We start from the raw sequence: 72089 nt of genomic DNA, 5'->3' as shown, positions 1-72089 counted from the left end.
ATGAGTACTTATGTATCACAACTCATGATTCAAATAAGAAAGTTATATTAGAAAAGTTGCCCTCACTTTCATCTGGGTTATATTATACCAAGATTAGTGCAATTGAATCACATGCCATTGTAAATCATAAGTTTACTAGCCTAAATGAATTCATAACTTGGCATGATCGATTGGGTTATCCGGGAACAACCATGATGAGGAGAATTATTGAAAACTCCCATTGACATTCACTAAAGAACCAGAAGATTCTTACAACTAGTGAATTTTGTTGTGCTGCATGTTCTCAAGGGAAGTTAATTTTAAGGCCATCACCAGTAAATGTTGGATTTGAGTCCCCTGAATTCCTAGAAAGGATTCAAGGTGATATATGTGGACCTATTCATCCACCATGTGGATCTTTTAGATATTTTATGGTCCTGATAGACGCATCTTCGAGATGGTCATATGTGTGCTTATTGTCCTCTCGCAACCTGGCGTTTGCGAGATTACTGGCTCAAATTATTCGATTAAAAGCACAATTTCCAGAAAATCCAATCAAAGTAATTCGTCTTGATAATGCTGGTGAATTTACTTCCTAAACTTTTGATGCTTATTGTATGGCTAATGGAATAAGTGTTGAACATCCAGTAGCTTATGTTCACACACAAAATGGGTTAACAGAATCACTTATTAAACGCCTCTAATTAATTGTTAGACCCTTGCTTATGAGAACAAATCTCCCAACCTCGGTTTGGGGGCATGCTATTTTACATGCCGCAGCACTTATTCGTTTGAGGCCAACGAGTTACCATCGGTTCTCTCCTATGCAATTAGTTTTTGGCCAGCAGCCAAATGTTTCCCATTTAAGAATATTTGGGTGTGCGATATATGTTCCCATTGCACCACCTAATCGCACCAAAATGGGACCCCAAAGAAAATTGGGATATATGTTGGATATGATTCTCCCTCTATAGTGAGGTATCTTAAGATACAAACAGGAGATGTATTTAAAGCCCGATTTGTGGATTGTCATTTTGATGAATTTCCAATAAAATAGTCAAAGTGGATGCCCATTAATATGGGCGACTGTTTTTGTTCTCGATACTAAATTACTCAACTTCTCAATGCAAACTAGAATTAATGAAGTTGAAAATGTAAAACTCTCTTTGCCTATAAATAGAGAAGTGACTGAAGAATAATAGACAGCAATAACAATAATTACTCTCTCTCATATACTGTTCTCTTCTTTCTCTCTTATAATAAGTTGCTATATATATATATATATTAGTAGACATATATAAATTAATTTTATTGAGTTAATTATATTGGCTAATATTTATTATGAAAACAGGTTGTTTGAATTTACAATTTTTGACTCATGGATTCGGCAATAATTATGGAGGTTGGCCCAATGAATTATTTTTGGAAGTTGAGAATATATGTGTATGTTTTTTATGTTCGTGTTCAAAGATTATGTTTTGTTTACAATGTATAAAAACACTTGAACTCGGTAGCGAAAATAATTTTCGAAGCCCATATAAAAAAATGGAATTTGAATCCTCTAAATTTTAAATTTTACATTAAAAGATAAAGTGTGTTCTCTCACTATTTATTTTATAGGTGAGACTAAAAAAAATATGAGAGAGAAACTATTTAAAAGTGAGAGATCACACCTTATCTTCTAAAATAAAAATTCTAAATTTAGAGGATCCAAATTTAAAAAAAAATGAATGAAATTATCATTGGAGCGAAGCTTCTGGAAATAAGATGGGAAGCAAGTTCTTAAATGAAGATTTGCATGGTGGGGTGAAGTTGGAATAGATTATGTCGAAGTTTGTTGCCACCGTGAATGGCAGTTCATAAAGCAGTTTTCTAATAGAACCGAGGTGATTTAATGTTCGAGACTCTGCCTACATTTGCGTACACGTAGTCATTGGAGGAATTTTTTAGTCTGCTGATTTTTCATAGTTAGACTTTTTTTATTTTCATTGATTAGTTATTTTATGTAAAACATCATTGTTATGGAAGAAAGGAAATTTTTGTTCAACTGCTTTATGTCATAATTTCCTCAAGTTGAGTCTATTTGGCTATAGGGATCAAAAGTTGAGTTTATTTTAGCCTCTTGAAAAATGACTGGCAGCCCTGTTTTAATAACGCAAATATTATCACAGCAAACTTTCAATAAATTTACAAAAATATTCTATAAAACTTACACACTTGCAACAAACACTTTCACGGCCATGGCTACTTCCATACTTTGTACCTCCTTTTTGACCACACACATCATGGTCGGAACTGCCAATCATTTCCAAGCAGATTTCTCGGTCGCAATACACCGCAATTTTGCATTAAAAGCCAAAACAATTTGTTGGTAGCTGTTAAAACAGTGGACTTTTGGAAAATTGAAATTACAAACTTTTTTTTTGAAAGAGGAGTTCAACACATATAACAAAGAAAACACAAAAGGAAATTAAAACCAAAGCATCCATTATGGCCAAACACCTATATGTCATCTCCGGCATTGTCATCAACAATAAAAAGGGTCTCCACCTAACCACTCAGTGTAACTCTGAACTGACATGTTAATAATTTCCTCCACTCATTTTTCTTTATTCTGAAAGATCCTCCTGTTCCGCTCCAACCATATATTCCACACAATGGCACAAAAACACACCATCCATCTCTTGCGTTCCTCTTTTCTATATGATATCTCAGTCCAACTCTGATAATGCTCCTTGACCGTACCCGGAAAAGTCCATAGAATACCAACATGATATCCAAGCACACCATACCTGCCAAGAGAAACTGCATCCAAGAAATAAATGGTGACCATTTTCATCATCTCTATTACATAAAACACATAAAGTATCTTCTTGGTTGATAACCCCGAACCGACTTAGTCTCTCCTTCGTATTGACCCTACCAGTCAAGACAAACCAAACAAACAACTCCACTCTAGGGGGTACAAGCCCTTTCCAAATAGTCCTAGTAAAGTTGGGCCAGTGCAAGCGTCTTTTCAGCTCGTGAAAACACCGGTGCAAGCGTGACGGCAAAAAAAAAATATATATTTGCATATTTTTTTTTTGGATATTAGTAATTTAGTAGCATCTATACTTGAACTGCTTGGATACACCAAATTTGGGCCGGCAACTACTACAATGTGTCTTTTGTTATATGATGTACCTATTCGTCAGACATCAAGTGCTTTATAATTATATTTCTTTGGATTGGGTTACCCGGCCCAGCCCCAACATCACACTTATTATTTAGAACAACAATTTCTATCACATTAGTAATCTCAAATCTTCCAATACTATCACACAATCGGTTGAAATCAAATGTGTTGTTTATAAATTCTAAATCCACTTTACAATAAGGATTTATTTAATTTGTGTTCTAAGAATACAACAAATATAATAGAAATAAAAGAGTTTACTTTAATAAATACACAACAAAATGCATTAAAATTTTAAATTTTGTATGGTTTTCTTTTAAAAAACTTTTAATTGGTAATTTTATCATGTACTTTAAAAACACATGTTAACTAAATCCTTAGAATAATACTTACTCTAAAATTTCATTTAATTAATCACACATAATTTATAATCAAATCTACAATCAACTCAAATATGTATTACATGAAAAATAAACACATATTACATTTATCTGAAATCGAACAAATTTACTATGCACTACCAACTAAAATAACAATAGTCATTCTTGTATAAAATCGAACACTTTCAAAAATTTATTCTACATTACATTAGGTCCGATTCGTTGAAATTTTTTCTTTCAAAAATTTGACTAACATAATTCAAAACAATTTTGAGAAGCCAACTACCAAAAAGTCCATCGCTAATGTCTCTTAAAGGTTTTAGTAAAAAAAAGGTCGCAAAGCCCAGCTGAACAGCCCAATTTTTGTGGTAAATAAGATAGTGTTTTACCCCCAAAAAATATTTAAACGCTACTTACATAATATTCATGTATTATATTTTCACTACAAACACACCAATAAAAAATATAATTAACAAAAAACGGGATCTTTCCTATTGCAGGATTGATATATTGACATGGCTAAAAAGCTCGTGCAACAAGCACTAGTAGGGGTGTTTGCGGTACAGTTTGAATCGTTTTTGAGTTAAAAATTTATCCGATTCAAACACTAATTTTACTTGTGGTGCGATTTGAATTGGATAACCTTTTTAAAAAAATCCGATCCGATCCGATCTAATTTTAAGCAGTTTGGATTGGATTGAATTTGTGATTTTTTAAACTAAAAAAATTAAATAAATATAACAAGTCTCAACATCAAATTTTAAATAATCAATAATGACATAACAAGTCTCAACAATATCTTAAAAAGCTAACGATAATATAACAATAGAAATAAAATTATATGTTAGTTAAAATAAATAAATAAATAATATTTTGAACATAAATTATTTATTAAATAATAATAATACATGAATAATATAAAAATGTATAACAAATTGATCATGTTATAAGTATAATTGTAAATATAATAATATTATATTACATTATACGGTTAGGGATGGCTGGATAGGGTAAGGTAGGGTTTGGAGTCAACCCTAACCCTACCCGCTCTTAACCCGCGGGTACCCAATCCTACCCGCGGGTTACAAAAAAAATGCAATGTTATTATATAACTTAATGATAATTTAAAATAGAACTGACTTTTATGTAAAAAAAAAAAAAGTTTATTAAATTATCAATTAGTGTTCTTCTTTTAATGACTAAGGATCTTTTGTATTTAGTGAGAAGTCTTTAGTTCAGCATCTACTTAAAATATATTTTTATATAAGTATATAACATATACATATATAGGGTGCGAGTTGGTCGAGTAGGACTGAGGCTCAACCCGCACCCTATCCGACCCATACAAAATGGAAGAATGTGTTGCGTCGGGAACCGTGCCCACGGTTTTCCAAGATGAAATAGTGAAAAACAAACCATCTTAATTTTCTCTACAAAATTTAAGTAGGATGAAAAAATATGTGAAAAGTTAGAAAAGTAAATAAATAAATTCATTTTCGATATTGTGCACAGATTATTTTTCCCACCTTCCACTAACACACAACCCGATGAACAGTTAACCGCCGTTTGGTGTTTTCCCCCGCAAGGTTAATATTTCCCTCCAGAGTTATCCAACTGGAAGACGCCACGTCAACCATACGGACACGTAGGAAGATGAAAGAACCAACAAACGTTATTAAGAAGGGTGGACCCCACGGAAAAGAGGGCGTGTCGGGTGCTTAACCCTGCTGTTACGGAAAGACAGTGCTGCCTGCAAACGGCGTCTTCTTTTTTTGGTGTCTTTTCGGCCCCTCCTTACTCCTTTCCCTTACCCATCAAAATCATCATCATCACCACCACCACAACTAAACACTCTCATTCAGACAAAAAAAAGGAAAGAAAGGGGATAATAGAAACAGAATAGAAAAGAATAGAATGTGTGTGTGAAGTGTGAACCGAACAACAAGAATTGAGAGTCTCATTGTTTCATAAACGGTTTCCATTTTCTTTTTCTGTTGGCTGTTACTGTTTTTGGTGTTGCATACTGTGTGAGTCAAATGTAGGTTACTTACTTAGATCTGAGTGAGAATCCGGTTTGTTATTTTGTTTTTTGGGAGGAATGGGGAGCGTTTCTTCTGAAGATGGTTCCGACCAGCAAAGTGACCGTTGCGGCAGTTACAGTCTCAGTGCTGACGTCAGCGAGTCCGAAAGCTGCAGCAGCTTCTGTGGACGTCGTTTTGATGCCGACGGTGGAGCTTCCAGCTCCGCCAACTTGTCTCCGCGTCCTGTCGGTGGAGCTGCTGTTCCCGCCGGCGGTCACTTTCACTTTCCGTCGCAGGTCATGCTTCCCGTCATAGGAGGAAAAGACGTGGTGGTTTGGGATCACAAGCCAGAGAAAAGAGACCTTGATTTGTCAGGTACCTCATAGCTTCTGAGTTAATTTTGCTTTAGATTTGCTACATTTGTTTTTTCTTTTTGTAATTTCGAGAATTTTGAAAGCATTTTCGTTATACAGAAGTGGAAATGATGAAGGAGAGGTTTGCTAAATTGCTTCTTGGAGAGGACATGTCTGGTGGAGGAAAAGGAGTATGCACTGCTCTTGCAATCTCTAATGCAATAACCAATCTCTCTGGTTAGTATTGCTCTTATATACAAATCTCTTTGTTTTAGGTCTAAATTCTAGAGATGTGACTTGAATTTGTTGATGGTATTGCATACATAAAATTGGTAGCAACTGTGTTTGGCGAGTTATGGAGGTTAGAACCGCTGGCACCTCAGAAGAAGGCCATGTGGCGTAGGGAAATGGAGTGGCTTCTATGTGTGAGTGATTCCATTGTGGAGCTTGTGCCTTCTGTGCAGCAGTTCCCCGGTGGCGGAACGTATGAGGTCATGGCGACGCGGCCTCGATCCGATTTGTACATCAATCTACCGGCTCTGAAGAAGCTAGATGGAATGCTGCTTGGTATGCTTGATGGATTTCAGGATACAAAGTTTTGGTATGTTGATAGGGGAATACTATTGGGTGATTCCAAGGAATGTGATGATGCATATTCGCCCGGAAGGGGTAGGACTTCTGTTAGGCAAGAGGAGAAATGGTGGCTTCCATCTCCTAAGCTTCCACCAAATGGATTGTGCGAGGATGATAGGAAAAGGCTGCAGCAGTGCAGGGATTGTACAAATCAGATATTAAAGGCTGCCATGGCAATCAACAGTTCCGTTCTTGCTGAAATGGAAATTCCTGGTGCATATATTGAATCATTACCAAAGGTAAATATTGTCTTTTCATTTGTATATGTGATGGTTACTAGTTACATTGTTTTACTTCACTTTGTCTTGACTATAACATATCATTTATGATTTGACTCATGTCAAATCTAGTACATATTTGAGGACTAAATATAACAACATTTGTAGTGCTGTTCAGTACTGAAATCATATCAAAGGCATTTAGTAATTTCTTGCATTTGGCACGAATGTTGCTGGAAATTTACCCTGTTCTCTTTTACGACATATAATGCAGAATGGAAAAGCTTGTCTGGGGGAGATAATCTATAGATACATTACTGCTGATCAATTCTCGCCTGAATGTCTCCTTGATTGCCTGGATCTATCTTCGGAGCATCACACTCTGGATGTAGCTAATAGAATTGAGGCTGCCGTTCATGTATGGAGGTTGAAGGACCACAAAAAACATCTAAATACAGTTAAAGCCAGACGCTCCTGGGGTGGAAAGGTGAAGGGCCTTGTTGCTGATGGTGGTGGTGATAAGAACCATTCTTTAGCCCAACGAGCTGATACCCTTCTGCAAAGCTTGAAACACAGATTTCCGGGGCTCCCTCAAACTGCGCTAGACATGGCCAAGATACAATATAATAAGGTATATTATCTTAATGTTCAAGGTTTGACACGATTACCAAACTCATAATAATGATAGTTGGCTTGACCGTTGCTAACTTTAGGTGGAAATAATTAAACTAACTAAGCATGTTTCGAGGTATATTATCTGAATCTACATATTTTATTGAACTCATAATCTATTTTGTTGATGCGACCAATGAAGTGATGAGAAGGTCTTTTGGTTATTGTAGTTAGCCCTCACAATTTTGAGCAATCATTGGGAAAATTTATGAAGAACTATTATGTTTTCTTTACTGAGTAATTAGTGAAGGATGTAAAGAGTTTCCCACTGTTGTCCAATCAATAACACTGGATTTTTTCTTTTCCTTGCAGGATGTAGGACAGTCTATTCTTGAGAGTTATTCCAGGGTCATGGAAAGCTTGGCATTCAACATAATGGCAAGGATAGATGATGTCCTTTATGTCGATGATTCCATAAAGCGATGCGCAGCCGCAGAGTCTATCTCTCTTTTCAACCGGGGAGGTTTCGGTGGTCTTCCAATCCAGAAAAGAATGACTCCAAGTCCCTTCTCAATTCAACACACCCCATATGCCTCTCCTCCATTTGCAACCCCATCATTTTGTTCATCCTCACCCATTACCGGTAGCCCTTGCAGTCCAAGAAGGATGCATACTGCGAAGAGGAATGGACCAAAGGACACAACAGATTCTACTAAGTCCGAAAAGGCAGCCTCGGCCGAATTTGAGAGGGTCTGGTCATACACAGGGAACCTTAGTGCAAGAAGAATGTCTAGTGATGCTCCAGAAAGAGACTGAGTTAAAAAATCAACTGTCTTTAAAAACTGGATCTGGCTAAAGGCTTTAGGTCCCATTCCCTTGTATATGAGGGTCTAATTTTTGTATATTCTTAGTTCTTAGGTAGTATTTGTAGGATTATGATGGATCATATTATTATGCCAAGGAATCATCATTCTAAAAGGTCCCCTCCTAACATGCTATTGGATAATGCCTAATGCCAAACCCAATTCAAGATTGACCATAACAGTTGAATATTGGAATTTGACAAGGGCTGAACAGTGAACAGCTATAAAGATGAGTAGTTAGTCTCAAAATTAGGCTGTTTTAATGTGAGAAACTTAAAACTAATTTAGCTCAGTATGGAATTCTTCAAATGAAAGTAATTGACGAGCTTCCAAATATAGAGATTTAGTACAAGTCAAAGAAGATATTTGATTAAGACGGTTGTAAAGCCCACTATGTGAGAATAACTTCATGATTAGGCTAATTAATCTTTTGACCACGAATCCCCTTAAGCAATGCAATCTAGCAATAGATATGTGCGAAGAAACCAGATCATGAATCTTACTTTTAGAAAGGAATATGGAATGATTGGAATCTAAACACCCCCAACACACACACCTAATGGCATCTCTTCCTTCGTGCTATAATGACAACACTGGTGGTTCTAGCTTTTAATTTTGGTCAGGACTGTTAGATTTTTTTGGCTGACAATGTAGCTTTACTTTCATTTGGAATTTGATTCATATCATAAATTGCTCTTGGCGTTGAAGATTTTTCTCTCCTCAGAGATTACTACCATTATTGGACATGCATTATAGAATGTATGAGGCATCAGGAGCACTGGAGATGGAGTAAATGAACCTCATGTCCATTAATTCTAGGTCTTGTCCCCAAAAAGAAGTCATCTATAATAACAGCTTTCTCTTTAACAAATCTTAGGTAGGTTACATTGCCCTTTCTCATATAAAGGGAAAATTGCATTAACTATAATAGCAGCAATGCATGTGGTATGATGGATTTGGACCACATTGTACCATTGAAACAAATTAATATATCAGTATTGTAAAACTATTAAAATATAATAAATAACCTCCTATGTTAGAACTTAGAAGCAATGAAGCAAAGCACACTACATTTTTTTTTTAGAGTATATAGTGCCGTCCAAGTAATACAATGAGAGCTGCCATACTCTTTCACAAACCAACCAACAAAACCTTTACGTAATGTTTCTATAGACGTTATGCGAACAAAATTTCACGTAACTTTGCAGATTCTATTTAGTGTGTATAAGGCACAAAGACAGAGAGGTTGGTAGTGACAAAACTTTATGTTAGCACGGTTATGGACTATTTGTGATGTAAACTGCTTCATGGATTGGAATTGTTTTCCCTACAAATACTAATGCAGTTGCTTGTGTTGTCTCTATATATCAAAGTCCTTCCAAAGCTACACTAGAGATATGGGCCATACCTTGAGACAAATAGGACAGAGGTATTTATGGTGATTATAACATATAACTAAGTCCTTTATGATTTTTATGTAACAAACTGAAAACTTATATGGTGATTATGGAGTTAATACTCAATTCTGTCCTGAAATTTAAGGTCGGACTCAATTTGATCTTTAAAATTTTAATGGACTTAAATTGGATTCTAAAATTTGTAACTGTAACTCGCATTTATCCTTGAGCTAATTTTCGTTATAGACGTGTTGATTTGATATATTAACTTGCTGCCGTTTGAATTCTTTGTTCAGATTTTATGTGATCGAGATCTATTTCAGAAGTTTGATTGTTGCTCTAGAGTTCCAAAATTTTCAAATTGAACTTGTTATTGTCGTCTTCGTGAGGATATTGGGAGTCTGTCAAATTTATAAAAAGTCTGGTAGATCTTAGTTACATAAAACTTAGGAGAGGAGTCTAAATCTTGACAAATTAATGTGCAAAATGCCAAAATCAACATGTCATTCACATAAATTAGTTCAAGGACTAATGCGAGTTACTATTATAAATTTTGGAGTTCAAGTTAAGTCAATTGTAATTTTAGGTAGGGTTGTTCAAATCCAAACCGATCCAAATTAAACTGCTTGTCCAATTCAATTCAAATCGAAAACGGATTAAAACCGCACTAATTTGGATTTGATTGGATTCAATTTTTTGCAAACCACTTGATTGGATCGGATTTCAGATATACTTTTCATAACCGATCCAATCCAATCCAAACCGCACAATGTGCTATGATATTATTTTATTATTATATTTACAATTATACTTATAATATGTTCAATTTTTTATACATTTTTATATTATTCATGTATTATTATTATTTAAGAAATATTTTATGTTCAAAATGTAATTTATTTATTTATTTATTTTAACTAATCTATAATTTTATTTCTATTGATATGTTATTGTTGATTTTTTAAGATATTATTGAGATTTATTATATTATTATTAGTTATTTAAAATTTAATGTTAAAATTTATTATATATATTTAATTTTTTAAATTTACAAAACAGCAAATTTAATTTAATTCAAACAACTTGAAATTGAATTGGATTGAATTCTTTCAAAATAAGTCATTTAATCTAAACTATACCATAAAAAAAATTAATATTCGAATTGAATAAATTTTTAACTCAAAATCAATCCAAACTGCAATTGCGAATACTCTTAATTTTAGAGATAATTTAAATTCAACCTCAAATTGTGGGACCTAATCTTAGTTGTAAGAAATAGAGTTCTTATATATTTATATATAATCAGCCAAACACAAAAACCATAGGAAATTCTATGGAGTCTTTTTGAGTAACGTTAGGTGAAATCTTCAATCAAGTGCGTTTTTTGTTATATTTAATGCATGAAAAATATAAAAGAATAATTAACAACTTTTGATATTTTTATAGTATTTGAACTAATATTCTTAGAGCGCATGATATATCAACATCAATAATAAATTAATAATGGGATGTAAAATAGACCGCAGTCTCTTTCTGGGTGTATTTGCTAAAATAACAATTAATGCCACCTTTAATAATTTAATTTAATATTGTTGAAGAAAGGCTGTAAAATGAAAACCAATCACTGTCCTTTTAGAAGTCAGATTTCGCTTATACAATGATATGCCATATTCATTAACCGTGGAGTTTAGAGAATTATCTTACTTTGCTTAACAGTGACAAGAATTAATATAATAAAGTTATTCTTAATTAAGGGGATAAAACGTCAAAAACCATATCGAATGATAGTAACACTATTTATTCCAGTTGCGTCCAAGAACGAGTTAAACTCTATGTTGATCCTTAAAATTAGTGAGTTACATTGATTTGCTCTTTAATTTTTTAGATTAAAAAAAGTGCATTAATATAGTTTTTTGTATATCTTTTATCATTGGAATTTAATATTATTAGTGGCATAGCTCAAATTTTATCACACTAGACATATTAAAACAACGTGATATGCATTTTGACGCTAAAGAAAAGATTAAATGACGTTGTTTAAAGGTTTGAACAATACTAAAACATGATACTCCTCCCTTTTAATATTGTTCAAACTCTGAAATGACATCATTTAGTGCTCTTTTAGCGTCAAAATTGTGTATAATGTCATTTTAATATGTCCAACAAAGATTTGAGCCATCTCAGGCCACATTGGTGTACTTTTTTTATTCGAAAGACCAAATTGTGGCAATTGAGAAATCAGAGACTAAATCAGTGTAATTTGTCAATCTCAAATACCAAAGTGGGATTTAACTCTCTAAAAACGATAGAATTAGAAGATAATAAATTAAAAATAATGTTATATAATCAACAAAATTATTATTTTTAGCTGATATTTGTCACTTTTAAATTTTAAATATTAAATTTTGAATTTAAATTTTGGTTATATAAAAATATGATGTTGATCTAAAATATTAACTAATATTTGATAAAAATATTAATTTCTAACATTTTTCATAAATTAATAATGACAGTAGAGATTACAGTGACAAAATTATTTATTAAATATTATACTATGTTGCTGTTGAAATTATTTATTTAAGAGAGAAATATAACCCAATAATTTAAGAAAGTTTGTTTTGTTTAACTAATTAATCAAAATTGCCAAATTTTATTGGGAAAAATACTTACATTGCATCACATAACAACGTGCCACACTGCCACGTATTCATTTTCGTCAATCAAATAGATCCCGATTGATGGCTTGCCAATTTATCTAAACTACATTTTTTTTAACAAATAATTAACATATCTTAACTGTATAAACTTTCATATATTATTTAAATAGTTTATCTTTTATTTAAATATATATTTTTTTAAAAAAATTAGAAATTAAATTTCAATGCGATTTTTTATAAATATCCTTAGAAAAATAAATATTTTATCTTTAAAATTTGATTATTTTATACTAAGTATTTTAAAAAAATATATTATGAATGTCCAATTTTTTTTTAAAAATAAAAAATTTAAAGATCAAATTTTAATTTATTTTTATGTGTATTCTTTAAATAATTATTTAAATATTATCAGAAAAATTAGATCAAATACATAAATTATTTGATAAATACAAAAGTTTTTTTTGTCATTTATAAAAAATATGATATTTTTTATTAATTTTTTTATATTTTTAAATTATTTAAAAATTATTTATCATTTGTATTTTTTAAAATTATTTTTTATATTAATAAAATGAATATACATCGCATATTTTGTTTATTGAACATTCATACTCACACATAACACAAAGAAGTGAGTAGAAGCCAAGAGCGTAAGGAAAGTAGAATATGAAGTGTCACAAATATATTCGGGCCAACCCAAATTAAAGTAAGGTCAAACGAATTTTGGACTTGTCTGTTTGTAACTTTGACAAAAATCAATAGTTATCAATAGTTATGGATAAACAAGAACCCAAATTAATATAACCCAATTGGATGTTGGAATTAGAACCGCCCCACGTGTTTCACCCACAAATACATTTGTGGTTACCAACCATTCCATTTTAACCATAATAAAAGTGGAAGCAAGTTTTTGTGACCATCTTTTTTTCTATAAGTTTATTATTATTTATTATAAAAGTGGTTTCATGATATAGTATTAGAGTTCTAGATCCGAAAGATCAAGAGTTCGATCATTGGTGAATCCCAAAACCAGCTTAAGCTTTTGAGATGAGTAGTATTCATTTTATTCATGAACCAAAGATTTAGTCCATTGTACACATTATACGCTTAGATAGTTAGACTATTGACTCCCTAGCACTACTCATTATTAAATCATTGACAATAAGGTTGTGACTAGATACTATATCATATATTCGGTAACCATGTGCATTATAGTCTTATGGATGAGGTAATCAAACCTTGAACGTTGTAATTTTACATGGTGTTAACTTCAACCATGCAAATACGTGTCAAATGAATAGAAAGAATTTTATTCTTGCACGAATTCTGATGAGCCAGATATTAAGAGGAAAATAAACAAAACATATAAAATTAACAGCCTCATAGCAATTAACAAAGATGCGAGGAAATAAAATTCAAGAAACAAATATATATTTTTTTTGAAAAAATTGAAGATTATCTAGTATAATTGTGGACGTTAAACATTTATATATATAGAGTGATGTCTATGTTTAAACTTTAAAGCACGTAAAAAAGTGAAAGCTTTATCTTATCTGCGAGCCATTCATGATCTTGGTTTTTGTAGCACATGTTAAATATTTTATTATTATTATGGTTGCCGTCCATAATTTTATTTTATTATTTGTTTCTTTTTTATTTCCTTTTTTTGGGACCCATCATGTTAATGTTCTCTTCATGCCGGTGCTTATATGTTTGAGTCTCCAGCCTCCAGGCATCATTGTATTGTGTCATTTCCACCATCTATATATGGCAATCATATTCAATTATTCTCACTTTATTTTATTTTACTTATTAAAATAATACTATCTTGCTAAATTCCAATACTTATTTGTTATAAAGTTATTATAAATTAGTAAATATATATATATATATATATATATATATATATATATATATATATATATATCAAATATCAACCACTAAATTAATTATTTATATATATTTATATATAACCACATGTAATATTAATTTATTTTTAATAATATTTTATATTTTATGTATTTTTATACTAATAATTAATTTAGATTTTAGTAATTAATTTTTAATATACATATGATATAATTAAAATTAGTATTCACATTTTTCATATTAATTATAATTAAAATTTCTTTTCAATAGTATTAGATTCTTACCAAAAATCTTGCCCAAGTTGCATGCCTTCAATCTTAAATACATAAATTGGATGTCAACATTAGAATTTACAAAAATGATTTCGTATCCTAAAATTAGTTATTAAAATTAGTTATTAATATATTTGTGTATAAATATATATGTAGTTTAATTTATTTTTAATATATACTAGTATTTTTATTTGTAATAACATTACGAAAATATACATTTTTTAAAATTACGGTTCATTTTATTCTAATAGTATAAATTATGCATGTCACAAAAGATTTATAAAATCAAACTATTTTTACAAAAAAGGTCGTAGATTGACAAAAGTCTCTAGTTAAGAATACCAAGGTATCTATAGATAAAAAATCAAATAATAAAATTTTTAGTTATTATTTTTATATGAAAAAGTCTAATTTTTTATTAATAATTAATTTTAATATTCGTTATCTAAAATTTAAAATAATTTAACGTGTATACTTTTACAATTAATTAGGTGTTAAGTCTGTTGTACAAATAGAAATAATTAATTTTTATATTTGTTATTTAAAAATAATATTTTTCTCTTTATATATATAAAAATATAATTAGGTATTAGCATAAAAAAATTATACTGATAGTTATAAAATTAACTAAAAACTAATTTTTTTAAAATAATTGAATCTAAATTCTAACTTTTAATTATAACATTAGTATTCTTTTCAAATTATATGTAATAAATATTTGAAAGAAGAGAAATGAAAATATAGATTAAAAAGATAAGCGGTAAAAATTTAAAACTAAATAAAAAACTAAAAAATATGTATATAATAATAATAATATTTTTTATTTGAATTATATTATTTTGTTCATTTTGTATCTAAAGAACATAAAGTTAGAAAAAATAAAGAATGGGAGAAAAAAGAGAGAAAGATAAAGATAAAGAATGAGAGTGAGAGTTTGTTAATTTTGGAAAAAAATTTTATTTTAATTGTAATAAAAAATATTATATGATATATTTTGATTTGTCAAATTACTAATATAAAATATAAATTATATATAGAGTAAAAATAGTAGAAAGAATTAGAAAAATGGAGAGAGATAAATGAGAGAATTTAGAAAGGGAGTTTATTAATTTTGAAAAAAATATTTTCGCTCAATTTTAATAAGAGAGTGTCATGTGACACATTTGATTATTAAATTAGATAGTAATATATGATACATAATATCAGGAGCGGAGCTAGATGAAAGATTAGAAGGGGGCAAAAATATTTATATAATAAAATAAGACTAAAATAAAATTTTAAAGGGGGACTAAACTGAAATTTACATATAATTTACATGTAAAAAATTAAAATTAGGAGGCCCCTTGCTACAATGTAGCTCCGCCCCTGCATAATATAGGTATATTTTAATTTTAATTTTAATATTTCAAGTTTAATTTTAATGCAATTAAAGAATGTCATGTTGCACATTTTGATTATCAAATTAGTAATTAGTCATTAATATTAATAATTATATATAAAATAGATAGAATGGTCGAAGGAATGAGAGAGATAGAGAAAGGAAGATGGAGGAGTGGAGAACTCTTTAATTTTGGAGAAAAATATTTGATTTTAATTGTATTGAGGGAGTGACATGTGGCACATTTTGGTTGTAAAATTAGTATGGAGGAGTGAAGAATTTTTTAATTTTAGAAGGAAAGATTTAATTTCAATTATAATGAGAGAGTGACATGTGACACATTTTAGTTGTAAAATTAATAAGAAAGAAATGAGAATTTTTTAATTTTAAAGAAAAAAATTTGATTCTAATTACAATAAAAAAGTGACATATGACATATTTTAGTTGTAAAATTAGAAATATATAATAAATAATAAATTTATATTTCAACTTTTATTTAATCAACTTAATAAATCAATAAAGTAAAATAATAAATTATTAAATACTTATTACTTTAACTGATATTAGTTAACACCAAACATACCAGTGCAGTATACCACTAATTAGATAGTGGATTACCTATTATTAGGCCTTATAAGCTTCTTTCATTTTGACCTAAGTGTCTGCTACTACGTGCTCATACGTATTATGTGTATAGAATAATTACTTTTTGTGGTATAATATTATTATCGAGATGAATAAAATTTATTACTTTTAATTAATATTTAATTAATTTTATATATTAAAATTTAATTTTAAATTTAATAAAAAAATATTAATTAATAAAAAATAAATTTAAGTTATTTTAATTATTTTTTTATTATTTCTCTAACATTATGTATTTGTTTTACCATTTTGTTAGAAATGAAATTGATGATTATCATCATAAATAGAAAAAGGAAGCACAAGCATGAGGCTTCGAGAAGGGAATCCTTAATTGAAACTTGAGATTTGATAGTTGACAGCCACTAGGCACACACATGTATATATAGATATATAGATAGATACAAACACAAAAGAAAACTAAAAAGTGTGTATGTATGTGTGTATGTGATCTCATAGAGAATCCTCAACTCTCTCCCTCACACAAACACACTTTAATAAGATAGTTGGAGTCACGAGAGGAGGAAGCTAAGGAAATTAAAAGGGAGAAAAGAAAAGAAAAGTGAGTCACAGGAATCATGGAGAGAAGAGTGAATAACGGTTCATCAGCAAAGAATGGACAGGTTCTAGACGGTTCCAATATAATGGAGTTGGTTGGGAACGAGGCAGTGTTCAGCAACTTCGTGGACCATAAGTTTCAGGAGCTGGATAGAGACAGAGATGGCAAGCTTTCTGTGAAGGAACTTCAACCTGCTGTTGCTGATATTGGTGCTGCTCTTGGTCTCCCTGCTCAGGGTTCTAACCCTGATTCTGACCACATCTATTCTGAGGTAGGTGTGGTTATTTTTATCTGAAATTAATAGTATTTATTATACAATTATTTTTAACTATTGATTTTGCATGAAATAACCGCAGAGGATTGACATATTTTCTTAACATGAATAAGATTTAGATATTACTAGAGTGAAAAATAAGTTACTACTAATAAGGAGGTCCTTAGTGAAAAGGACTGAGGGCAAGAAAATAAAGGTGCATGTCAAACCGACTAAATAAGAAGATAAGGTGTTTATGTATGTTGACTTTTTCTTGTTTTCTATCTTCAAATTTTAATTTGCTCGTAGCATTCTATTCTTCTCAATTCTGATGTTTTTCAATTTTCACATATGATACTATTTTCAATCTGATGTCATTATCTGCATCAGGTTTGATTCTGTTCCAATGTCTGTTGTTTTTTGTTTATTAGTTGAATGTTATTGTTCCTTTCTTTGTTTTTGTTGTGGCAATACAAGAACTATAATGAACCCATTTCTGCATCTTCTATATGGCAATCTAAATCTCTGTGATTAATGCATCAGATGTTGATGGAGAACCGTACCCTTTTTATTTTTTCAATTATGTGGTTTATTTATATATCATGTATATTGTTTTTATACTTGTGATCCTTTTTGAGACATCACATAAGATTTTCTTTCACCAAGAATTGACTTCTTGCTGGTCCCAAAAACAATATTATTAAAATAGTTATTATTATTATTATATATGGATGAATAAGATAACTTGGTCGGTTCTGTGGGACTCTCTTTTTTGGTTGCAAAGTTGCAATTGATTTCTTTTCTTTGTTACTTCACTTTTTTGTGCCTATCTTCTTATCAACATATATAAGGAAGAATCTGGTTAAGGAACATGCTGGAACTAAAAATATTAGTGTGTCAAAGTGTTGATTATTTGTGCTGTTTAAACTTCAAAATCATACCTCAAAACTAATTAACTACTATGCTTATTAAGAAAATGCTAGAAAGTTTGGAGTTATTAGACTTTCAGAGTTTGTAGTAACAAAAAGTCAACATATGCTTGGAAAGTTTTGCTCCTAGCTGCATTTTGAAGGCAATGTCATATTCTGGGGACAAAAAAAGTTGCTCTTTTTTTGTGGCATGCTTTTAGAAAAAGTAAAATTTCTCACCTAACAAATATAACTATAGTGCTAAAGACAGCAAAAGAATAAATATATAAAGCATAAGATACATTAGTCACAACATATAGCAATATGATTCTAAGGATATTATTGTGACGTGTAAAAGCAATGTACCATATGAATCAGGATTAATGCATATGAGATGTTTGTTTTAATGCTCCAATGGGGTTTTTGTTTCATAGGTGTTGAATGAGTTCACACATGGCAAGCAAGAAAAAGTGAGCAAGAGTGAGTTCAAGGAGGTTCTGTCAGACATTCTGTTGGGTATGGCTGCTGGTTTGAAGAGAGATCCAATTGTGATTCTACGCATTGATGGTGAAGATCTTCTTGAGTTTCTTAATGGCCCAAGTTATGAAGCTGAAATGGCATCCATATTCTCTCAGATTGGTTCCCCTCAAAAATCACTTCGTCACCATATAGTTGAAGCTCTTTCTAAACTCACTGTTGATCAAGGAATTCCTCCTGCTTCAGATTCTTGGGTAATCATCAAATACCAACCTTTGTTACAAACTTTGTTTGCCTTGATCAAGTACATGACCTATATTCTGACGCCGTTCGATTTGTGTAGTCTAAGTTCTTATTTGTTTGTCTGTTAATTATTGACTTCTTAGAACTGAAAATTTTACACACTTATTCTGAGTTCATTTTGTACTTACTGTCCACTGTATTCTGATATCGTTTGATTCATGTAGTCGAAGTCGGTTAATTGTTGACTTACACACAGAGTAATGCCAAGTTCATTTTGTACTTACTGGTTGTGTTTAGGTGTTTAGCAACATTGTGGAACCTGTACTGTTATCTCAAGGTGGACCTGATTGGGATAAGCCTCTTGCTTCTGAAAATCAAGAGACATTTTTGGAGGGGTTTAAGAAAGTTGCATTAAGTGTAGCTGAACGGCTTAAGGAGCAACCTGTCATTGTTGCTCATAGCGAAAACACCTTTGATGGATCTGGTGTTAAGAGACTACTATCCAACAAGTTTGAATTTGACAAGGTTAATTCATTTCTTTATAAATTAGGATCATATTATATATTATATATACTAATTATCTTACTTTTGTTAAAATATTGCATTGAGTTGACCAATCTATAATTGGATATGCAGACTTTGAATTCAGTTGTAGAGAATTTGCCTAAAGATAAGAATGGAAAAATTTCAAAGGAGTATCTACGGCTAGCACTAGATGGAGTGTCTCCATCTGCTGGATTACCACCATTTGGTGCAATTGAAGAGGTATGATCCGAAATAATTTATCGAAGTTGTTTTATATATTTATAACTGTTAGTTCGGACCATGATTTATCCGAATTGACAGGTATTTTAAATCAGAGGGAGTAATATTTTGATCTGTTTCAAAAGTTGGTAGGTGAATTTTGTGACAGTTGATTGTTATATATGCAGATGGATAAGGTTATTGGAGAAGTGTTCAAGATGATGAATGCAGATGATGCAAAGATGGTTAAAGAAGATGAATTCAAGAAACTGTTAACTGAAATACTAGGAAGTATTATGTTGCAGCTTGAGGGAAATCCCATATCAGTTTCTTCCAACTCTGTAGTGCATGAGCCTCTTGGTTCTTCTTCTTCACTTCTCAAGCCATCAACTACTGAAACAGCAGCATAACCTTCTCCCAAGTATATATATATATATATATGACACTTAAAAATTAATAATAATCATATCATAATAATATATAACATATGGAAACTATTAATTAGTAGCATGACTTGTCAAGTTTGTATGTATGTTGTGGGGATATTTATGAATGTGGAAATTTAGAAAATGCCATGGAGATGGAAGAGTTATTACTTATTAGTCATCAATCACTTCCTGGTTTATTTGGGCATGTTGGCTGTTTTATCATCGCATAAAAAAAGAAAAATGAAAATTGCATTTTATTCTGATGTATTTTATTTCATGATATACTAATAAGGTTTTTAATATTTAGTAAAAAAATATTTGTACAACTTATTTTTCTCTATTCATGATCTATTTAATAGAATGATAAGTACACAGCAAATAAAAAAAATGAATGGGTCACTATATTTTTTTTTGGTCAAAATATAGTGATAAGAAGATTATAGGAAAATATAAGACTTCATAATAATATGCTACACAACAAATTTTTAGAATATTAAAATTTGTCTCCTGTTTTATTCTAATCTCGTGCAAGTAGTGTTGAATATCCTTTGGTATGTTCATAGAGAATATATATAATACAGAAAGAAACCGAACTAATGGATTGAACTTGGCATTAGTTAATAATAATAATAATAATAATAATAATAATAATATCTTATGTACTGAGTTGAAACAAAATCTAATAGAGTAAACTAAGAATAAGTAAAATGATTTAAATTCAATAGATAAGTACATTATAAAGGTGAAATTTGCTTAAAATAACAAATAACTTCTATTTGCTTGTAGTAGTTTGAACAAATAACCTCCTTAAGAGTCTTAGACAATTGATTCCAACTTTTTATACAATGTTATTATTATTATTATTATTATTTTGTTATACAAATACACTCATACACTCATTCACTCATTCACATACACTAATCTAGGCATCTAGCTATCAATGCTAAGATTCGAACCACTTGTGGCTTAGTTGGGCTCACGTTCATCTTCAAACTAAAAGATCATTTGAGACAGTACTCCTAGAGACACTCCTCCTATATTTTCAATACACTCTTCTTTGGAAAATTTATAGACAACCCATAATATGTTCTGCATGACAAGATATGTGCAATCCAAAAATCTCAATGTCCATTCCACAATAACTCACCTTTTAGCAAAACTGGGTCCAAACACTTTGTTGGGCTAAGTCCAATAACTGCAAAGTCCGGTTGCCCAATAAAACATATAGACAGAAACACTGCCAATGCTATTTGCCCCAACAATCATAAAACACACCATAAGTAACCCTAACTCCTTTGACCTTTTCTTATCAAATCTCAAGGTAATACCAATAAATAGCATAAAAAAATGTGTATAAAAATTCCACTAACAATGCAGCTTGTGGTTTTGATATCAACATCATTAATTGCACATCCTCTTGATAAAATGTGTTTCAATTTTGGATCGATGACACGCTTTAATTTAGCAAAATGAAACCAATTATTAAATCGGTGTATTGTGCAATTATATATGTTAATGCACATATTATACTAACAACACCCTTTATACGTGCACTAATTTATGTTAGTGTACAATGTATTGGTTCAATTATTGGTTTCATTATACTAAAATGTGTGATAGATCCAATTTTGGAATAAAAGTATTCACTAGGAAGATCTGCAATTGGTGATTTTGATAAAAAAAAAGGACTAGAATCCAAGCCACTAGTTGCATTGCTAGTGGAACTTTCATGCACATTCTTTGTGCTGTTTATTAACATCACCTTAGGATTTGACCAAAAAAAAAAAAAGATTACCAATAGTGTGCGCTGTGATTGCTGGGATATTGGCATTGGTTGTGTTTGTGTCTATATTTGTTACTGGACAACCAAACTATGCAGGTGTTGGACTGAAAGCAAAGTATTTGGACCCAAATTTACTAAAAGGTGGGTTATTGTGGAACCTTTTTTTGCCTGTATAACATTATGGAATGAGATAGTACGAGGAGTCAATGGAATATTTGTATAATGTGTATAATGGAGGTTTAGGGAGTATTAGAGATATAACCATTAGTGTTACCTTTTCTCATTAGCTGACGCTTCTTGGATGAGTGGTATCATGACATGGTATTAGAGCCTTAGATCCGAAAGGTCAAAAGTTCAATTTTTGATGAACCCCAAAATCAGTTTAAACTTTTCGGAAGATGTTTATTAATTTTTGATATATTATAAAAATATTATTTTTATTTAAAATATAATTAAATAAATAAATCACACTTTTATATAAAACAAAAAAATTTTTGGTATCTTCATTTGAGTAACTCCCAAATCATAAATCATCATAATTATGTTATATGATAGGAAAATTTTTATGTATGTCGTCATATCGATTTTTCAATGATTTTTAATCGTTGATCTTAATTATAAAAAATATATATAATATATATAATTAAAATCAACGATTAAAAATTACTGACTGATATGACAATACACTTAAAAATCTTCCTATATGATATATAATGTGACCCCTTCTCAATTCTCTCATTTTTATTTCTTTCTTTCTCATCAATTCAGTTACCCTAATAAAAATTCTCACTACCCAACAGTACTGACACCATTCAATTCAATTACATCACAATAAGTCACAATTTTTTCCCTCTTTTTCTTTTCCTTTAAATTTTAATAATTTCACCTTATTTTTTCTTTCTTTTTTGGTACTATTATTCCTTCCTCTTTGAATAAAATAAAAGAAAGAAAGAAACAAAGAATCACTCACACTATAGGCCTATAGCTATACCTAGCTACCCTTAATCAATGTAGTATTAATAATAGGGTGAGAGACTTGTATTGATTAGGGTTTTCTTTCCACCTTTTTTTTATTATTTTTTTTATTCAAACATTGATAAGCTGTTCCTTTTCATTATTCTGAGTATTACAAGTGGTCTTGTTGAAGATGGAGATATTGAAGGTGACACTGTGGCTGAAGTAATTTTCATATTCTTCTTCACATTTAGTTGGTGATACACTTGCCTTAGTCTTTTATCCCCCTTTTCAGTGTTTCTTGGTGAGCTACATTTTTATGTAATAAATTAATGAGATTATATAATTAATTAATTTCAATCTTTGATAAGAAGAAAAAATATATATTGGCATGCATATTTAAAAAAAATTATTTAATATCAGTAATTTTTAGTATTTTTAATTATTATTCTAACATTATAAAATTAGCTAATTCTTTTTATATGAAAAAAAATTATGTGTAATTCATCATTCTGGATTATTGGTGTATTTTTTTTTAATATGGATTAATTTTTTTTTTAATTTTGAATAACAAATCGGACTTTCAGATTTGGAGAAGTAGAAAAATCTGAGGGTCAGATTTCATAGGGTTACAAATCTGAGGGTCAGATTTGTATATTCAAAAAAATTTAAAATAAAAAAAAAACTTAAATATGACACCCTCATATTTGTATTTAAAAAAAAAAGGAAAAATTTAAAACTACAAATCTGACCCTTAAATTTGTGGTTATCAACAAAAAAAAAATTAAAACACCACAAATCTGAGGATCAGATATGTGGTATCCATATAAATAAAAAGAGGCCTGCTACACATACAATTCTTTTTGGCTTACAAGTTGGCACAAGCCCAACAAAAAATACGTATTACACTCCCACATTCAAGAGTAAATAAACGCACGTTATTCAACCACTTCCTGTTTTCAAAGCGCGCTACTCACCATGCATTATAAACGACTCTTCTTCTTCTTCCTCCATGAAAACGAGTTTCTTCCCAAATTTGAAGATAATGAAACTTCAGAAATACACCCAAATGATTACAGAAATACACCCAAAGGATTACAGAAATACACCCAAAGGATTTAAGAAATACACCTAAAATTCGTTGAAGTACACCTTATGCATAATTTAGAACTCTTTCTCTTTCTCCTCCTCATCTTCTGCTGTTTCTTCTTCTTCAAAAACGATTTCAGAACTTGATGTCAAAAAACAATGGAAATTGAGAATAACGAAGAAAGAAAACAGAGAGAAAAGTACGTAAATGAAGAAGGAGAAAGAGAAGACAAGAAACGAAAGAAAAGAAGAAGAAGAGGAAGAAGAACGTGCAGCAAGAAGAAGAAGAAGAATGTGCAGTAAAAACGTGCAGTAACGGTTGAAGAAGGAGAAAGAGAAGGCAAGAAACGAAAGAAAAGAAGAAGAAGAAGAAGAAGAAGAAGAGGAAGAAGAACGTGTAGCAAGAAGAAGAAGAAGGTACAGTGAAAACGTGCAGTAATGGTTGAAGAAGGAGAAAGAGAAGGTAAGAAACGAAAGAAAAGAAGAAAAAGAGGAAGATGAAGAAGAACGTGCGCAAGAAGAAGAAGAAGAAGGGGTACTTGTAAAGACTTGTATAAAAAAACGCTTATACGGAAAAAGTTTCTCAAATAAAAAATACACAAACTTTTCACCTTATTTAAAAATACCACCTTCTACCCCTGTATTAAAAATACAAAGCGTATAAAATTTTTCACTTATGAACAGTATAAGAAAGCCTTAATCTATTAGAATTTGTTTCAACTCAGGATATAAGATATTATTATTATTATATAGTAAATAACTAATAATGCTAGTTTCTTTCTGTATTATATATATTTTCTATGGGAGACCACTTTAATAAAAACACTAAAAATGTCTTTTTTAAAGACGTTCACACATGTCATGTTATTATTGGATATTCTTATTAAAATCGGTTAATAATTTATTTTTTATTATAAACCAGAATAAAATCGGTTTATTATAGTAACAATAATAAATCTAATTGTCTGCATTATAATTATTAGACCCGATTTGATCTGATCGAATTATACCATCTAAACCGAATATCTTTAAATTTTTTGATAAAAAGACAATTATATCCCTGACTTTTTATTTTTCGGACATTTAAATCCCTAAAAATTTAAAAATACAATTAAATCCCTAAAAAAAATTGAATTTATTGTTATTGTTATAAAAAAAAATCGGTTTTATTCAAATTTGTTAAAAAATTCAAAAATAACCGATTCATTAATACGTTATACGTCTAACAATAATGCGACACGTAAATGCTTTTACAAAAAGATATTTTACGCATCTTTATGGGAGCATCCCTTTTCTATGAACATACCAAAGGATATTCAATGCTAATTGTACTAGATTAGAGTAAAATGAGAGACAAATATTTAATATTATAAGATTTTGAGTATGTAACATGTTACTATAAAATCTTATATTTCCGTATAATCTTTTTAGGATCCCGCTAGGGAGACAATGAAATATCTATACAATGGCTACAATGGACTTTTTAATTGGGCCCAATTGAATTTAAAACAGAAAATTAACCCTAATCCTAATATGGCTGTTTACTTTAGCACACCACCATACTTTTGTTATTTCTAATTTTTCCCCAAACCCCAATTCCTTTTGTTTCGCCCTTTCTCTTCACCCACTCAAACCCTTCCAATTGGTAGCAGAGAGCCGTGACGGCGCTAGAAACCTGAGCGCCGCAACCTTGCAAGCAAGCGACCTGTTCGCTTCCCTCCAGCACGGCGCCGTCACTGAACATCCGGCATTCGCGTCGAAGATCAGAACAACTGCCGGGCGAGAAGCAAGCAACCCAGCTGCCGGGCTAGAAGCCGTCGATCAGAACAGCCGCGTCGGAGATCTCACCGCCGAACTAAACATCTTCCGAGTATTCCGCGACCGGGACCCGTTCTCTCTGAGCACAGAAGCAGCCCACCTTCGAGAAATAGCCTCCTGCTATTGAACAGGTCACTGGAAAGACATCCAACATCTTGACCGGAAGGATCCTAACCATCCAAGGTAAGTGGGTGAGGTTGTTCAGTTTCTGATTAGTAATCGCGGTTGCATGTTAGATTGTAGATGGATTTTGTTGATGAAATGCGTGATTAACCCACTTTGATTATTGTGCCCTCTTTGTTTTTTATGTTGCTGATCTCTATCATTTTTTCTCTAGTTTCATAATCAATAAAATGGTGTGCCATATACTAGCCTTGTATCTAGAGAATCCAGCAATATAGAATTATTCGTTAGTGTTTTGGAGATTTTGCTTTTCTTTTTTTAATGTTTTGTGAATTGTAAGTGCTTTGTGATGTGAATAGTTGTGGTTAAATGAGGTCTGATCAAGCATTGCCAAACTGACATAATGTGATGGGAATTTGTTGTGGATTTTGTGTATATATATATATATATATATATATATATGTGTGTGTGTGTGTGTGTGTGTGTGCGCGTGGAGTTATGGAATGATATATCAGTCCATTGATTTTTGTTGCTCATGATTCATAGGCGGCACTATATACCAGTACTACTACTTCTTGAGAGTCATTATTTAATCATGTGTGGTGTATATGTTTAGTGTATAGTTGCTCCTTCATATTACCTAAACTTATTTCTATGATCATTTTGTCTGCTAGTGGTCTTATTTATCTATCTATTTGTTTATTTATCTTTTCATATTCATTGGACCTGGGTATTAGATAAAATTAATTTGGCTAACCTTATTACTCACTTTGGATGAATAATCATTGTGTGATCTTATTACATGGCAAATTTGGTAGAATTTTTTCTACAGTGTAAATTTAGCATGACAGAACACTGCTAGATGCTGGTATATTAAATTACACGGCTTGCATTATAAATAAAATTGTCTTCTTTTCTGCAATACAAAAAATTATATATGTATTTCTTTTGTGGCTACCTGAAATTAAGTTTTTTATCCGGGAATCTATAAGTATGTTGGTGTGCTTGATATAATTAATGATCAGTCCATGCATAAATTTAACCAGTTTTATCCATATATGCCACTAGACCAAACATTTAGAGAATGTCTACCACTTCAGTTTGCTTGGAATTTAGTTATCTCTGTATCAGGACTTCACATTTATTAGCTCACTCCTTATATACCATGTTCCTAATTCGGTTATCCTTATTACATGGCGACTTTGGTAGAATTTTTTTTTAATGGAATTCTATTAATTGTGGAACTTTCGTAAAATAAAGACTTTCGTAATTCTAATTATTCGTGATGTACAAAAATACCACGGTAATGATTCTTAACACTAAGTTCCCTGATAAATCTACGCACAGGATTCACTCAGTTCATACCGGATGGAGTTGATGCTAGACATAATTTGTGGCTCACACAATGCATTGGTTCATCAGCTTGTTTCATTATTGAGTGAAACGGTTAAACCTGTTCGTCGCAATGCACCACGGAACAAGAAGAAGGACGTTAGTTCACCATACACTGCACCTAGCACACGGTCATTGATTGAACGTGCGGAGGGATTACCGAAGGGGGCAATGCGCAAAGGCAAGAAGAAGTTGCTTACTTAGTATTAGTTGCAATGAATTGAACTACCACATTATACTGAGTTTACCTACTGCTGAGATGATTAGGGATTTGTTTGTCACATTAGAAAGACTTGATTCCAGGACATCTTTTTTTTTCTATAGTACAATGATTTATTGGTTATTTTACCTAAAAATTATCTATGTTTTTTTATATGTTAAAATCCCGGATTTATCAAAGTTGCTTGGTAAAGTTGCCATACTTGTGCATGTTGAGATATGTGACCACTAACCATCCACTAATATAGCTAAATTGAACATCCAATACCTTACTATAATGAACATCCAGTTTATATTTTAGACAATAGTTAGCTAACAAAATGATAAGTAAATAGAGAATAAAGATTTGAGTTGGGATTATAAAATAAAGAGAAAATTATTAACTGATTATTGGATGAAAAATATTAGTTTATATTTTTTTAATTTATTAAGGACTTATTTTTCAACGCATATATTAAAAATTTTGTTAAAAAGAACGAAAGAATTAATCTATCTCAGAAGAAAAATTATCAAAATTTTTATAATATCAAAATCAAAACATAACAACCAAGTGCAGTACACACGAGTATTAACAGGTAACCATCCATGCTTAGAGTAAAAATGAACATCTGATTACCTATGGAAATGAACATCCACATTAGTTCATTATAAATACGTGTAAACAGTGTCTATAATGAACAACTACGTACCAGAAAACTATACAGTGAGGCATGTAGAAATCGGGTACAACTTTATTAAACTATCTCGTGGATTATAGAATAACCACCCAATATACTCGTTATGTTTTAAGTGTACACGAAATAAAAAAAGTAAAAGGGTTCGTTCTATCTAATGGAAAAAGGGTTCTTGCAATTAATAACATATGGACCTTTGCAACAACTGCCTTAGAATCTTTAAACTAACATGAATCCTATAAACACAGAGATGAGAAAATATACACTATCACAACCTCGTCCAACTAATCCTACTTTTTGTTGAAGGAGCTTAACAAAGACATGAAACCACCGGCTTGTTCGGGAACATTCAGGCCAGAAACAGCACAATGGTTTATATCTTGAAATGTGTACGGACGAACCACCTGCCAAAAAAAAAAAGAAAAGAAAAAGTCCAATAGTTATGTTCTATGATAGTACTATACCAAATAAACATAAAAAGTTGAGATTAAGCCAAACATATACTGGGGGTGAATTCTTTTGTTTTCTCCGTCTTGAATTCTTGAACAAAACCCAGTCTTGCACATCTTTATCAAACTTTACACATCTTTATCTCTAAAAAAATCACCGAAAACACATCAACAGCTACAAATCAAACCATGAGAATTATTTTTTTCATTTCATGTATTATTTAATTAAATTCAACCCTTTAGTTGTTTTTTTTTTTCATTCAATGAAAATTATGTAAAATTATTTCTTTTATTTTGGCTATTATTTAAGGGCCTTAATCTATCTTTAGTGGCTTCTTTTTTCACTCCGTGAAAAAAATTCTTTTCCTGTATATTCAGATACACACACTCTTTTCTTCAGGTGCAGGAAGAAAAATATTAAAATCTTAACATTATTTATTCCTATAAGCATAAAAAACATTAAAATAATATGCAGGAAGCATATGAGCATATAACGTTACAAATATGCAGTGAGCATATAAGCATATCATTACATGATTAAAACACTCATATAAGCATATCATGGTTAGCATGTTGCAAATACAAATAGCAATTCCTTCAATTCAGTAAACAAGTTCAGTCACTGCATCACACTATTGTTATCTATTTTACATACTTGCATGATCATCATGTAGAGATAATATACACACACTGTAGATAAAAATAAATTAATATAAGCATACCCAAAAATTAGATTATGCTATCCCATCATGCATATAGGCACATAAGTCCATAATAGGATGATTAGCAAATGAAGATGCCATTTAACATGATGACAGCATAAATTCACATACAAAAACACGTAAGAAAATATACTTCCTGGATATAATCATATAACCATAAAATGATTACTTAATTTCAGCTAATCCTCAATGCATATAATCATACTATTAAAAATAAAACAAACATAACTTTAATTGCATCTCAACTCATCGATTACAATTGCATGTTTCAATAAGCATACAATCAAAGAACTCATTTATGGCAGAACTAAACGCGAAATAAACATCCATGGCAGAATTTGAGAATCCTAATTGCTCACCTTGTTCGACTTGTGACCGTGCTCTGCGACATCGGCGGCTAAGTTTTCTTGTTCATTTGATAAATTTTCAGAAACTTCAGAGGCAACACAAACTAACGGTTCAACTATATCAACCTCCATTAATGAATTTCGGCTAGGTGATGTGCATAAAGGAGGACCCTCGCTTGCAGCATGTTCTTCTTGCGATTCTGCCATTCTGAAGGAGTGAACACCGGCTGCGTTGTGTGCAGATGAGAGGGCGGCGCTGTCGATCGTAGATGAGAGGGCGGCTGCGTTGGAAAGCTCCTGCATGGGGCAGCCGTGCTGCGTTGTGTGCAGATGAGAGGGCGGCGCTGTCGATCGTAGATGAGAGGGCGGCTGCGTTGGAAAGATCCTGCATGGGGCAGCCGTGTGATCGTTGATGAGATGACGCAGCGTTTTAACCTAATTAGTTGATTAGAATCTATAATTAATAGTAATACTAAATGGTTTTAAATTTCAAATTAGAAATAATACAAAATTAATTGATAACCCATTATTTAATTTAAATTTCATTTAAACTCCCATTGTATGCATTGTACAATAAATCTATTGTTTCCTCATACTTTTCCATCTTTTTATCACTATATTTTGACTAAAAGATAATAATATAATGACATATTATTTATTTATTTACTGTGTACTCATCATTCTATTAAATAGATCATGTATGTTGTGCTTAGAATTTTTTTTAATTATTATGTGTTTCAAAAAATATTATTTCCACAACAAAAATAAAAAGTAGTGATAATTGAAATCTCAACTTGTGTATTTTGGATCAGTTACCTCAACAATCAACAGTAACCTGTAAGTTGAATGTACTTAAATGAAATGCGTAGTATGTATCATGATAGAAATGCATTACTAAATGTATATTATTCATTTACTAATCGGATGACTGAGTTGCAAATATTAAGCACTTGGTGGATGAAATTTAAGAATATAAAAGGTTGAGCTTTTCCAGCAACAATCTCAATTCAATAGTTGAACTTGCATCATGATTGATTAAAAAGAACGCATTACCTCAAGTCCTCAACCTATAGGAAATTAAAAGTAGTTTACGAATGCTTATAAATTCATAAATAAGATGGAAAATTGGTCTTAGCCTTGGCGCCGAGCCAGATGTGCGTGTTGCCAGGGTCATGGATCTGGGCGGCGTTCATGGCCGTTTCCTAACAGATCTCTTTGGCGTGAATGCTTAACAAATTTATTGCGATTAAGGGGGTCATAATCCAAGTCAAAACCATCTCCGTTCCAACTCTCAAACTCTCATAGGTTCTATCATATCTAGCCACCATAGCCACGAAGCAAACAAGCTAAGCCTCCATAGACGGCACCCTACTAGCAACTGCTACAACAAAAACAAATCTCAAATCAATAATTGTGCTTGAGCTGTCAATCTTTTACCACATATATAATGTCCTAGCTTTAAAATATTAAACATGTGTCTCTCATTTTACGAATTCAATGAAAGGTAATGCCATTTGCTTTGAGAGGAAAACTGCTACACATGTACCTTAATAATGTCTTTTTCTTTTTCTGTGTAATGTAGTCAGAAACAATGTGATGTTCTTAAATTCATCGTCGGTGAGCCTAGCTTAGAAGATATACAATACCCAACATATAATAAGCTTAGCTTATATGAATCTTAATCATATCATAAACTTACTCACCTTAATATATAGCTTCTTATTAGTATCACTGGAACTGTGAAATTATTGCCGTTCATATCATAAGCTTACTCATTACATGCTTCCAGGTTCTTTGTTTACCCTACCCTACTACAATTATTCCCTCCAAATTCTACTCTATCTATATTGGTATCAAAACATCCTTTGATTAGATATCGGTAGCAATATAGGTAGCATTCATTTTAATGTTTGTCTCCTTCTCGCACTCCTTTTTTCTTTCTCTATCTCTTTCTCCATGTGAATTTTCTATTATAATATGTTAGAAAATATAGCTATTACATCAATTTCATACTTTATTAAATCGTATAGCATGAAGATGATGTTGCATGTTGCTCTCTTTAGTTTTAACACATTAACAAGAGAGTAATGTTTACCACTTTACCCACATTTAGTAATAATGTTTATTGCTAGAAAAGAAAAACCAAAATCATGTTGAACAAAATGAACCTTGTGGGAGCCAAATAATACAACCAATAAATGTAGCCCATCATATCCTATTCTATCCCCACATTGTTATACTTTATATATCCATCTTTCAATTCTTTAGGATAATGAATAATTAATGACAACAAGATTAATATTGCTTCTGGACCACTTACTTAGATCTCATCAACAAGATTAATGAGTTGCTCTAATATTAACTTTGGTGATTTATTTTTAAAGAAAATGAGAGATGTTAATAGATTATTTTTAAATCAACTCTACTTGTACGTGATTAGAATAAAATGAGAGACACATGTTTAATATTTCAAAGCTGGGACATCATATATGTGATAAAAAAAATTGATTGCTCAAGGACAATAATTTGATTATTTCTACAATAATGTGAACAGCGAATTAACACACACGTGATAGTGATAATAATAAGAGGAATGCTAGGGGGCCAGCAACTTTTGAGATTTATAGCCATCAAATAGCCATCAATGAAGCTTTTAATGGTGTGAGATTAATGTGAGATTTCATCCAATGGCTCACTCTTCTTTGATGGTTACATGCTGGCCAGAATTTGATAAAATTGCTGGCCCCCTAGACTTTTCCTAATAATAATAAGGCATGCAACTATTGAATTGTGTCTCCATATTTGATCAGTCACCAACAAGTAGATTTGATACTTTATATTCACCAAAACATAACAAAGAATATCATGACATGTGACTTAGGCCAAGGTTGTATTCAAATATTTAGGTCTTCAATAATGCAAAGATCATCAATATTCACCAGTAAATAATATATAAAGAGCGTATTAATTATTTTTTAATTCACACTAATTAAATCATAAAATTTAATTTCGAAAACTATATTAACTATGTCAATTGGCCATTATAATACGATAACATTTAAAAAAGCAGAATTTATATAAATTTTAGCTATTTTTTTTTATTATCAAACATTTTTGTTATTATGGTGATATTTAATTATCACTATACTAAAAGTTGTGAGACAAAAATTCACTTAAATACTAACATGAGTCGCATTATTTTAAAGTAGAGATCTTAATCATTTTTAAATCAAATTGACTTGTCCACCAGTTTTAGAACCAAAAATAAAAATTACATTTAACTATTGTTACGTACTTTAACTTGAGCTTATATTTAATAAATGTCGTTCATATATAGTAGGAGCCTTTAGCTACTTAACAAATTTATTTAAGATTATAAATAGTATAAACAAGTTTAGATTTTTTGAAAAGTGATCGTCACTTCTATAGAATAATTCGCTAGAAATTAGCAAAACGTGATAATTTTATTTCTACAATTGATAAAGTTTTGCTATCCTATAAATATATCATATAGGTATCGAAAAAAATTTATAATGAAAAGATGAATCATCATAATCATCGCAACAGTAAATGTCTACGAAATATCCAAATTTGTCTACCTAGAAACTGAATATCTTATGAATTTTCGGTAATACTAAGAAGAAAAAAAGAATTTATTTTATTTAGCATTTATTAATTATGACAATAATAAATAAATATTAAATAAGACAAATTATAATTCTTTTTTACTAATTTTCTTTTTGGTTATCAAATATTTTCATAAATTTTAGTCTTTTCAAGTTTTCATCCTGAGAGTAGAAGGCCTTTAAATCCTTATATAAGATTAGGGTCCATCTAGTGTACAGATGCATTTTGGTACAGATTTACAGATTTTTGTTTTTATTTGGTTTAAAAGCGTATCACTAAAAGTGTTGCTTAAAGAGAAAGTGTTACCCTTAATCGTTAACTTGGCTCTGATACCAATTTTTACCATTTCTACTATATGATACCAATTTTTTACTAGTCCTTGTAATTTCATTTTTATAGTTTTCAATCTTGTTTTAGTTTATAATATTCTTTTTTGCATGGATTATTGTATATAAAATCTTTTATCTGTTTGTCTTTTTCTTTAATATAATTTCTCAAATCCTCAAAAACTTCTTTTATTTCTACACTTTCTGTTGTTTCTAAATACCTTCTTAATTTTTCGACTTCATTTTCCATTTTTTCTTTCAATAGCTTTAGTTCTTTTAAGTCATAATATGGTTTTCCAGGCATTTATAAATTTTTTAAATTTAATTCCAACTTGTTTATATTTATTCTTATTTCTATCCTTTTTATTATAAGGTCATCAATTTTGATCTGAAGGTTATTTAATTCCCTTTTATACTCTTTTATTTTACTTTTTAATTTTTCCGCCCTTTTTCTTTTTATTTTATTTTCTAGTTTTTCAATCTTTTTATGCTTCATTATTTATTTTAGAATTTCTGCAAATTCTATCATCACTTTTTTCTAGAGATTCTATTAATTTTTCTAATTCTTCAACTTCTCTTTTTAACTTGTCATAGATTATTTTTAGAGCTTTAAATGCTCTTTGATTTATTTCAGAGAACTGCAAATAATTCAAACGATTTTCTCTTTCAAAGAGCTCTTGTTTCTTATCTTGATAAGTTACATATATTTCTTCTTTATTTATTGTCATAATTTAGTATTTAGGGTTTCATTTAATTTTTCGACCTTTTTTGTTAATTCTTTTATTTCAGAATCTTCTTCTTTAATCTTTAACTTAGATAAACTTAAGGGACTATTAATTTTAGATTCTCTTATTTGAAAATTTGATGAAACCAATTTTCCTGATGGTTCTTTTAGTAATAGAACTGAATTTTCAATAGCTTTATATTTTGGTATTTCTGTTTTTACAATTTTCTGAAATAATTCATCGACATAAATTCTTTCTCTGTTTTTAAATATTATACTATGATGGCTATTTGTTAAAGCATAATTTATTGCATATGTAATTGAAAATGGTTCATCATCTTGTTCCATTAGATTCTTTCTATGAAATTTATAAGCCAAACTTACAGATCTTCCAAGATTTTCAGTTGATAAAGGTATAGCATAACCAAGATGGGCATTAAATTTAACATTTATGTTTGCCAAATTTCCATGAACAATTCCAATTATTTGATCTATTGGGTCATCAGTAATTTTTTTGTCACAGATTGCTAAACTTATTGGTGAATTAATTCCTTTCATATATGTAGATTTAATTAAGACTTGTATAGTACTAATATGAATCCATCCAATTTTAGATCTTTTTTGTTGATCCTTAATTTTCTCAATCTGTTTACTCAATTCTTCATTATTTATCAAAGCTATTTCAAGTTCTCCATTGGCAGATTTTATTTTTATAGGAGCTTCAAGTTGAATTTTTCCATAGTATATTATATTTTTTCTGTTAAAAACTTCTTTTAAAAGATTTTATTTATTAAAATTTTCATTTGATTTGAGATTTAATTCTGTTTTTAGAACAGCCTGCTTTTCATTATCTAATAAAGCAGTTAATCTATAATAATCAGATTCTTCTGTTAATTCTAAACTTTCTAAATAATTCATAATTGAAAGACTAGAATGAAGATATACCTTTCTGGAGAAAAACTTCCTTTATTCAGTATATTTTACATAAGGGGTTTTTATCTCCAGAGGGGAGATTGTAGATACTAACTCCAGAGGGGAGTTTAGAACTATTTTTCCCTAAGGGGATTCTTCCTCAGACTATAGAATCGCCTCGGCAGCTTCCTCTTTGCTTTCCTAGCATATAAGTACTCTTAGCCTCCTGCTTCCTATTGTCTGATGCCTTCTACAATTGCCTAAGCAACCTATTTATAATGGTTGGGTCTGATGGACAATTCCCATCCTTACCCTTCTTATGACGTCATTGCTTACGTCATTGTTTATTATCTTGCACCAGCTACATTGTTGGTGCTCTATGACCTAAGCGCTTACGTCACTATGCAATAATGTTGAGAGATGCTTCGGATGTACTGTCTTCCTCTTTCATTATGTGACCTTCAGATGCGTTGTCTTCTTCCTTTATCATGTGGGTTGATTCCGTTTTATTATTGCTTTCTTCAGATAACTCTGAGACGCATAGCTGGCATTTGTGGTCTTCTCTGTCTTTTATCAAATAGCAGAGATTCCTCTTTATCCCTTCAGGGAGCTTTTCTAAGAGTCCAGATAAGTTGTAGAATGCTGATTCAAATTCCACTAAGAGTCTCATCTCTCTTTCTTCAATTTCATTCCTTTTACTAGACACAAGCAAAGTATTTCTGCTTTTATAATTAATTCTTGTGTGAGATTCCCTTGTTATCTTTTGAGTTCTTTCGAAGACCCTTGCTAGTGTGCTGGCTAGCCTTCCTTCATGACTGTAGATTGTTAAATCTTGAACTTGATCAATTGGTTGAAAATTTCCTGGGAAGACGGACATGAATATTACTTGGTGTGCTGGAACCAAGCATTCTTCTTCTTCATTAAAAATAGGTTGACTGTTCGTAAATTTTAGGGATATATCCCTTGGATTTACGTTGTCAATCATATTTTTAAATCTCTTCACTGCATCAACGAATCCTGCAGGAAACTCACTAATAATTTTTAAATCATTAAAAATTAAGATTGTATCAATTAATCCATACTGAAAAAACTGATAGGTGTCAGATGGGGAAGCATCTGGAAATATAACCAGCTTTGTTAGCTGTTCTTTGGCAACAGGATAATATCCCAAAATTGCCCTTTTTTCTTCAGTCCAATTCAGGACTATGTTAAGAGTTTCTCTGAGATTAGATCTACAGACCCTTTTCTTTTCCTTGATTTCAGCCCTTGTAGGAATGTTTCTTATTATCCCTGTTCTCTGGGTTTGAATTGGAGCTTTATCTGCTCTTTTTAGGGTTTGCTCTGGATGAAGAGCTTCATATTCCTTGAAGGATTTCTTTGCCTCTTCCAGTGCTAGGAATCCTCCTTTATGAATTATCTTTGACTGGTGTGTGAATGGTGCTGCTTTTTCCCAGGCATCATATACTCCTTTCATGGGGCCATTATAAATTACATAATATTTTTTATCTTGGGTGGATTTTTTGATAATTTCAGCAATTGTTTTATTTTCTGGAATTTTTTCTTCACCTGATTTGTCCACCACGCTTAGCTGGCTGAGCTCTGATGGTTTTGGTTGTTGTGTTGATTTCATTGCTTCGATGGCCTTCTTGAGGGATTGGATCTGTGTCCTTATTTGCTGACAATGCTTGCATTTTTCGAGTTCTTGTTCGTATTTCTGAATTTCTTGATCTAATGCGTTGTAGACGAACTCCATTCTCTTGTTAATGTATCTGCAATAACATTTTTGTCACCTTTAATATATTCAATTTTTATTGGATATTGTAACAAAAATAATTGCCATCTTACCAATCGTCCATGATTATAATCAACTTTTAAATTATATCGTATGAAACCTGTTAGGTAACTTGAATCTGTCCTTAATGTAAATTCTCTGGGTAGTAAATCAATTTTCCATTTCTTAAGAGATTTAATTGCTGCTAGAGTTTCCTTTTCATGAGTAGTATATCTCTGTTCTGTTGGAGTAAAAGTCCCTGAAATATACCTGCAAAGTAATTCCTTTGGGGAATATTTAGAATCTAGTGATTCTTTTTCTTGTTCCAAACTTTTTATAGCCTTCTTAGCTTTTAGACATCCTGACCAGGTTATGTCTGAAGCATCTGTTTCTACTATTAAGTAGTCATTTTCTTCTGGAATATAAAGTTCTGGAAGTTTTTCACATAATTCTTTAATCCTTTGAATTTGCATACTATCTTTTTCATCCCATTTCCATTCTTTTTTAGTACTTATTTTTGGAAATAAGCTTTTAGTGTATTCTGTTATATTCTTTAAAAATCCTTGATCAGAAATATAATTTATACACCCTAAAAATCTTTGTAATTGTTTTCTATCTTCTATTTTATTAGGAAATAAATTTACCTTTTCTAGGACATTTGGCTGTAGTTTTAGCTTTCCTTGAGTGGATAGAATTAATCCAAGAAACTCTATTTCTTGTTTTGCTATTCTTGCTTTCTTTTTGCTAAGAACTAATCCTTTATCTTTACATCTTTCTAAAACTATTAATAATTTCTGAAGATGATCTTCTTTATCCTGTTTTGTAAAAATTAGTATATCATCAATGTACACTAAAACAAATTCATTTAACTCTTTTAGATTTTCTTCCATAAATCTTTGATAAATACCTGGGGCTTGTTTTAACCCGAATGGTAATACATTCCATTCATAGAGCAATACACTTGTTGATTCTTTTGTTGGGCAAGTAAAAGCAGTTAATTTCTTTGTTTCTTCGTCTAAACGAAGTTGCCAATATCCTGATTTTGCATCAAGAGATGAAAACCAAGTTGCTCCTTTGATTTTTTCTAAAATAGAATCTTTTCTTGGAAGTTTATGAGCATCACCAATAGTTGCTTCATTCATCTTCTTATAGTTAATAACCATTCTTCGTTTTCCCCTTTTAATTTCATTATTGTTTTCGACATAAAAGGCTGGAGCCGCATGAGGACTTTTACTTAATCTTATAATTCCTTTTTCCAAAAGATCTTTACATTCTAATGAAAACTCTTCTCTATCTCTTGTGGAATAAGGAATTTTATTTGGAACATTTATCTCTTTTGTAGGATCTTTTAATTTAATACTTACTAATTCATTATTTGTATTTTTAATATCTAAAGGATTTTCAGCACAGATTTCATCCAAAAATTCTTCTATCTTTATTTCAAGATTATTTTTTGGGATGTTTATCTGAAAGTATAAATTTAAATAACATGTCTCTAATATAGAAAATATTTTAAATTTTAAGATCTTATCTATAGTAGTAGTTGGTATTTTTATACGTTTTGATTTTTGATTTATTGAAGAATCGTGTGGAGCTTTTAAAACTATATATGTTAATTCTTGAATGAATGGATGATATAACTTTAAAAAATTATTTCCTATGATAAAATCCATTCCAGAGTCTAACATATATATAGATGGAACAATGAACCTATAATTTTGAATAAAAATTTCAACCATCTCTGCTTTTTGGTTAATTTTATGTATTGATTTGTCAGCTATTCTAACTCTTAATGGTTTCTTTAATTTTTTCCAATCAAGTTTTATGTTTGAACTAGCAAAGCATTGTGTTGCTCCAGAATCTATAAAAGCATTTATAAACTTTTCTGTTATTTTTATAGTAATAAATGTAGCATTATTACTCAGTCTCTGAGTCTGTTTCCGAGACATATTCAAAAATATAGTCTAAGTTATCATCAGATTCTTCTAATGGTTCCATAAAACAGGACTTAGCAATTTCTATTTGTTTAGTAAGATCCTTTTTATCCTTCTTTTTCGGACATTCATTTGCATAGTGTCCTTCTTCTTGGCAATACCAACACTTACAATTTTCTTTTTTATTCGGGCAATAATCACTTTTTTGTCTTTTGTTTTTATTGTTATTTCTTTTTCTAAAATACCTCTTTTTTCTCCAGTTTGGATAGTATTTCCTTTTTCTAAATTGATATTTTCTTTTTCTTTGAAAATTTTTATTAAGACCATATTTTTGAGGTATCTCTTCATTATCCTGACAGCAAATTCTAATTATATTTGCAAATCTTTTTTGAGTTGCTTCTTGCATACAACGTTCTTTTATTTCCTCTCTTATTGCAGAGGTTGCTCCACCAAAATTATTTTCAATTGTTCCTCTATTTATTTCTCTTATAAATCTTCCCATAATAAATTCATTAGCAGGATATGGAAGTTTTGTTATATACATACTAAGATAATGATTTTTATCTTCTTCTTTTAATTTGTAATAATGTATTCTATATTCACATATATAAGACTCCACATTACATAGATCATATATCTGAATGTTAGCTAAATGATTTTTTGCTTCTTGATATTTTTTATTATAGACTTCTTGTTTATGATCTATAATATTTTTTCCAAAAAATTCTTTATATAGAATCATCATTATATATAATATCTTATCATAAGCTGTTGTTTTTGTTGCTAATTCTTCTATTATTTGGTTTTCTATTGATGTCATATAATCTCTTATAGCTCCTTTAGTATGAAACCCTATATAATTCCAAATATCTCTTCCAGATAATTCATTAAGCTTTGGATTAGTAAAGGCTTCTAATAAGAAGGAATTCAACCAGTTTTCGAAAATTTCTTTTTCATTCTTTTTACAGTCTAAATCGAGCATTCTTTCTCCTTCCATTTCCTGGATTTTAGGAACGTATTTTGATGGTGTTTTTGTATATTTTGAATCTTTATTTATAAATCCTTTTTTAAAAGCATAATTATCAAAACCTGTTTCCCATTTAAATTGAGATTGATTATCCCTAGATGTTCCAGCTTCATTTTTTACTTGTATTGGAATTGCTGGTTCTTCGTCACTTGAATAATCTAGGATGTGTTCTTCATTTTCTATATTTTCAGAATTTACTAATTCTTCTTCTATTTGAAATCCCTATTCCATAATATTATTTTCTTGAGCCATTTTTAATTGTTTAAAAAGCATTGTAACTTCTTCTAATTTTTCTTCAATATTCATAATTTTAGTGGTGGTTTTACTTTTAATTCTGTTATGTTGATTATATTTTGAAATTTCTCTTCTTTGGGATTTTCTTTTTCCTTATTTCTTTGAAATTTTATAGATACTAATATTTCCTCAAGCATATCTACTATAGAATTTAATTGTGGGTTAAAAGTATGATAAAGATGTGGGGAATCATTTCCATGGTAACATTTCTTAGAAATTCCGTGTGAAAAATAAGTTTTTTCAGGTTTTTGAAGTCCTTCAATAAAACTTATAGTAAAATAAAGATTTTGAGAAAAATCATTTTGTATTGATTTTAAGAATTCGGTGTCATTACAGTTAACATTAGTTAAAATCATTAATTTTTGATCTATTAATTTCGATAACTTAATTATTTCTTCTCTTAAATCTTCTAATTTACTTTTTTCCATTAGGTGACGTTTTTTTTTGTGAAGAGTTACGGTTTTAAGTGAAAAATGTGGCTTTAGAAAGTGTGGTTTAAGGAAACAAATCTTTAAATCTGTACAGATTTATATCTGTACCATATAATTTTCTATAAGATTATGGTACTAAATTGCAGGTCTTATTGATTATAGTAAAAAATATTTTTCTAAAATAAATATTTTTTATAATAAAAAAATAAATAAATACATGATGTGTAATGCATATTCTTAAAATTTAGTTAAAATCTTCATTTTGTATTTAACTTCACTTTTCAAAATAAAAAATTTTATATATTTTTTCTTACATAGCCAAATTGATAAATAAACAAATCACATATATATATACGAATTATGCTATGGCGCTCAAAATTTTTTTTTCGGTTGATGCTGAAAATAGATAGCGCAGTGAAAGAGTTACGTGTGTAAGTTGCCTTGATGATAACCGACAATTCCTACAGCGTGGCGAGAGAATGATGAAAGAGAATTTTTAATTAGATGTACATACAAGTCTTTTTAACATACAAATTTATACAAGTTAATCATAATTCAATAAAATTTACTTTTATAATGCAAAGAAAAAGAGAAAGAATTTTGAATTATATAGAACTTATCAATACACATACATAAAAAATTCTTAAACAATACAATATAAATAATTTGTATGAACTTGTATGTGTAAATGACTTGTATGTAGAGAATAATCCTATAATGATTATGTTGTTGATCTATTTTTGGGAGTCCAACAAATGATTGTAATGACATTTTTTGGATTCTAATAAATATTGAGTGTTGACATAAAGAAATGTGCGGCAAATTTTAAATTTTTGACGGTTTCTTCTTGTATAAGTCATTTTAGATAGCCCCAATTTTCAGTCTTTTTTATGATTCTTTGATCATACTTTTTTTTTATTTATTTTTTATAATAAATTTTAAATTTTAAAAATTTATTTATTTTTATATTTTTAAATTAAATATTAATTCTAATTTTTTTAACAAATTAGATACTATTTTTTAAGTACAATAGGTCAATAACAATCACTTTTATTTGCTTAAAAAACTAAAGAATACAATATTTTTTTGTTCTAAATAATAATAAGAGTGCAATATTTAACTGTTTATTTTAAAAAATTTAATTCATTTTTGAAAATTATCTTTAAAAATATGTTATTTTAAAACTTTAAAATTTATTTTATCCCAATAATTTATTCTTACAAAAAATTATTGTGGTAAAATTTAAAAATTTTATTATTATTCTAGAAGCAACAATAAATATGTATAAAAAAATATATTTAAAATTATGTTTTAAAAATATTAAAAATTATTTTCATGACTTTTTGAGAGTGTTTAAAAAAAGAATTTAACTTTTATGTTATGTGAATATAAAAGAAGTTTAGAATTATTATCAATTGTACATAGTCCTATAAAAAATAGATAAATTTAATTGAATAATAGTAAAAAATTTAAATTTTTATTTATTAAAAAGTATATCAAATTTATAATTTTAATATATTTTTTTGTTAGATCTAACAATATGAATACATGTCATATGATAAATGGTGTATTCATTTCATTCCATACATAATTATTACAGAAATAGAGATAATTTTCATTATACATAAATCGCTATACCTAGCAGCAATTTATGTAACCTGCAAATCCTTCTGAAATTGCTACACTTTTAGCTGTTTTTGCTAAGCTCGTTTCTTTAGCTAATTTACGTTAATTATCCTATAGTGAATTATATTCAATTTGAAAATCGCTACACCTGTATCGGTTTACATATATATAAAAAAGTTGTAAATAACTGTATTAAAAAGTTGTAATATGATTAATTTGAAGTCCAATTAATTTATTTAAACAACTTGTTCTAAATAAATGACACTTATAATTTTTTTAGTAAATATACAATATTTATTAACACTTTAAAATATTACAAAATTTTAAAAAGGCCACAATCTTTTATATTTTGACAATATTTTTATTTTTGTTTTTTTAAATTCAAATCATTGTCAAATAGTAAAAAAAGAAAAATTTTAAAATAAAAAAATACCTACTAATTTAAAATAATAAAAAACAAAAAATTTCAAATCATTGAATTTATACTAAATTTTTGTCAACCTTAAATTAATATTCACTAATTTAGAATTTATAAACTATTTTTTTTTAAAAACTAAATACACATCACTAAACCCTAAACCCTTAAACATAAACTCTAAATCCTAAATCACAAATCTTAGATCTAAAATCCTAAATCCTAACACATAACTTCTCAACCATAAACCATCAATAACATATCATAAACTCTAACCACAAATCCAAAATGCCTCAATCATAACCTTATAAATCCTAAACACTTAATAGTTAATATTAGATAAAAAATACTAAATAAATAACTCTTAAACACTAAACCTTAAATTTCTCAACTTGTTCATAAATTTTAGTCCGTAATTCTAAACTTTAAATCCTTAACCTTTAAATTTAAACAGAAACAATAAACCATATAATAATAATAATAATAATAATAATAATAATAATAAGATTAAAGTACATTTTTTGTCTTTGAATTTGACAAAAATTTCAAAAATACTCCTAAATTTTATTTTGTTTTCAATTTTGTCCCAAAATTTTTTAATTTGCATCAAATATATTTCTGACGGCTAATTTTTTAAAAAATTCAAGACCAATTCAATAATAATTTCATAAGAATAACCCTCAACACAAGCAAATCAAGCATAATTTTCATGCATTATTGTTAAATTAGTCTTAATTTTTTTGAAAATTTAACTGTTGAGAGTATATTTGATGCAAATCGAAAATTTTTGGGACAAAATTAAAATAAAACAATTTAAGGACGGATATTTTTAAAATTTTTGTCAAACTTTAAGGACAAAAAATATATTTTACCCTAATAATAATAATAATAATAATAATAATAATAATAATAATAATAATAATAATAAGTGTAAAAGTTGTAAAAATGTTGTCAATATTAAAAGATTGGGATACTAAAGAAGGAGGAGATACATGTTAGATGTTACTTTGTTGTTGGAGTGTGGAAGATTGATGGTGGAGCGACGATAAACAAATTACAATATCATTCGCCTAACAAAAAAGTCTACGATATTTGTTAGACTGATTTATCACAATTTTTTTTATAAAAATAAATTATTTTTGGTCTGAATATTCAACTAGTTACCTGCACAAATCATCAACATCAAATTTATTTTAATAAAAATTTATTTTTATATATTTATTAGAAAAAAACTATATGTATTATTTTTGTTCGTATATTTTTTATTTTTAGTATTAAAAATAAAAGTTTTTTGTTTTATATAAAAAATTTAAATTTTACATTTTAATATATTTATTATTATTTATTAAAATCAAAGTATTTAAAAAATTTTATTTTAATAAATACATTAAAAATTTTTAATGTAGGACTAAAAATAAAAATTTTATTATAATAAATTATTATAATAAAATTTTTTATTTTAATTTATACATATTTACTATGTATATACTGTGCATAGTAAATCGAATTAGCTTAATGTGATTTATATATAAATACGTAAATTGAGTTTCACTAATTTGATTTATATAGATTTGTTTATAGTAGACATATAACTAATTTTTATTCATGACATCTGTATAATTTTAGCCGCCAATCAATTTATTAATATAAATTATCCTTATTTTTAAATTTAATATATATATTCTTCTTTTTTTTTGTCAACAGGAGAGATGAGTGCAACAAATGGCTTATATGAATCATTTGGCTAGAGAGGAACGGACCGATTCTTAATAGCAAGGAAGTGGGTGTTGAAGAAATTTTTTAGAAATCTTTAATTAGTTATAGAGAGTGGAGTAGTGTGGATCCCTTTTGTTGTTGATTGCAATGCTGAAAAGAAAAGTTTAGGGGGCCAACAACTTTTTTAAATTCTAGCCAACATGTAACCAATAAGAAAAAGTAAATCATTAGATGAAATCTCACACCAATCTCACACCATTAAAATTATTATTGATGGCTATTTAATAACTACAAATCACAAAAGTTGCTGATCCCTAGCACTCCTCATGCTGAAAATAACACTAGAGATATTTTTCTTTTGTTATGGATTTGATTGTTGTTGTCTCACGTAGGTTTTTTGTTGCTCTATTGTGTTGTGTTGAGATAACTTATTCAAAAAAAATATATTCTTTTTTTAATTTTATTTTTTTAAAATTCACTATTCTTTTAAATTTTTAATGATTCGTTAATTACTTTGCATTTACTATGCTCTTCAATGTTTAAAAAAAAAAAAAAAAAATCAAAACCAGCATTTCTAAATAAAATTTAACTTACATGAGACTAACCCGTTTTCAAAGTTCAAACAATATCTTCAATAAAGCCAAAAGCCCAAAACCCAGGATTAGCACTATAAACGATCCTGCCAACAAAAAAAACTAATCACAATTCACTATAGCTTAAGACAAACACATCTGAGTCCCTGCCTGCGCGTGTTACGCCCACTCCTACATGCGTCCTTTTCATCGTGACAAATCATTTCAACACCAACTGAAATTTTACATCTTCAACATGCTAGCATTGGCCTATATATATATATATATATATGCATGAATTAGTTGAAAGGAACATACGAATTACGAATACAGAAATATCATTTGCTTCTAATTTAAAGTTCAGAAAGTTGTTCCTTTTGAAAATCCAGGATTGATGGCAAGTTTTACTGTTCAGACTGACAAGGTTAACACTTTGGATACCAATAAGTCTTCAAAGTCTAATTTTCTTTCTTTCATTGGAGCACATGAGATTTTCATGCCACTGGTAATTGAATACCTTGTTGTTGTTGTCGTCATTATATATATAACATATGTATTTGTTCATCATAGCTTCTAGTCATATTAGTTATAGCATATGTACTTGAATTTGTTGCTGATTATCATCATTTCATCACTACACCTTCAAGTGATGATTTACAGCAACGGAAAACAGGGCAATTTGTTAGAACTCACCTGCCCAGGGACTAGATGCAGGTTCCGTCTGCTTCTGCCGCCGGCGACGGACAACACAGTGCGACGACGAGTTGTGAGTGAGTGAGTGAGCAAGACCGGAGAGAGGTGAGATTGTGAGAGAGTGATGAGAAGAGACTGAGTGAAAAGAGACGTTGAGCGGCCAAAAAACGTCGTCGGTGACAGATATGGGGTTTTCGGCGCGAAAAAAAAAAAAAAAAAAACGAAAAGAAAACAGAAAATGGTGAAAGAGAGAGATAACAGGAAAATGATGGAGCTGCGTTTTTTTTTTTTTTTTTTTTTTTTGGTATTTCATAGTTACTTCATAAACAGGAGAAAAAGGTTACTTTTTTGCACCATGGTTTGCATCCCAACAAACATAGCTCTTTATTTTTTAGTTCAAAAGCCCTTTTTTGTGTCTGCAACAATTGTTTTGGGATATCAACATGCTTTTTTTAAAGGGCTTTTGTCATTTTTTTAATAAAAGATTATACTGTATTACTGTCTCTAAGATTAATATAACAAAGAATGACATTTTATTTTATTTTCTTGTTTTAGACATGGGTGGCAGCGCTGAGAGAGCTAGTTCTCAACTACATGTTAATGTTTATGCAAACAGGCTCAATAATCCGCTGCTTGGACTCAAATGAAGTTGATCCCAAACTGTTAGTCCCTGTTGTAATATTCTTTTTATTATTGTTGCTATTAAACACAATTCCATTCTTCGAAATTCACATGAGTTCCACTGTCACAGTAATAGCAATATTAAAGAATGTTATTACTATAACACGTGGACTAATGTATATCATTGCACAATGTATTGGATCAATAATTGGTTTCATTATACTAAAATATGTAATGAATCCAAAATTACAAGAAAAGTATTCATTAGAAAGCTGTGCAATTGGTGATGATCATAATATAAAACTAGGATCAAAGCCACTAGTTGCATTTTTTATAGAATTTTCATTCACATCTTTGGTGCTATTTACTTTGGGATTTGACAAAAAAAAGTTAAAGAAATTAGGATTACCAAAGGTGTTGACTGCTGGAGCATTGGCATTGACAACGTTTGTCTCTATAATTGTTAGTGGATACCTAGGCTATGCTGGTGTTGGGTTTAATCCAACAAGTTGTTTGGGCCCCTTTGCTGAGAAATGGATTATTGGCGAATGAACTTTAGGTTTTTTTGGTTGGATCTTTCTTGCCTTCATAATATATTATGAATTGTACAAATAATTGTATGCTAAGTGAGAGTGTGAGTGTGTCTGTATGAACAACAAAAACAAAAAAATTGTATGCTTTGTTTATTTATCTACAGAAAGAGTTCAATGTGTAATTGTTATATTCTGTTAAAGGCGGATTGATTCTAACTTATTTGAAAGCCATGTAATGCATTTCTGTTCTTACATTGTAAATTTGAATGCCATCTCTATTTTGTATGTTCCATGTAATGTATTTTTGCTCTTACATTGTAAATTTGAATGTCATCTCCATTTTTTAATGCTGCATACAGATCTTTACATTATAGGGATATGTAATCAGTAGAAAAAAAATATTAAAAGTATTAATATTTTTATCTTTCAATCATTATAACTTCGTAATTATAGAATTGTAATAAATTATAATTAACATAATAACATCTAAAATTACAATAAATAGAAGTTGAGTTAGTGTTCACTCCTCTTGTAAGTCGTTACACAATGCTCCGATTCTTAGTTCAAGTCGTCTAAAAAGTACCTTTTTTTTTTTCTTTTTTTTATCCATTATATATATCTCTTTTTTTAACGTCATAAATCTTTATTATTCTTTTACTTTTATTTATTTATATCTTGATTATATTATAATTATAAATAATATTTGTTAAGTTTATAATTAGAAAGACAAGCTAATAATTTTAAATTATAATGATTTTATTAAATGAAATCCAATTATAAAATAATAAATAATATTAACAAATGATTTCATACTATTTTATTAATTTTAATATTTTATAATACATTATTTTTCAACTAAATTATAAAATAGATAAACTAATTCCACATGATTTATTCCCTGAGTAGTGTTTATTAAAATAAGTCTAATGTTTTAATTTTCTATGTCATTGTCAAAATGTGTTGCACAATAGAATAAGTGATATCATAAAATTAAAAAAAAAAAGAAGCTTTTGTTAAATTTAAAGTTTATCATTTTATATTTTTCTTATCAATTTTTAATATTTAAAAAAATAATTTAAAAATTAAAAACAAAAATATCTATTTATTATAAATTTAAATGTTATTATGCTAATTATAATTTATTACAATTCTATAATAATTATGAAGTTATAATGATTGAAAGATACAAAATATTAATACTTTTAATTTGAACATAAATAATTGACATAATGTTAGAGATATAATCAATACCTTTCCTATGAATTTAAGTTTTTGAAAGAAAATTAGTTTCATGACACATAATTTATATCTTAATTATATGTTTGGCTCCCATAAAAATGTTTTCAAGATCGCTTGTCTAAAGTAAAATTTTCAATTGCATCCAAATTTTGGCATAGTGTTAGATCATATTAATAATTGATATAACTATATAATAAGATGCTTCCATTGCAAGAATATTCACAGTACACAAAAGTCAAAAACTGAGTATGTAACATATCTTTTAGTTTTAAGCAACTTTTTCCATTTAACAAAGTCATTTCTTGACCTAATGTATCTCCTTAATAAAAAAGAAATCATAATCAACAGTTACAGTTTACAAGAACTTTTGAAAAACAATCCCTTATACAGGGGTCTCATGCTAACGATAGTTGCATTAGATAACAAAATAATTAAGCATGTCATTATTTTATTATTTAGTTTTTGTTATCTCATGATAAATAAATATACATTTTATTACATAGAGTCATAATCTACACAAAGGTACATTCATGTGGTACATCCTATAAATGACAGGGTAGCCTTTTAGGATCAGAAACAAGAAAAAAGATAAAAACTTAATCATCACAATTCACATAAATTTGAGACTTATTATATGAGGTCTACATGCTTGTATTTTGTGCATTGTTCAGATACTTGCTGCTTACCACAGTTTCTAAATCTCTCCGCATATATTGCACAGATTTAAGGTTTTGAATAATTTTATTTTTTGGAGATATATATTTTAAGTCATTATCATACATTAAAGTAATCTAATAGTTTAAATTTGGATTCTGATCTATATCATAATGGCTTAGAGCATGATTTAAACTTATACTATTAAATTATCTTAGTGTATGACTTATCGAATTTCTGTTTTTTTGAGAACGAGTTGATAAGATAAAATGGTACCAAATCTATTCCTTAAAAAATTATATTGTAATAAAAATAATTTTAAAAACGATAGATAAATACACTCTGAAAATTATTGATAAAAGAAAAAAAGAAGAACGATTATCAAATGACTCAATTTTAGTTTTCTGTTAAAACTAAAACTAACAGAAATATTTAAGCCACAATTTTATATGACGTCATCTAGTTATATAAGAAACAAAAGTACGCTAAACAATTAATTGTTTTGTCATCTTTTTGTTAGATTTTTTAAAATTACTTTTATCAACACTTGAATTGGAGGTAGTAGTTATATGTTCAAGTTAGATATATAACAATATTATGGCAATCAAATTTAAACTATAAGGTAAATGTTTGTGTCAGTGTGTGTATTATATGTTACAAAACGTATGTGTAAGAAATTAAGAATAGTGTAAACGATGAGGAGAGGGTTAAATTGTAAAGTTGAAAAGAAAAACACCTAAACGTATAAAACTTGAAACCAACGTAATTTTATTAATCAACAAGCATATGCCATTTTACTGAAACAAGTATTTAGAATTAGAGAAAATTTTACTCTTACTAAAATGACACTCCCTTCCCCTCTATTTTATAAATATACATTCTTCTCCCTTCTAACTTTTAAAAAAATTTCCTCTTTAATCCATTTTAAACTTTTTGTGTTAACTAATGTTAACTTTTATCTATTTTTTAAGAAAAATAAATTATTTTTAACAAAAATTTTAATTTTTATCATTAAATTTTGCTTACCAAAATATTTTTTAATAAATTATTCTTTTATTGATTAAATTATATTTTTAAAAGAATTTAATAATTATATTATTTTTTTCTAAAATACCCTTCAATAATTTTTTAATTATTAAATTATAATTTTACCAAAATTTTCATTAACAGTTTTTTTATATTTTACTATTAATTTTTCGATATCTATATATATTGTTTTAACATTAAATAAAAAATTTTAGTAAGATTGTTTTTCAATATCAATATATATTAATTGTTATACATATTAACAGTGGTAAGATTTTCTATAAAACTAAAGAAAATGATAAATAAATGTATTGAGTGGTTAATTTTGTGTCTCTGGAGCTTGTACTTGTTCTCCAGATTATGGATTTTGTTTTTGAACTGTTGTTATGTAGGACATTTTGTTAATTATTTAATTTTGACCTCACTGTGGGACTAAATTGATACTAAATGAAACTTTTTTGGATTCAAATAGAACACTTTAAATCTTAAGGACCAAAACAGAATTACGCCCAAAGCTAGGACCAATTTAGTACTTTACCCCTCTTTTTTTGTTACAAATTTGCAATTGATTTCTTTTTTGTAACTTCACCTTTTTGTGCCTATCTTCTTATCAACATATATAAGGAAGAATCTGGTTAAGGAACATGCTGGAAACTAAAAATATTAGTGTGTCAAAGTGTTGATTATTTGCGCTGTTCAAACTTCAAATCATACCTCAAAACTAATTAACTACTATGCTTACTAAGAAAATGCTAGAAAGTTTGGAGTTATTAGACTTTCAGAGTTCGTAGTAACAAAAAGTCGACGTATGTTTGGAAAGTTTTGCTTCCAGCTGCATTTTGAAGGCAATGTCATATTCTGGGGACAAAAAAAGTTGCTCTTTTTTGTGGCATGCTTTTGGAAAAAGTAAAATTTCTCAGCTAACAAATATAACTATATGTGCTAAAGACAGCAAAAGGATAAATATATAAAGCATAAGATACATTAGTCACAACATATAGCAATATGATTCTAAGGATATTATTGTGACGTGTAAAAGCAATGTACCATATGAATCAGGATTAACGCATATGAGATGTTTGTTTTAGTGCTCCAATGGGGTTTTTGTTTCATAGATGTTGAATGAGTTCACACATGGCAAGCAAGAAAAAGTGAGCAAGAGTGAGTTCAAGGAGGTTCTGTCAGACATTCTGTTGGGTATGGCTGCTGGTTTGAAGAGAGATCCAGTTGTAATTCTACGCATTGATGGTGAAGATCTTCTTGAGTTTGTTAATGGTCCAAGTTATGAAGCTGAAATAGCATCCATATTCTCTCAGATTGGTTCCCCTCAAAAATCACTTCGTCACCATATAGTTACAGCTCTTTCTCTAAACTCACTGTTGATCAAGGAATTCATCCTGCTTCAGATTCTTGAGTAATCATCAAATACCAACCTTTGTTACAAACTTTGTTTGCCTTGATCAAGTACATGACCCTATATTCTGACCCCGTTCGATTTGTGTAGTCTAAGTTCTTATTTGTTTGTCTGTTAATTATTGACTTCTTAGAACTGAATATTTTACACACACTTATGCTAAGTTCATTTTGTACTTACTGTCCACTGTATTCTGACATCGTTTGATTCATATAGTCGAAGTCGGTTAATTGTTGACTTACACACACAGTAATGCTAAGTTCATTTTGTACTTATTGGTTTATGTTAATCTATTTAGGTGTTTAGCAACATTGTGGAACCTGTACTGTTATCTCAAGGTGGACCTGATTGGGATAAGCCTCTTGCTTCTGAAAATCAAAAGACATTTTTGGAGGGGTTTAAGAAAGTTGCATTAAGTGCAGCTGAACGGCTTAAGGAGCAACCTGTCATTGTTGCTCATAGCGAAAACACCTTTGATGGATCTGGTGTTAAGAGACTACTATCCAACAAGTTTGAATTTGACAAGGTTAATTCATTTCTTTATAAATTAGGATCATATTATATATTATATATACTAATTATCTTACTTTTGTTAAAATCTTGCATTCAGTTGACCAATCTATTGTTGGATATGCAGACTTTGAATTCAGTTGTAGAGAATTTGCCTAAAGATAAGAATGGAAAAATTTCAAAGGAGTATCTACGGCTAGCAGTAGATGGAGTGTCTCCATCTGCTGGATTACCACCATTTGGTGCAATTGAAGAGGTATGATCCCAAATAATTTATCGAAGTTGTTTTATATATTTATAACTGTTAGTTCGGACCATGATTTATCCAAATTGACAGGTATTTTAAATCAGAGGGAGTAATATTTTGATCTGTTTCAAAAGTTGGTAGGTGAATTTTGTGACAGTTGATTGTTATATATGCAGATGGATAAGGTTATTGGAGAAGTGTTCAAGATGATGAATGCAGATGATGCAAAGATGGTTAAAGAAGATGAGAATTCAAGAAACTGTTAACTGAAATACTAGGAAGTATTATGTTGCAGCTTGAGGGAAATCCCATATCAGTTTCTTCCAACTCTGTAGTGCATGAGCCTCTTGGTTCTTCTTCTTCACTTCTCAAGCCATCAACTGCTGAAACAGCAGCATAACCTCCTCCCAAGTATAATGACACTTAAGAAATAATAATCATATCATAATAATATATAACATATGGAAACTATTAATTAGTAGCATGACTTGTCAAGTTTGTATGTATGCTGTGGGGATATTTATGAATGTGGAAATTTAGAAAATGTCATGGGGATGGAAGAGTTATTAGTCAGCAATCACTTCCTGGTTTATTTGGGTATGTTGATCATCACTTCCTGTTGTACTGTGCAGAAATTAGGCTGTTTTATCATGGCATAAAAAAAGAAAAATAAAAATTGCATTTTAATCCATGTGGTTTTGTGCTTCCTAAAGTTGTATTGTAATGGCCAAATGATATTACCTCACGCATAACCACAATCATTGTAAAAATAATCTGCAGCCATGATCTCCACACATTGCCTAATTTATTACTCTTATAATTATGCAGCATTACTTCGTATGGTCATATTCAAATACCACAGCAAACTTATCAGTTACCAAACACACGTGTTGGAGGATTTATTCTCCAAAAGCTCTTGTAAACGGTAACTCTTCATTATGATTTTGTTTTCATTATTTTATTGAAGGAGATATATTAGGCCAAGAATTGGCTTTGTTAGCTAACTGGAAAAATTGCTTAGAACTAAAAGTCATGTTACTCTCTTTTTGACTTTTGTGTACCGTGAATATTCTTGCAAGTGAAGCATATTACTATACAATTATATCAGTTAACGTGATCTAACACTATACCAGAATTTTGATGCATTGGAATTTCTACTTAACAAGGATGGTAAAACTTATATCAATGTCCCTATTTTTTCTGTATTGATTACACATTCCTATAATGAAAAGAATTATATGCACCATAAAGAAATGGAGATGGTATTTAAATTTACAATGTAAAAACAGAAATGCATTACATGACTTTTAAATAAGTTAGAATCAATCGGCTTTCACCAACTGTTTAACAGAATATAACAAATACACATCGAACTCTTTCTGTAAATAGACAAAATTGGCATATAATTATTTGGTGTTATTTCCCTCTGTTGGCCTTGGGCTCATGCCATCTTCAAACTTGAAGATCATTTGAGAAAGCAATTCTAAGAAATTGAGTCAATTACAAACCTATTTTAACTCATGTCCATCTGGCCATCTTCACTGAGAAATGAACATTAGATCTTTTGGGTTTGCTCTTTTTTAGCATGCATAATATATGAAATAATTATCCATTTGCCAAACAATAGTGCGACTTCCGAAGATAGTAGAATCATATGTCCCAAATGATCAAATTTAAAGATGTAAATAAAATTGATGTAAAATATTTTACTATCGGCCAACCATATATATTCTTATACCACTGCAATGCAAGCTAAGAACTAAATTATGGTATAAGAATATATATTAAAAAAAAAACTGACAAGAGCCCTTTTTTATCTTAGAAAAAAAAAACAATTGTTACAGACACAAAAAAATCTTTTGAATTAGAAACTGAAAAGATATGTTTGATGGCCACAAAACATGGCCCAAAGTCAAAATTAACTCATTTCAGGCAGCTCCATCATTTTCGCACTCATAGTCTCATAAATCTGAATAAGGCAGTGTCTATCAATAAGGCTCAGCAATCTCATACCATTTTCTCCTACTCCTTCCATTTTGTTCTTCAGATTTATCTCTCTCTTTCACCGTTTTCATTTTTCTTTTCTTTCTTTTTTTTTTTTGCGCCGAAAACCCTAGATCTGTACCTCTCTCACTGACGGCGTTTTTTGGCCACTCAACGTCTCTCTTCACTCAGTCACTTCTCGTCACTCTCTCACCCCTCTTCCGGGTGGTGGTGTGGCACTCAAGCGCTCTCTACTCTGGTCTCACTCACTGTCTCGCACTCAAGCTCGTCAGTCGCCGGTGGCAGAAACAGACGGAACCTGCATCTAGTCCCTCGGCAGAAACAAAAGGAGCCTTACATAGTAATATTAGATGAAAGACTCGTATCCAAGAGATTGAAAACCGATATCACAGCAAACAGGCGTTAAAAACAGGTCAACAATTATACGGTTGGTTTTTTGGCTTTTAATTGCAGTTTATAGTAAAGGAAAGCAATTAATTATTTTTTTCTGTTGAGGCTAATCATATTAAAAGAAATTATATATTTGAATTGCATCCACAACCTAATCACCAATATAAAGCTATATTGAAACAATCACAATGATAACCCGGTTTAATAATCAAACATAAATCTTTCTTTAATTAAATCATCGAGGTTTTTCAACGGAGAAAAAGCAAAAGGAATAACAATTCAATGCAGTGAAAGTGAGAGAGAGTGTGTGCGATGACAAAAACCTTCTGAAGACAATAAATAAATATCATACAAATTTTAAAGAATAAAATATTTACCATCTTCAAACTTTATTTTTTGACGAAGGTAAGGCAGGACAGATCCGGACCAACCCGGAAAAAACCAGAAATCCCAAAGAAGTTTACCCTCGTTAAAAAAAAGGTTTATTCTTTAAAATTATACTATCTCCGTCTTATTTTATTTTCTTCTTGCTTCAAACATAAAAGGCAACAATGATCGAGTTAGTTGCCACAAGAGTAGAAAGAAGTTGCTCTTAATCTATTAGTCCCAGTTGCAGTGTTTTTGATATCATTTAAACTCCTACTAATAATGGTTTCCTTTTCTAAAAGACACCTTAGTCCAACAATAATTTTAATATCACTGTGTAATGACATACATTAGTATAATAATGATATTAAAGTTATCGCAAGACTCAGTGTCTTCTAGAAAGTGAAACCCATGTTCGTCGCACTAACCTCCCAAAACTTTCCTCCTATTTGGTTCCCACATTCACCAGCTTGAATATGCAAGATTTCTCTCATTTTTCTCAATGGAAAACTACTCAAAAGGATTGGTGAAACACTTGAGTAAGATCAAGTATATGATGCAATGAAGAGGAAGAGAGAAATGGATGGCCTTTTATAGAACAAATAAATGCAAAGAGGGGATATTATATGATAAGACTTGTAAATTTGGTATTTCACTCTTTTTTCTCCATATATAAAATCATAATTATTAGGTAAAAAACCATATCAACTAGAAACCGTGTAAAATTATTTTTTCTTGCAGATTTTTATGTAATTAATAATTTTAAATTTCACTTAACCAGTATTAAAGTTTAATTAATGACAATAACTTTAAACTTTAGAGTTTTTACCACAGGATATAATGGTCATTTCATTTAAAAATACCTATACATCAAATATGCTGGTTCTCTATTATATGGTCATTAGTGCACGAATTATAGTAATAACATCTTTTAAAAATTAAAAGTGCCTATTTAGATATATCATTGGTTTGGATTTAGCTAAAAGTTTTGGAAGCACTAAACACATAAAGTAAGTTATTTCTTTTGAAAGTGCAAGGGAAACACCTTTTGATAGTTTGTAAATTTTTCTGAAAGTTTTCAGCTTCCTCCTTTAAAAAAAAAAATAAAAATAAATGAAGATTTTAACTAATTTTTAAAAGAGTATGTATTACTCATAATGTATTTTTTTTCTATTATAAAAAAGGTAATCTTTATTTTTTAAAAATATTTTTTATCATAATCAATAAAACCTATAATTTAGTATCCTAATTTTTCACAAGGGTTCAAATGCTTTCTACTCTCAAAATGGAAAGACTAAAAATCTATAAGTTATTTTTTCTTATTATAAGCATCACATGTGTTGGATCCTAATTTGTAGATTAAAGTATTTTTAATTTTTTTTATAGACACATGAAATAAGTTGGTTATTCATTTGTTTTTACAATTGCATTTTCTAAAAATAATTTTTGAAAGATGGGTATGCTAGATTGTTTCAAAAAATAAAAACCAATAAAAAGTTTATACTATAGTTCAAAGACATGAAGTTACTTTTATATAATTTGTTTTACTGAAAAAGAAATATTATTGGTAATTCTTAATTTTAGAATATCACATCAATCAACTTTATGCCTAACAATTCAATACTTTTTGTATTTACTTCAATAGTACTATAAAATACACAAATAATAAGTATAATAATGTTAGATAAAATTATAACTTATGTTTGGTCTTTGCAAGATTTATTTTTAAATTGATTCAAGTTAAGGTAGTTATTCAATGTTGTTTTATTTTATTTTAATAATTATGTTTTTATCATATTCAATAAGATTTTGTATTTTTATCATATTCAAGTTAAGGTAGTTATTCTATATATGTGGCTTTTGAAAATGTTGAATTTGATTTTGTATTTTTATATATAAGATTGCGACATTTTTAAAAGTAACAATTTTTGTTATATTTTTGGTAAAAAATAAACGAGGATGTGTAAATTCATAATATTGTATGTAAAATCTATTCAGGGAGACAGTTCAATTATACCAAGCAGTTTTAAAAATGATAGACAATACTATTGTGTAGAATAATCTAATCAACAAGTAATAAAGCCACATGAATTGATTTCTAGTTAACGAACTTTAAAAAGAGGCAGGTTATAAGTAACAAGATCTGTTAGCAAAATATGGGTCAAAAGAAGAATCTAAACACTACTTTCTTGAAGATCATCAACAACCTAGTTTAAAATAGTAATCAATACATTTTTATGTTATCTTTTTAAGTACAAAAAAAAAAATCATTGACACTAGAACAGTTTATTAAGGTGAGTAAGTTTATGATATGATTGAGATTCACATAAGCTAAGCTTATTATATTCTAAGCTAGGCTCACCCACGATGAACTTAAGAACATCACTTTATTTCTGACTACATTACACAGAAAGAAAAAGAGATTATCCCTCGCAAAGCAAAAGGTGTTATGAACACTCAACTATACATCACATGGTTGAAGGGACCCTGTTTCAGAATACATGACATCGAAAGGAGCCAACCTACAGTGCTACCTATATACCAATTTAGTAAACAAAGAAAGTGGAGAGAAGATGGTGGAGACAAACCTATATCACATGGTTTCTGAATAAAGAAAAAGAGAAAAGGAGTGCGAGAAGATGACTTTAAGAACATCACATGGTTGAAGGGACCCTGTTTCAGACTACATGACATCGAAAGGAGCCAACCTACAGTGCTACCTATATACCAATTTAGTAAAGGAAGAAAGTGGAGAGAAACCTATATCACATTGATTCTGACTACATTACACCGAGAAGGAAAAACAGAATATCAACGTACGTGTGTAGCAGTTTCCTCGCTTACTCAATCATATATCACATTTGATAAGAGAACAAAGAAAAGAAATTAAATAGGATCCGTCACTTACTCAAGTAATTCAGCATCTCAACCAACCTTCTTTTTGAGTATTTTCCCACTGAGAAAAGAAGAGAGAAATATTGATTCATCTCAACCATCTCGTAAATGGCTGCTGTTCGAGTAATTTGGCACAAATTTCTTGTCCTAATCGGTGCCCACGACTTCCTCTCAATAAAGGTTGAGCTTTCCTAGCAACAATCTCAATTTAATAATTGAACTTGCATCATGATTGATTAAAAAGAACGCATTACCTCAAGTCCTCAACCTATAGGAAATTAAAAATAGTTTACGAATGCTTATAAATTCATAAATAAGATGGAAAATTGGTCTTAGCCTTGGCGCCGTACGCACGCGGTGCAGTTTCGAAAGTTCCGAGCCAGGGTCATGGATCTGGGCGGCGTCCATGGCCGTTTCCTAACAGATCTCTTTGGCGTGACTGCTTAACAAATTTATTGCGATTAAGGTGGTCATAATCCAAATCAAAACCATCTCTCTTCCAACTGTCAAACTCTCATAGGTTCTATCATATCTAGCCTCCATAGACGGCACCCTACTAGCAACTGCTACAACAAAAACAAATCTCAAATCAATAATGGTGCTTGAGCTGTCAATTTTTTACCACATATATGATGTCCTAGCTTTAAAATATTAAACATGTGTCTCTCATTTTTTACGAATTCAATGAAAGGTAATGCCATTTGCTTTGAGAGGAAAACTGCTACACATGTACCTTAATAATGTCTTTTTCTTTTTCTGTGTAATGTAGTCAGAAACAATGTGATGTTCTTAAATTCATCGTCGGTGATCTAGCTTAGAAGATATACAATACCCAACATATAATAAGCTTAGCTTATATGAATCTTAATCATATCATAAACTTACTCACCTTAATATATAGCTTCTTATTAGTGTCACTGGAACTGTGAAATTATTGCCGTTCATATCATAAGCTTACTCATCACATGCTTCCAGTTTCTTTCTTTACCCTACTCTACTACAATTATTCCCTCCAAATTCTACTGTATCAATATTGGTATCAAAACGTCCTTTGATTAGATATCGGTAGCAATATAGGTAGCATTCATTTTAATGTTTGTCTCCTTCTCGCACTCCTTTTTTCTTTCTCTATCTCTTTCTCCATGTGAATTGGCTATTATAATATGTTAGAAAATATAGCTATTAGATCAATTTCATGCTTTATTAAATCGTATAGCATGAAGATCATGTTGCATGTTGCTCTCTTTAGTCTTAACACATTAACAAGAGAGTAATGTTTACCACTTTACCCACATTTAATAATAATGTTTATGGCTAGGAAAGAAAAACCAAAATCATGTTGAACAAAATGAATCGTGTGGGAGCCAAATAATACAACCAATAACTGTAGTCCATCATATCCTATTCTATCCCCACATTGTCATACTTTATCCATCTTTCAATTCTTTAGGATAATGAATAATTAATGACAACAAGATTAATATTGCTTCTATACCACTTACTTAGATCTCATCAACAAGATTAATAAGTTGCTCTAATATTAACTTTGGTGATTTATTTTTAAAGAAAATGAGAGATGTTAATAGATTATTTTTAAATCAACTCTACTTATACGAGATTAGAATAAAATGAGAGACACATGTTTAATATTTCAAAGCTAGGACATCATATATGTGATAAAAAATTGATTGCTCAAGGACAATAATTTGATCATTTCTACAATAATGTGAACAGCGAATTAACACACATGCACGTGATAGTGATAATAATAATAATGCATGCAACTATTGAATTGTGTCTCTATATTTGATCAGTCACCAACAAGTAGATTTGATACTTTATATTCACCAAAACTAGACAACATAACAAAGAATATGATGACATGTGACTTAGGCCAAGGTTGTATTCAAATATTTAGGTCTTCAATAATGCAAAGATCATCAATATTTACCAGTAAATAATATATAAAGAGCGTATTAATTATTTTTAATTCACACTAATTAAATCATAAAATTTAATTTCGAAAACTATATTAACTATGTCAATTGGCCATTATAATACGATAATATTAAAAAGACAAAAAAAAAAACAAAATTTATATAAATTTTAGCTAATTGTTTTTTATTACCAAACATTTTTGTTATTATGGTGATATTTAATTATCACTATACTAAAAGTTGAGACAAAAATTTACTTAAATACTAACATGAGTCGCATTATTTTAAAGTAGAGATATTAATCATTTTTAAATCAAATTGACTTGTCCACCAGTTTTAGAACCAAAAATAAAAATTACATTTAACTATTGTGTAGAATAAACTAGTCAACGAGTAATAAAGCCACATGAATTGATTTCTAGTTAACGAACTTTAAAAAGAGGCAGGTTATAAGTAACAAGATCTGTTAGCAAAATATGGGTCAAAAGAAAAAACTAAACACTCCTTTTTTGAAGATCATCAAAAACCTTGTTCAAAATAGTAATCAGTAATCAATACATTTTTATGTTATTCTTTTCAGTACAAAAAAAATTATTGACAGTAGTGTGTATATATATGCCCTACTGCTGAAGCTTTAGATAGTGTATTCTCTCTGTTCTTTCTTTGGTGTTTCTCTCTCTTGTTCAAAATTCAGTTCTAAAAACATCTTTAGAATGGAACAGAACAAAGAAACACAGACATATCAATCTCGATTCATGGATTCATTCCATAAGATTCTTGGAGGCAGAGAATTCTTCTCAAAGGAGGTAATCTCATACTTAAGTTATATAAACTCGATCAAATTTATGATTACGAATAAACTTTTATTATTTAAGTTTTTTAAAATCTTACTTATATTGATCGAAAGAGTCTCAAAATGTTTTGAAATAAAAATAGAAGATTAGACAAATAAATAAACAGTAGTTTTTATTTTTAAATTTAAAAAAGTTACCTTTGCATGGCAAGATATCTTCTACCGTTCTTCTCTTCCATCTCCAACGGTGAATCTCCACCAGTTGGCTTTCCGGCATCACCATCTTGCTGCCGTGCTGCTAACTCTTCGCTGACAGCAGCAACATTTAGTGCACCTGAAACCAACATTTAGCAGCAAAAATTTCAAGGGAAAAAAAAGGAAAGAAAAGAAAAAAGAAAAAGGTGAAAAGAAAAAAAGATAAATCTGGAGATAAAAAAGTTCAAAAGATCTTTTTTTGTCTGCAACAATTGCTTTGGGTTGTCAACATGCTCTGTTTTTTTTTTTCCCGATAAGAAAGGGATTTTGTCAGTTTTTTTTATAAAAAATTATGCTATCTCTAACATCTTAATTTATTTTCTTCTTGTTTCAGACCTGGAAGCTAACTCTCATCGAGTTAGCTGCTACCGCCGTACTCATGTTTGGGCTAACATGCTCAATTATAATTGTCGAGTCGAAGAAAGTAGCTCCTGTTGTCTTAGTGCCAGTTGCAGTTTTTATTTTATTATATCATTTTGGCTCCTACTAGTAACGGTTTCATTGTCCGGAAGACACCTTAGTCCAACAATAACATTAATTTCTCTATTAAAAAATGTTATTACCATAACACGTGCACTAATGTATGCCATTGCACAGTGTATTGGTTCTATAATTGGATTCATTATGATAAAATATATAATGGATCCAAAATTACAAAAAACATATTCGTTAAGAGGATGTGTTATTAGTGATGATCATCATAAAGGACTAGGATCAAAGCCTCTACTTGCACTACTTATAGAATTTTTTTGTACATTTATTGTGCTGTTAGTTGGTGTTACTCTTAAGGTCAAATAAATTAGGGTTACGAATCGGGTGTATGTTGACTGCTGGATCAGTGACATTTGTAGTGTTTGTGTCAACAAATATTACTGGACACTCAGGCTATGCAGGTGTTGGGCTTAACCCAGCAAGGTGTTTGGGTCCAGTTTTGCTAAGGGGTGGGTCACTGTGGAATGAACATTGGATCTTTTGGGTTGGCCCTTTCTTAGCATGCATAGTATATGGACTACTTATCCATTTGCCAAGCAACAGTGCGAGGTCCGAAGACAGTAGCATCGATGTGGCAAATGATGAAGTTTAAAGATGTACTGTGGCTGAGGCATGTCATCCAGTGGCAAAAGTATTTGCCTCCAACTAAAGTCACATAGGTTCGAATCCTAGCAGTGGCAGCTAGGTTAGTGTGTGTGAGTGGGTGTGTGAGTTTGTTTGTAATGACCCAAAAAAAAAAAAAAGATGTACTGATGTACATGAAGAAAAAAAAATGAAAGAAAGTGTTGAAGAGAAGAGGACCGTGTGTCTGACAAGGAAGCCATGGGAGCACTGTGTTCAAGTTCCACCGAGTAAAAGAGGGGATCTGGATTTGGGGCGGGTGGGTTGTTGGGTTTGGGTAGGGTTGAAGGGCTTAGCCCAAGACCAAAAAAAAATTTCTAAAAAAAAGATGTAAAACACTTTTCTGGACGGATCGGGTCTTTGTAGGACTAAGCCCATGACCCAAAAAAAAAGTTGTAAGAACCAGAACGATGAATAAACCGGTCAAATGAATGATTTAATGGTTTAATAGTTTAATCAGAATTAGAAAACTTGTTTAATTAAATATACAATAAAATTATATTTAGACTAAATAAAACAGATTCCAGCCAAATATCTGCAATGAGTTTTTGTTAAAAATAAAGTAATGATTGTCATGACATGCTGAATAACTTTGTCGAAACTAAAACAGATATCATACATGGCCCTCGAGCAGAGACTCCTCAAGAGAAGCTATGATGATCAGAATTGCAGCAAAGCCACCCAATACAAAACAGATGAATTTTGCGATGATAGATATGATAAGTGAAGGAAATTGCTTGATATATTCAGACGCATGCAAGACATTGCCCAAATAAAATCATATATTCAAACTTTAAAACGCAAAACAAAATCGTGAGTTGAAATAAAATCATATATTCAAACTTTAAAACTCAAAACACAGCAACAAAAAAAAAAAAAACAAGTAGAAGAGCAGAAACCAGTACCTGGCAGACAGATCGACGGAGTAGCGGCGGTGAACGGGAAGGAGAGGTGGATCTCAGATCTGGCCTCCGTGATAACGCTGGATCTCAGATCGGGGGACGCCGACGCCGATGCCGACGCAAGTACCCAACAACGGTGGAGAATGAGTGCACGAAGCAGAGCAGAGACGCAATCTGCAGCGAAGTAGGCAAACGGCGGAGAAGTAAAGGAAGGAGCAGATAACGCTGGATCCATAGTTGGAGGCGTGAATCAGAGTAAAGGAAGGAGAAGTAGGCAAACGGCGGAGAAGGCAGCGAATGGTGGAGGAAGAGGCACAGAGCACTAGAGCAGTGAGAGAATGAGAGTTGAGAGAGGGGAACGGTGCAGAGAGTGAGTTGAGTCATGAGTTAGTGGCTTCGTTGGGTTAGGTTAGATTAGTGGGTGGGTTAGGTTCCGGGCACAAAACGACGCGTTTTAGAGCATGTTAAAAAATCGGAGCTTAAAAATGCTAATGAAAAATAAATACTCGGTCCACAATGATTTTGAAGGGAAGTTTGTATTGAAATCTGTAAAAACTAGTACATAAAATCTAATTACTCAAATATATTTACCCAGGTTATGTTCATATCAAAGTAAAGAAATTGAGAGACAAACATGTTAATGTTACCTAAGCCCGTTCACCTTTTTTATATCTGCAACCTACAGTTTCCCAAAGCAAATTAAAATGTTCAAAATTTTAGAGAGAAAGAAGCAAACAAAAAAAATTCAACAATTATTTTAAATACTATTTGCAGGATGCCAAAAGATTGTTTCAGAGTTTTGCAGATAATAATATTGGTCAAATTTATATTCTTAAAGTCTAATTAAATCTAATAAATGATTAAAGCATATGATAAGTGATTGGTATATGGTACTACAAAACTTTAATCACATATCTAAGAGTTTATTGCGTGAATAATGTCTCATATGATATACAATAAAACAGTTACATACATGACATGCATGAAGGCTGATTTATAAGTGCCATTTTCATCACGAAATTCCTAAAAAGATAATCTAGTACCTCAACACCATACTTGATTGCAATGCCAGCTAACGTGTCCATTTTGGAGATAGAATGTTGGATGCATCCAAGTGCAATAGGAGGTGATGCACGAGAAGACATCATTTTGGGTACCTTTTTACCATATCCACATGCAAATTGATCATGATGATACCCATTAGTCTCTTTCCACATAAACATTTCCATTTTGAAAATCACTTGAAAAAGAAGATAACGAAAAAATATAAAATAAAATTGGGCTGCAAAGGGCATCTGTTTTATATAAAAAGGAATCAGACTGGGTGCACAGGTTGAGACTTTGAGGGATGAAAAATGTGGTTGGTTGTAGGAACAAAGTCCCTCAACTAAGCATGGATTTTGGGACGAGCTAGTTCGAGAAACAAAAATTGATGCTGTTTTTGGGGAACTTTGCTAGGTTCTCTTTCTTATCAAACAAATAAATACTTTTCTCAAAAAACAATTTAATAAATATAATTATTCTTGTATTCGTAATTGATAAGTTGGAGGAAAAGATATTAATGGTTTCTAAGTTATAACGGTGATCGTTCTTTTCAATATAAAACAACCCACTGGAATTGTGGTCTTTGAAAACATTGGATCATGTTTACTGGAACATATTTAAGGTGTTTCTAGTCTTAGCCGATAAATAGTAAAGCAAATAATTTTACAACAATATCAATTGACAAAAGAACTTTGATTTCTCAATTATATATATAACTAACATTATTTTAAAATTGATTAATTCTTATTATCTAATTATTGCACAAAAGTTACATAAACATTTATTAATAAAACTAGGCGTTAAACTTTATGTAACCATGTTGTCATAGCGCGCTTCATTTTTGAAAGTTATGATGCTACTTATTTTGTTTGATTTTTTCTTTTTTTATTCCATCTCTTTCTTTATCACTATCATTATTATGTTCGTCTTTTTTTTTTAATATATATTTAAAAAATTAGAGCATAGAAATCTTGATGCATAATAAAAAAAATTTGATGCACAACAAAAAATTTTAAAAAACCACATACCCAGAACATTGACACTCAACTAACAAAATACGCATAACACAAATATTTGGTGTATAATGTAAAAAATTTTAGTATATAGTACAAAAATTTTAAAAAACTATATATCCAAAATATTAACATCCAAACAACAAAATACATACAATATAAAAATTTTGGTACACAGAACATAAATTTTTTTCGCAAAGCACACAAATTTTTGATGCACAATACAAATTTTTGAAAGACTACGTGTCCAAAACATTAATTCATTCAACTAACAAATTACACTCGTAACCAAAATTTGTGCGAAAAAATTTTTTTACTGAGTAAAAATTTGTGCTATTACAAAACTTTCTAAGTTATATCAATAAATTTGTGTTTTATACAAAAATGTATGTGCTACGTGCACAAATTTCTTTGCTATGTCCATAACTTTTTGTGCTTTACAATAGAAAATTTTGTGCTAAGGAAACACAGAAAAAGAAAAATGGTGACCCATATGCAAATTTTGTTTTCTTGAAGTTGTACTAACTTGGTTGAATTTGATTGATTATAGAAAGACTTATACATGTCACATCGTCGCATATTTATTATGTTTCGTTTACTGCATTGCGTAAATTTAATATATTTAATAAAGAACGTTATTTAATTAAAATTTTGTATTCCAGTTTCAATCCAATATTTTGCCCATTTTATATCTCTCTACAATTATTTAGATATATCCATAACATCAAGGTCCAATTTTTAAAGCCTAACATTTTAAAGGAGTCCTGTTTATGGTTGATAATAGAATTGGCATAACTAAGTTTCAGCCAAATAAACTACCTGGAAAAAGTGTCTTAACTGGAGAAGAGTTAAAACCGGTTTTTGTTACTCTAACTATATATGAACTTAACTGCTTCAAACAAAATTTATATATAACCCAAACAAAATTTTATATGAGGCCACTAGAATGGTTAATGAAAATTTTCTGGTGGCAACTTTCTAATCATTAATTAATTCATAACTTTCAGAACACGAAAACTGAATATCACCATTTCCCTTAATCAAGTTCTTCATGGCCTTCATCTTCATCAACTTCAGAACCATTGCCATCTTGATCTTCACTACCTTTTGAATCATCTTCATCTTCATTGTCCTGCATCTCATTATCTTCATAATCATGTTTTCCTTTGTCACCAGGTTTCCCTAACAGGGAAGAAGAAATGAGATAAGGAGGTATTTTCAAAAGGAAAAGGCATTAAGAGACAAGATGCAAACTAGTAGAGAATTTAAAACGAAGATACATATAAAAGAAGGACTAAGGAACGATTAAGGAATAGGAAAGAAAAGAAAATGAATGAATTTGCGAGTTTCCGAGGAAGTACAGATAACAAGGATATGCAATTGCAAGATGATATACCTACCATATTCACTGAAAAGGACTTCTCCTGAACGAAGTCCCTTTTCAACTTTAACTAGTTGAAGAGTCATCCTGGGACCAATTTCTTGAAGCTTTCGAAGCACGGTTAACCCTACCAACATCGCTAGACAAAGTTACAGTTGCAGCTTCTTCCTCTGCCTCACTTTCTGATCCATAGCCAGCTCTTAAAAATCAAAGTGGATGTGAGAATCAATAGAATGAAAAGGAAAAACAAAAAAAGCATTCTTATTTTTTGTGCATAATACAATTCATATGAAAATTAAGAGCAAGTTAAATAGGATCTATTCAATACAAATCTTACTCCTAAAAAATATCATATTTACCAGTTTGAAGAAGGAAATAATGAGTGGAAATGTTAGAAATGGATTATATCCATTCTCCAAATGGGAAAACGAAGGTTTAAGTAGATAAGCAAGGGACTTCCTTTGTCACGAAATCACTCACATCTTGAAGATTCCTTAGATCTGGCACCTGATGGTTCTGCACAAATTTTCTTATTCTGCGTGAAACACCTACTGGTTGTAATCTTATCGAATAATGTCGAAAATCAATTTGCTTAGTGTCTTTGTTGTAATTAAGCAACACAATCCTTTGGCTGGAAGAGAGCTTAACCTAGAACAGCATATGTCACAAATTAAAAGAAGAACTTGAGCGTCAAGTAAGTTAATGATGCATATGTATCAATAAATATATTCTGAAACATGTTAGTTATAAGCTTTAGAAGTAGATCTCCACTCACAAATACAGAAAGTACAATCTGACAAGAAAGTACAATCACGAACAGTTACGACAATAACCAGAGAAGAGACATCACAACAGATTTCTATTTGGTATAATAACAATGTCATCAAGAGGTCTTTACTATCCCATCAGCCTCCAACTTTCTTGAAGATCATCAACAACCTAGTTTAAAATAGTAATCAATACATTTTTATGTTATTTTTTTAAGTACAAAAAAAAAATCATTGACACTAGAACAGTTTATTAAGGTGAGTAAGTTTATGATATGATTGAGATTCACATAAGCTAAGCTTATTATATTCTAAGCTAGGCTCACCCACGATGAACCTAAGAACATCACTTTATTTCTGACTACATTACACAGAAAGAAAAAGAGATTACCCCTCGCAAAACAAAAGGTGTTATGAACACTCAACTATACATCACATGGTTTCTGAATAAAGAAAAAGAGAAAAGGAGTGCGAGAAGATGAACTTAAGAACATCACATGGTTGAAGGGACCCTGTTTCAGAATACATGACATCGAAAGGAGCCAACCTACAGTGCTACCTATATACCAATTTAGTAAACAAAGAAAGTGGAGAGAAACCTATATCACATTGATTCTGACTACATTACACCGAGAAGGAAAAACAGAATATCAACGTACGTGTGTATCACATTTGATAAGAGAACAAAGAAAAGAAAATCAAACCACCAGCAGGATAAATTAAATAGGATCCGTCACTTACTCAACCATCTCGTAAATGGCTGCTGTTCGAGTAATTTGGCACAAATTTCTTGTCCTAATCGGTGCCCACGACTTCCTCTCAATAGAGGTAATCCCATAGTTTGCCTTTCTTAAATTCTCTTTTCAATTTCTTTCTTCCAAATTACACATTCACAACCAGCGAGACCGGAGAGAGGTGAGACTGTGAGAGAGTGACGAGAAGACACTGAGTGAAGAGAGACGTTGAGTGGCCAAAAAATGCCGTCGGTGACAGAGTCAGAGAGATTGAGAGAGAGGACCAGATCTGGGGTTTTCGGCGCAAAAACAAGGGAAGAAAGAAAAAAAAGAAAACGGTGGGAGAGAGAGAGAGAGAGAGAGAGAGAGAGAGAGAGAGAGAGAATAGGAGAGTGATGGAGCTGCTTTTTTTTTTTTTTTGGTTTTGGTAGTTTTTTTTTTTTTTTTGGTCAAGGTTTTGGTAGTTCATACTTCATAAACAAGAGAAACGGGTTACTTTTTTGGACTATGTTTTGTGCCCCAACAAACATAGCTCTTTATTTTCCACTTCAAAAACCATTTTTGTGTCTGCAACAATTGTTTTGGATAACAAAGAATGATATTTTATTTTATTTTCTTCTTCTTGTTTCAGACATGGATAGCATCGCTGACGGAGCTAATTTTCAACTTCTTTTTAATGTATTTGCAGACACCCTTAATAATGGGCTGCTTGGACTCAAATGAAGTTGATCCCAAACTGTTAGTCCCTGTTGTAATATTCTTTCTATTATATTTACTCCTAATGCGCACAAGTCTATTCTTCGAAATTCACATGAGTTCCACTGTCACATTAATAGCATTATTAAAAAATGTTATTACTATAACACGTGCACTAATCTATATCATTGCACAGTGTATTGGTTCAATAATTTGTTTCATTATACTAAAATATGTAATGAATCCAAATAATTGTATGCTAAGTGAGTGTGTGAGTGTGTTGGTATGAACAAAAATATAATTAATATTATATGCTTTGTTTATTTATCTACGAAAAGAGTTTAATGTGTAATTGTTATATATTCTTGTAAACAGTCGGTGGAAGCCGATTGATTCTAACTTATTTGAAAGCCATGTAATGCATTTCTGTTCTTACATTGTAAATTTGAATGCCATTTCCATTTTTTTATGTTCCATATAATGTATTTTTGTTCTTACATTGTAAATTTGAATGTCATCTCCGTTTTTTAATACTGCATACAGTTCTTTTCATTATAGGGATATGGAATCAATAGAGAAAAAATAGTGATATTGATATAAGTTTTAACCCCCAAATATTTTATAAAAAAATTATTACCATTGCAACATATGTATAAAAGAAATTTGAGTTAGTGTTCACTCCTCTTGTAAGTCATTTCAAAATGCTCCGATTCTTAGTTCAAGTCTTCTTACACAAGCACTTTTTTTTTTCCATTATATATATCTCTTTCTTTCTCTTTTTTTTTTAACGCCATCAATCTTTATTCTTATACTTTTATTTATTTATATCTTAATTTTATATTATAATTATAAATAATATTTCTTAAGTTTATAATTAGAAAGACAAGCTAATAATTGTAAATTATAATGATTTTATAAAATGAAATCCAATTACGAAATAATAAATAATATTAACAAATGATTTCATACTATTTTAGTAATTTTAATATGTTATAATACAACATTATTTTTCAACTAAATTATAAAATAGATAAACGAATTCCACATGATTTATTCCATGAGTAGTGTTTATTAAAATAAGTCTAACGTTTTAATTTTCTATGTCATTGTCAAAATGTGTTGCACAATAGAATAAGTGATATCATAAAATTAAAAAAAAAAAAAAAACTTTTGTTAAATTTTAAGTTTATCATTTTATATTTTTCTTATCGATTTTTAATATTTTAAAAAAATAATTTAGAAATTAAAAACAAAAATATCTATTTATTGTAATTTTAGATGTTATTATGTTAATTATAATTTATTACAATTCTATAATTATGAAGTTATAATGGTTGAAAGATAAAAAATATTAATATTTTTAATTTGAACATAAATAATTGTTGACATAATGTTAGAGATATATCCAATGCCTTTTCCTATGAATTTAAGTTTTTGAAAAAAAAATAATTTCATGACACATAATTTATATCTTAATTATATGTTTGGCTCCCATAAAAAATGTTTTCAAGATCGCTTGTTCAAAGTAAAAATTCCAATTGCATCCAAATTTTGGTATAGTGTTAGATCATATTAACTGATATAACTGTATAATAATATGCTTCAATTGCAAGAATATTCACAGTATACAAAAGTCAAAAAGTGAGTATGTAACGTATCTTGTTCTAAGCAATTTTTCCATTTAACAAAATCATTTACAAGAACTTTTGAAAAACAATCCCTCATACACGTGTCTCATGCCAACGATCGATAGTTGCATTAAATAACAAAAGGGTAAAGTATACTTTTTGTCCCTGAAGTTTATTAAAAGTTTCAAAATTACCCCTAAGTTTCAATTTGTTTCAATTTTATCCCAAAAGTTTTCGATTTGCATCAATTTTATCCTTTAAGTTGACGCCGTTTAAATTACTCACAGACGTTAGTGATATGGCAAAGTATAGTGTGTGATGTGGCAAGAAATGTGAAACCCCCAAAATACCCATAGCTGAGTTATACCAAGTAAATCAATTGGCATCCTTTTTCAAACATAACCCGTTTGTCTTCCCTTTGCCAGTAAGGAACATCGCCAGAGAAACTGAGTCACAGGAGGAAGGTTGGTGGGTGGTTAGACATCGCACCGTCAACTACAGTCTGCCACAGCGACGTGCAGGACGGCGCATGTTGTGACGCCGTCGAGACTGAGGGAGGAGTCTGGGATAGCATTCAGTCATCAACCATTCAAACGTGGATAGCGCCATTCTGATTAAGGTTTCTGACGAGGTAGGCCACCATTCTAGTCAATTTTGCTACTGCATGTCTGAACGGTTAGGATTTAGGGTTTTTTTTTTTAATCACTGTTGATTGCTGTTAGGATTCTATTGCATTGAGGGATTGAGGGATTTCTGTTCTGTTTTAGTGAAAAATATAACTTTGAGGTGGTCTATATTTTTTAATGATTAGTTACTCTGTTCTTTGGTCTGAACATCTTTTTATAACGGCAGGATGGATGATTTCAGTGTTAGAGTTCATCACAGGGGTAGGTTTTGTAGTGATAAGGGAAAAAATGAGTATATTGATGGTGAGGTGACAACGGTTGACTGGTGTGACAGAGATAGATGGAGTGTTATAGAAGCTTATGATGTGGTTGGAAAACTTGGGTACATTGCTGAAAACATTGGGGTACTGTGGTATAAAGATACTGAATTAGGATTAGAAGGATTGAAGTTGTTGAAAGGTGATGAAGAAGCAATGGAAATGGCAAATATAGGAGTTGAAAAAAAGGTAGTTGATTTGTATGTGGTGCATAAGGCCTCAATCCCTGATGATTTTTGTTACGACATTGGTTATTTAGATGTTGGGGGTGGCAGCAAAGTTGTTGAGGAGGAGTGTGTGGATGCTGATAGTGGGCCAAGTGATATTAGACAGGCCCAAAATATTCAAGCAGAAGCCCAAGGTGGAGGGGTGGATATGGAGGCCCAAATGCAGGGATTAGTTGATGCCCATTTATCTGCTGAAGAAGTGCTACAGAATATTGGTGATGGGGACAATAGTGAAGAAGAGGATGACACTGATGACCCAGATTATGAGGCTGATTCTGATCTGCATTTTAGTGATAGTGAAGATGATTATTGTGGTGATGATGGTTTATTTGATGTTGATATAACTCTTAGTTGTGTCACATCTTGTGTTTGGTGTTTATTTTGGAAGATTGAAAAATGTTGGCATTTTGTATTATGACTTATGACTTATGACTCCAATTCTTCCTTTGTTGCTGAATTATTTTGCTTAGGACTTATGTAATTAAGTTTTTACTTTGGTTATGACTTATGTTAACTAGAGATTATGTTGATTAACAACTTATGTTATTTTGATAATGACTAATGTGATGGATTCCTTCATGCAAATTTATTTTAGTGCACTGCTGAAATTATCCCTCATTACTTGAGTTTGTCTCTGCCACAACAAGTTCTTAATGCCAATTTTAGTGCCAAACTATTTTAATCATTTCAGGGATATTTTTGAAACATAAATTAAACTTCAAGGACAACTATATTAACAAGTTTTCGAGTTGAGTACAGTTTTGTAACTGATTACAACCAGTCAATCTATTCTTACTTCTGCTAATTTCAGCTGTCCCAAACGCATTAATACCCTAATCTCAAATGGGTTCCATTCTTCACCCACAAATAAACCATTAAAATCACCATAAACCAACCCAACACACCAAAAATAACAGCCACCAACAATTTGCATTTAGCATAAACTAATTTAGTCTTCAAGGTGGAAATCTTCATCTTCAACCTTGCAACCTCAGCCTCTTCTGTCTCTGCAACTCCATCTGCCCAGGAAAAAAATGTGCACTCCTTCCCAATCTGCA

The 72089-nt window shown here is 30.2% G+C and overlaps 4 protein-coding genes, 1 long non-coding RNA gene, 1 other non-coding gene and 2 pseudogenes across 12 annotated transcripts; 7 read left to right on the top strand and 1 right to left on the bottom strand.

Annotated features, from left to right (window-relative positions):
• The first annotated feature begins 5241 nt into the window (after window positions 1-5241).
• Window positions 5242-8349, top strand: LOC112737141 (rop guanine nucleotide exchange factor 1). The gene is made up of 5 exons (XM_025786913.3): window positions 5242-5930; window positions 6029-6145; window positions 6245-6780; window positions 7034-7390; window positions 7744-8349. The coding sequence occupies exons 1-5, from the start codon at window positions 5633-5635 to the stop codon at window positions 8185-8187; spliced, it is 1752 nt and encodes a 583-aa protein (XP_025642698.1). The 5' UTR covers window positions 5242-5632; the 3' UTR covers window positions 8188-8349.
• An 8323-nt stretch (window positions 8350-16672) lies between these two features.
• On the top strand, window positions 16673-20203 carry LOC112737140 (uncharacterized). Of its 2 annotated transcripts, none has more exons than XM_025786910.3 (5): window positions 16673-17279; window positions 18604-18900; window positions 19187-19414; window positions 19526-19654; window positions 19822-20203. In XM_025786910.3, the coding sequence occupies exons 1-5, from the start codon at window positions 17028-17030 to the stop codon at window positions 20041-20043; spliced, it is 1128 nt and encodes a 375-aa protein (XP_025642695.1). In that variant the 5' UTR covers window positions 16673-17027; the 3' UTR covers window positions 20044-20203. The 2 variants fall into 2 exon arrangements, with proteins under 2 accessions (XP_025642695.1, XP_025642696.1); XM_025786911.3 differs by lacking the exon at window positions 16673-17279 and adding an exon at window positions 17885-18395.
• A 5217-nt stretch (window positions 20204-25420) lies between these two features.
• Window positions 25421-27619, top strand: LOC112737139 (uncharacterized). The gene is made up of 2 exons (XR_003168885.3): window positions 25421-25888; window positions 27176-27619. It is a non-coding gene; the product is annotated as an uncharacterized lncRNA (long non-coding RNA).
• Window positions 27620-45069: 17450 nt separating this feature from the next.
• LOC112737136 (uncharacterized) lies at window positions 45070-47138 on the top strand. The gene is made up of 2 exons (XR_011870341.1): window positions 45070-45511; window positions 46255-47138. It is a non-coding gene; the product is annotated as an uncharacterized protein (transcript).
• Window positions 47139-50509: 3371 nt separating this feature from the next.
• LOC112737135 (uncharacterized) lies at window positions 50510-55418 on the top strand (annotated as a pseudogene).
• LOC140177845 (uncharacterized) lies at window positions 53178-63195 on the bottom strand. 6 transcript variants are annotated; one of them, XR_011869338.1, is made up of 4 exons: window positions 62602-63195; window positions 60527-60662; window positions 57612-58164; window positions 53178-54251 (listed from the first exon to the last, which is right to left on the bottom strand). XR_011869338.1 is itself a non-coding variant. In XM_072211178.1 (3 exons), the coding sequence occupies exons 1-3, from the start codon at window positions 62831-62833 to the stop codon at window positions 58155-58157; spliced, it is 378 nt and encodes a 125-aa protein (XP_072067279.1). In that variant the 5' UTR covers window positions 62834-63195; the 3' UTR covers window positions 53178-58154. The 6 variants fall into 6 exon arrangements, 4 of the variants coding, with proteins under 4 accessions (XP_072067279.1, XP_072067280.1, XP_072067277.1 ...); XR_011869339.1 differs by having other exon boundaries at window positions 57612-58161; XM_072211178.1 differs by having other exon boundaries at window positions 53178-58164.
• LOC112732620 (aquaporin TIP4-2-like) lies at window positions 60912-62144 on the top strand (annotated as a pseudogene).
• A 7131-nt stretch (window positions 63196-70326) lies between the features above and the next one.
• LOC140177434 (uncharacterized) lies at window positions 70327-71449 on the top strand. Its single transcript, XM_072210538.1, has 2 exons — window positions 70327-70492; window positions 70714-71449. The coding sequence occupies exon 2, from the start codon at window positions 70715-70717 to the stop codon at window positions 71447-71449; it is 735 nt and encodes a 244-aa protein (XP_072066639.1). The 5' UTR covers window positions 70327-70492; window position 70714.
• The last annotated feature ends 640 nt before the right edge of the window (window positions 71450-72089 follow it).

This window comes from Arachis hypogaea, chromosome 13 (genome assembly GCF_003086295.3).
Source record: "Arachis hypogaea cultivar Tifrunner chromosome 13, arahy.Tifrunner.gnm2.J5K5, whole genome shotgun sequence".
In the NCBI taxonomy this organism is placed as follows: Eukaryota; Viridiplantae; Streptophyta; class Magnoliopsida; order Fabales; family Fabaceae; genus Arachis; species Arachis hypogaea.
This window is presented reverse-complemented; position numbering and strand designations above follow the sequence as displayed.

Coding starts and splice junctions, on each gene's coding strand:
- LOC140177434 (XM_072210538.1), top strand. CDS start 70,715: ATGGATGATTTCAGTGTTAGAGTTCATCACAGGGGTAGGTTTTGTAGT.
- LOC112737141 (XM_025786913.3), top strand. CDS start 5,633: ATGGGGAGCGTTTCTTCTGAAGATGGTTCCGACCAGCAAAGTGACCGT. Junction 5,931..6,028: donor AAGAGACCTTGATTTGTCAG/GTACCTCATAGC, acceptor TTCGTTATACAG/AAGTGGAAATGATGAAGGAG. Junction 6,781..7,033: donor ATATTGAATCATTACCAAAG/GTAAATATTGTC, acceptor CATATAATGCAG/AATGGAAAAGCTTGTCTGGG.
- LOC112737140 (XM_025786910.3), top strand. CDS start 17,028: ATGGAGAGAAGAGTGAATAACGGTTCATCAGCAAAGAATGGACAGGTT. Junction 17,280..18,603: donor CTGACCACATCTATTCTGAG/GTAGGTGTGGTT, acceptor TTTGTTTCATAG/GTGTTGAATGAGTTCACACA. Junction 18,901..19,186: donor CTCCTGCTTCAGATTCTTGG/GTAATCATCAAA, acceptor GGTTGTGTTTAG/GTGTTTAGCAACATTGTGGA.
- LOC140177845 (XM_072211176.1), bottom strand. CDS start 62,833: ATGGATCCAGCGTTATCTGCTCCTTCCTTTACTTCTCCGCCGTTTGCC. Junction 60,663..62,601: donor TCCGTCGATCTGTCTGCCAG/GTACTGGTTTCT, acceptor TGTTGGTTTCAG/GTGCACTAAATGTTGCTGCT. Junction 54,252..60,526: donor AGATATCTTGCCATGCAAAG/GTAACTTTTTTA, acceptor CCGAGGGACTAG/ATGCAGGTTCCGTCTGTTTC.